Here is a 72,089-nt window from a genome sequence, read left to right as displayed (position 1 = left end):
GACTCCCTAAGAATGTACCTAACAAGGATGGTCATCAATGAAGAGGGATAATAAAAAAACTTTTGCCTGCTGCAGCTTAAGATAGCTGATCTGTCCCTCCGGAGTCACTTAGATACTCTTCAAGGCATAGTACGGTGCGTGGCCGAGGGTGCCCTGTACCACTAGTAGTAATTTCCTTGCCTATTTCATTCGCAAATAGAGCGAGGGAAAAATGACTGTATGCCTCCATATGAGACCTAATTTCGCGTTTCTTATCTTCGTGATCCTTACGCTCAATGTGTGTTGGCGGCAGTAGAATTGTTTGGCAGTCAGCTTCAAATGACGGTTCTCTAAATTTTCTGAGTAGTGTTTCTCCAACAGAATGTCGTCTTGCCTCCAGGGATTCCCATTTGAGTTCGCGAAGTATTTCCGTAACACTTACATGTTGTTCGAACCCACCGGTAACAAATCTAGCAGCCCTCCTCTGAACTGATTCGATGTCTTTCTTCAGTCCGACTTGGTACGGACCTCAAACACTCGAGCAGTACTCAAGAATACGTCGCACCAGCGTCCTATATGTGGTCTTCTTTACAGATGTACCGCTCTTTCCTAAAATTCTCCGATAAACCGAAGTCGACCATTCGGCTTCCCTACCGCAATTCTCACATGCTTGTTCCATTTCATACCGCTTTGCAGCGTTACGCCCAGATAATTAAACGACTTGACTGTGTGAAGCAGGACACTAGTAATATTGTGTGATGTGTTGGCAGAAGAGCCAACACCGTGTTACTAGAGGAGGCCGAAATGCACGCGTTTACGCTCACGCAGACAGGCGTGAGGTCTGGAACAATTAAAGGAGTTGAGTCTAATAAATAAAGAACGTAGTTGCTTGAATACTTAACTTTAATCCATAATTGGAGAACATCGCTCTTGATGATACATAATTAATAACAATCTCAATATAAACTGGTAATGGCGCCTTGCTAGGTCGTAGCAAATGGCGTAGCTGAAGGCTATGCTAACTATCGTCTCGGCAAATGAGAGCGTGATTGTCAGTGTAGCATCGCTAGCAACGTCGGCTGTACAACCGGGGCGAGTGCTAGGTTCAAATGGTTCAAATGGCTCGGAGCACTATGGGACTCAACTGCTGAGGTCATTAGTCCCCTAGAACTTAGAACTAGTTAAACCTAACTAACCTAAGGACATCACAAACATCCATGCTCGAGGCAGGATTCGAACCCGCGACCGTAGCGGTCTTGCGGTTCCAGACTGCAGCGCCTTTAACCGTACGGCCACTTCGGCCGGCGCGAGTGCTAGGACGTCTCTCTAGACCTGCCGTGTGGCGGCGCTCGGTCTGCAATCACTGACAGTGACGACACGCGGATCCGACGTATACTAACGGACCGCGGCCGATTTAAAGGCTACCACCTAGCAAGTGTGGTGTCTGGCGGTGACACCACACTGTATCCGAACATTACAGGTTTTTTCTTCCTACTCATCCACATTAATTAACATTTTTCTATATTTAGAGCTGGATGCCATTCATCACACCGAGTGGAATTCTTGTCTAAGTCGTCTTGTACCGTCCTACAATTACGCAACCTGTCTGCTAAACAATTTGTATATAGAGACGACAGCGGTCCTATCACATTTCCCTGCGGCAGTCCTTGTCTCTTATGGATATTCGCCGTCGAGGAAAACATAGTGGGTTCTATTACTTAAGAAGTTTTTGAGCCACTCACTCACATACCTGCGAACTTATTCTATCTGCTCGTATCTTCATTAATAGCCTGTAGTGGGGCGCCGTGTGAAATGGTTACCGGAAATCTAGAAATATGGACTCTGCCTGTTGCCCTTCATCCATAGTTCGAAGTGTGTCATGTGAGAAAAGGGCAAGATGAGTTTGCTGACCCCCATGCCGATTCGTGGACATAAGCTGCTCAGTCTCAAGGGAGTTTATTATGTTCGAACGGACAATATGTTCAAGGATTTTGCAGCAAACCGAAGTTAGGGATACTGGCCAGTAATTTTGCGGGTCCGTCCTTTTGCCCGTCTTATATACTGGAGTCAACTGCGCTTTTTTCCAGTCTCTCGGGACCTTGTGCTGGGCGAGAGATTCACGATAAATGCAGGCTAGGTGACAGGCAAATCCCGTAGAATACTGTTTGTAAAATCGAATTGGGACTCCATCTGGGCACGTTGATTTATTTGCTTTCAAATCTTTCAGTAGTTTGTCTACACAAGGGATTCTTATTACTGTCGTCCATACCGTTGTCTGTCCGATGGTCAAACGACAGTATATTAGTACGATTCTCCTGTGTGAACGATTTCTTGAAGGTAAAATTTTAAATTTCGGCTTTCGTTTTGCTTTCTTCAACTGCCACACCAGACAACAAGGGACTGAATAAAAGCCTTTAGACCCGCTTAGCGATTTTTCATAAGACCAGTATTTTCTGGGGTTGTCTGCTAGATCCTTCGCTAAGGTGTGGCGGCGGTAGTTGTTGTATGATCCGCCCATAGATCTTTTCACAGACGCACGAATCTCTACTAACCTTCGCTTGTCGTCATTTGTGCGTTCCTTTTTGAACCGATAGTGCAACAACGTCAGCTTCTTCAGCATTTTCTGAATTTCGTTATTAAACCATGATGGGTCGTTCCATCCTTTATGCACTTATTGGCACGTAACTCTCCAGACTCTGATTTACAATCTTCTTAAACTTTGCCCATAATTCCTTTGTATCCATCTCACTGGAACGAACAGATGTCAATTCACTGTCTAAGTGAGATGCTAACAATTTCTTATGCGCTCTGTCTTGCAGAAACTGTCCCCTAGCCTTCTTGACTTTATTAATTTTGTAATCGTAGTCGCTATAATGTCATCATGATCGCTAATCCCCGTTTCTATCCTGACATTTTCGATAAGGTCGGGCCTGTTTGTAGCTACAGGATGTAAGATGTTTCCATTCCGTGTGGGCTGCCGAGCTAGGTGCCCAAGACAATTTTCAGAAAACGTGTTTAAAAGTTTTCCGAGTGACTGTCTGTTTGTAGGCCCCATTATGAATCCATGGACATCCCAGTTTACATCGGCAGTTAAAGTTGCCTCCAACTAGTGTGACGTGATCTGGGTATTTATGCGCTATTGACCGTAGACTTTCTTTTAATGACTCTAGAACTGTCACAGCGAAATCGGGTGGTCGTAAAAATCAAACAGTAAACTCGGTTTTACCTACACCTGTCATACGTGACCAGATAACCTCACTGTCACACTCAACTTAGACCCCAACAGGGACAGTATTTTTGTCAACTGCAATGAACACTTTCCCTCTTATGGCCTCTAATCTGTCTTTCCGATATACGTTCCACGACTCGCTAAATATCTCATAGCTTTCCATTTTAGGTTTCAGCCAGCTCTCGGCAAATAATTTGAGCGCGTGAACTTTCCTGGATCTCAGTAAATTCGGGAACTTCATTACGAATGCATCGACAGCTTACATAAAATTATGACAGTCTGAGAGCCTTTATTCTGAACGCTGTTTGACTTCCTTTGCTGCCTATCGACTGGCGATTGTTCATCAGAGGATGTGAAACTGCCGCCTAGCCTAGAAAAACTCTCATGTGCCAATCCACAAGAACTCTGCATCCGAGTGGCTGCTTCTTTGTGTAGTGCACCCCTGACATATCATGGGGAGTCCACAAATCCTCAAACGATTACGCAGGCCTAGAAATTTGCATCCAAAACCAGCGAAGCTTTCGGTTGAGACCCTCCACTCGGCTCCAACACAAAGGACTCCGATCAGATCTGGGAACAATGCTGCAGACTGCGAGCTCTGGTTGCACCCCGCACGCCACGCGAGGCCAGCAGTCTTCACCACTTCCGCCAGCCGCCTTACGAACCGAGGATGGCCTCAGATCCCGAGCGACAGCCGACCCAGACGACATGAGCCACGACTTGCAGACGAGCGCACCCCGCACGCTCGACAGCCGCAGGTAAGGTCGCCTCCACATCTCGAATGAGGCCCCCGGGCAGACATACCGAGTGTACATCGGCTTTCTCTCCAGCCGTGAGCGCTATCTGCTTAAGGGGCTCCACAACGTGCCTAACACTGCAGCTCCCAACAACTAGTAAACACCTCCCGCCGTGTGCCTGCTTTGACTCTGCAGAAGGAGCGGCCACCTGTCCACTCACAGGATGAGTGGCTGAGGCCAGGCGGCCAGTGTCTACATTGGCTCTCGCCTCGAGCGACGCGAACACGTTACCACTAGCTGCTCACCCTGTTGTGAGGGCGGATCCAGCGCGTCAGGTGCACTAGGAGATACCGCGGAAGCAGTTCGTGGCTCATTGCCCCGTCCATCAGCGCTTACGCGAGATGTGCAGCACCTTGTAACCTCCCCACAAAATAAAATAAATAATATGAATATGATTCTTATTTAGTGTAACCTCAAAACAGAAAATTCATTGACATTTAACCTCCCCACAAAATTCTTTTACATTTAGTGTAACCTCAAAACAGAAAAATTCGTAAACCTCTCAACAGTAAAAATTATAATTGTGTCGTTCACATTCAGTGTAACGTCCCAACAAAAAAAAAAAAAATAAATTAAGTAACCTGGTAATAATACAATGTAACTAACCTCTCAATTAAATTGTCGCTCACTTATAACTTTTCAATAATTGACTGTGAATTTAACCTGATAAATTTTGGACGTCAGCAGTGCTTCGTCATGGGCCTGAAAGATCATTCTGAATAAAAAAGAGAAAAATTCATACCTCAATGAAGTCGCCGGATAACGCATATATATCTGCTCTTAAAATAAATTTTTCTGGCACAGCCCTGTGCAATGCTGGCCGATAGATTTGTCATTTATGAAAGAAAGCAACTGATTTTTCTTTTACAACAATCGAGATGATCACGGATGGGACAAATTAGTAAATTCTTTAAATTGAAATGAATGGTTGTTAAATGTTACTTTTTATGAAAAGATTATTATTATGAGATTTTTAAAACATTTACATGGGACTTGAGATGACATTACTACATATGCGCGAGGCTGCTTTTCACCTTATACAATAATACTCAGGCTCCGGCATCGCTGCACCGCCACCGGCCCAGCCAACACGATACACCAGACCAGACCAGAGCAGACAGCAGACTAGCTCACTAGCAACAACTTACTGCTACAGCTACACAGTTCCTACTGCAGTCAACACTGCTCTCTGGTCAGAGATTCTCTTATACCTTGCACATCGTAGGCAGCGCGTGAGCAATACATTGAAATTACATCTGCTCGGACCTCTTACAACCTCTACATCTACATCTTCATCTACATCTACGTCTACATCTACGTGATTACTCTGCTATTCACAATAAAGTGCCTGGCAGAGGGTTCAATGAACCACCTTCAAGCTGTCTCTCTACCGTTGCCGGCCGGTGTGGCCGTGCGGTTAAAGGCGCTTCAGTCTGGAACCGCGTGACCGCTACGGTCGCAGGTTCGAATCCTGCCTCGGGCATGGATGTGTGTGATGTCCTTAGGTTAGTTAGGTTTAATTAGTTCTAAGTTCTCGGTGACTGATGACCTCAGAAGTTAAGTCGTATAGTGCTCAGAGCCATTCCATCTCTACCGTTCCACTCTAGAACGGCACGCGGGAAAAACAAGCACTTAAATTGTTCCGTGCGAGCCCTGATTTCTCTTATTTTATCGTGATGATCATTTCTCCTTATGTAGGTAAGTGCCAACAGAATGTTTTCGCAATCGGAGGAGAAAACTGGTGATTGAAATTTCATGAGAAGATCCCGTCGCAACGAAAAAGGCCTTTGTTTTATTGATTGACACTCCAATTCACGTATCATGTCTGTGACACTATCTACCCTATTTCGCGATAACTCAAAACGAGCTGCCCTTCTTTGCACGTTTTCGATGTCATCCGTCAGTCCCACCTGATGCGGATCCCACACAGCACAAAAATTCTGCAGAATAGAGCGGACAAGCGTAGTGTAAGCAGTCTCTTTGGTAGACCTGTTGCACCTTCTAAGTGTTCTGCCAATGAATCGCAGTTTTTGGTTTGCTCTACCCACAACATTATGTATGTGATCGTTCCAATTTGGGTTATTTCTAATTGTAATCCCTAAGTATTTAGTAGAATTTACAGCCCTCAGATTTGTGTGACTTATCGCGTAATCGATATTTAGCTGGTTTCTTTTAGCACTCGTGTGAATAACTTCGCACTTTTCTTTATTCGGGGTCAATTACCACTTTTATCACCATACAGATATCTTATCTAAATCATTTTGCAAGTCGTTTTGATTATCTGATGACGTTACAAAACGGTAACTGACAGCATCATCTGCAAACAATCTAAGACGGCTAGTCAGATTGTCTCCTATGTCGTTAATATACACTCCTGGAAATTGAAATAAGAACACCGTGAATTCATTGTACCAGGAAGGGGAAACTTTATTGACACATTCCTGGGGTCAGATACATCACATGATCACACTGACAGAACCACAGGCACATAGACACAGGCAACAGAGCATGCACAATGTCGGCACTAGTACAGTGTATATCCACCTTTCGCAGCAATGCAGGCTGCTATTCTCCCATGGAGACGATCGTAGAGATGCTGGATGTAGTCCTGTGGAACGGCTTGCCATGCCATTTCCACCTGGCGCCTCAGTTGGACCAGCGTTCGTGCTGGACGTGCAGACCGCGTGAGACGACGCTTCATCCAGTCCCAAACATGCTCGATGGGGGACAGATCCGGAGATCTTGCTGGCCAGGGTAGTTGACTTACACCTTGTAGAGCACGTTGGGTGGCACGGGATACATGCGGACGTGCATTGTCCTGTTGGAACAGCAAGTTCCCTTGCCGGTCTAGGAATGGTAGAACGATGGGTTCGATGACGGTTTGGATGTACCGTGCACTATTCAGTGTCCCCTCGACGATCACCAGTGGTGTACGGCCAGTGTAGGAGATCGCTCCCCACACCATGATGCCGGGTGTTGGCCCTGTGTGCCTCGGTCGTATGCAGTCCTGATTGTGGCGCTCACCTGCACGGCGCCAAACACGCATACGACCATCATTGGCACCAAGGCAGAAGCGACTCTCATCGCTGAAGACGACACGTCTCCATTCGTCCCTCCATTTACGCCTGTCGCGACACCACTGGAGGCGGGCTGCACGATGTTGGGGCGTGAGCGGAAGACGGCCTAACGGTGTGCGGGACCGTAGCCCAGCTTCATGGAGACGGTTGCGAATGGTCCTCGCCGATACCCCAAGAGCAACAGTGTCCTTAATTTGCTGGGAAGTGGCGGTGCGGTCCCCTACGGCACTGCGTAGGATCCTACGGTCTTGGCGTGCATCCGTGCGTCGCTGCGGTCCGGTCCCAGGTCGACGGGCACGTGCACCTTCCGCCGACCACTGGCGACAACATCGATGTACTGTGGAGACCTCACGCCCCACGTGTTGAGCAATTCGGCGGTACGTCCACCCGGCCTCCCGCATGCCCACTATACGCCCTCGCTCAAAGTCCGTCAACTGCACATACGGTTCATGTCCACGCTGTCGCGGCATGCTACCAGTGTTAAAGACTGCGATGGAGCTCCGTATGCCACGGCAAACTGGCTGACACTGACGGCAGCGGTGCACAAATGCTGCGCAGCTAGCGCCATTCGACGGCCAACACCGCGGTTCCTGGTGTGTCCGCTGTGCCGTGCGTGTGATCATTGCTTGTACAGCCCTCGCGCAGTGTCCGGAGCAAGTATGGTGGGTCTGACACACCGGTGTCAATGTGTTCTTTTTTCCATTTCCAGGAGTGTAGATCAGGAACAATAGAGGGCCTATAACACTTCCTTGGGGAACGCCGGATATTACTTGTGTTTTACTCGATGACTTTCCGTCTATTACTACGAACTGTGACCTTTCTGACAGGAAGTCACGAATCCAGTCGCACAGCTGAGGCGATACTCCGTAGGCACGCAGTTTGATTAGAAGACGCTTGTGAGGAACGGTGTCGAAAGCCTTGTGGAAATCTAAAAATATGGAATCAAATTGACATCCCCTTTCGATAGCACTTATTAATTTATGAGTATAAAGAGCTAGTTGTGTTTCACAAGAATGATATTTTCTGAATCTGTGCTGACTATATGCCAATAAATCATTTTCTTCGAGGTACCTCATAATGTTATAATACAGTATATGTTCTAAAACCCTACTGCAAATCGACGTTAGTGATATAGGCCTGTAATTCAGCGGATTACTCCTACTTCCCTTTTTGGGTATTGGTGTGACTTGAGCAATCTTCCAGTCTTTAGGTACGTATTTTTCTGTGAGCGACTGGTTGTACATAATTGCATAGTCTGACGTATGATCATTCCCTTCCGTTAGTCTTAAGCATCAGGTACCGAGATACGAGTATTTAATGTGGCTTATATTGTATTGTAACCATTTCAGGATTATGTTTCCCTATTTCGTTGTTCCGGTACGCTTGGTAAAACGTATCTTCATATTTCGATACTAATCAGCAGGTATCGTATTTCGTTACAATTCGGTATTTTTTTTCTCCTAATGATTCGTTTTCCAACACTTGTCAGTAATCTTACATGCCACACAGGATTCTTCAAGTTTACTTCACTAACTGCTGTATAGTTGGTTAAAGAAGTCCGTACCTTCGTTTATCTCTGTTTCTGTGAATTTCTACCTCAAATAACATAGCATCTCTATGATGATTAGGCGTCTACCTCCAATCGAAATGCTTCATATGGAAGTAGGTTATGTTACTCTCGTTCACTTGCATCATTGCTATTCGGAGCCCCTTTTTATGTGTGCAGTGATACTTGCGAGACTGAGTTTGCTACGGAATATAGCTTCGAAAGCAGCAGTTCATGTGCGATTAGAATGCAAGCACATGCTCTTTGCTAGCCGAATATCAAGTGAATATTAATTTAGGGGTTTCATAATATTCCCCATTTAACAAAGACCAATACGTATCATATATCCTCTCTGCCAGTTTGTTAGAATTATCCTATTTTTAAGGCTATTTTTCCTTCGCGCCATTTTTATTTTAATTCTTCCCCACGTGTACTGATTTCCTACACCATAAGCATCTATCACGATAGGGCCTTTCCTCTGAGTCGTCACGTTGATGAACATCCTCTGGCTTTTCCCATAGTCTGACTGTAAGTCGCACTGTGCAGCCGCTGTGTACGAATCTTGTCTCCTCTAAATGTTGTGGCCAATGAACCTGTGTTCACTCCTCCATTCTTTCAGGTTAGCTCTGTTGTATAAACTATATTCTTTGTCTCCAGATTACGACAACAAGTGCCAAATTTTGTGCAATAGACCGTACGTGCTTGTCACATCTACGAGAAGACCACCATGTGCCAAACTCCCGATATACAGGGTGTGCCAAACAGAATCGTCCGATTTGGCACGTCTATATCTCTAAGACTGATAAACATATACAATTAATTTTGTTTTTTATGAACGAGAAACTCAAAAAAAAATTTTTCATACCTTTTCATAGGTGTTCAATATGCTCCTCTTGAGATGCACGGCATATGCCAATGCGGTATGCAGATTGTTCCCACAATGCAGCGAGCATGTCGAGTTACAGCTTTCACAGCTGCTGTCATGCGATGTCTCAGTTCATTCATTGTTGTTGGTAACGGAGGCACATAAACGGAGTCCTTTATAAACCCCCACAAGTAATAACCACGTACAGTAAGGTCCAGTGACCTTGGAGGCCAGTAATGTAAGGCTGAATCATTTGGTCCAGTGCGAGCGATCCATCGTCCAGTAATCCTTTGATTTAAAAATTCCCGCACTTTCAGTTACCAGTGTAGACATGCTTCATCCTGTTGGTAAATGAAACTTCAAATCTGTCTCCAACTGTGGGAAAGCATATCGAGATATGTGCTTCCTGTAACAGTGTTTTCGGCAAAGAAAAATGGACCATACAACTTTTGTAAAGAAACTGGTTCTCTACTTCTGAAAAAAAAACTTTTAAATAATGAAACATGACCTATACAAGGAATCTGACTACCCCTGTTAGTCATGGATGAAAAAAAAATTGGCATAATCTTTGTCAAAACGTGCAGAATCTTATGTGGGGACAATAAGACGTCAATTTTAATCTAAATATGGATGCCAATGTTTACGTAATAAAAAAATAAATTAGGTAATTCAGTACAATTATTATGAAGATGCGATAAATCACTTTAACGGGGGCCAAATGAACAATTAAAGTCAATATAATTCCAGTAAACATGCAAAAGTAAAAAAAAAAAAAAAATTGTAGGGGCCTACATAGACATCGCGCATCTGCTAGAGGCACACGAAATACGTAATTTTGTTTTTGAAGCTGACAGCCAAAGAGAAAATAGGTGCAAAAATACTATTGGTCAGTTTTCAAGCAGTAATGGCGGACAGCATCAGCTGGTAAATACGTAATTTTATGGTAGCTAATGTTACTACACAAAAAAATAAAATATGTACTCCCTCCAAAAGAAGTTACACACAAACATTAAAATAAAATTATGATGAGCAGCAAAATGTCTGAGAAGAATTTTAAAAGAAAATTATTATTTGAACTTTAATTTGGCGGGTTTTCAACACTGTCAACAAGACGAAGTAAAGGAAAGAATATTCATCGGAACTAAACAAAATTGAACCTTGATATTGTGACAGTATTTTTAAAATAGATAATTTAAATGCAATTGTCTTTAATTTTGAAATGAGAGAGAGCGTAATAATTTTCTTTTAATTTCTTAACTGTTGCTGCAGGCAGTGCGATGACGACAGTGGTGGTCCGCGCGGACGATGTGTGAAGTGAATCCTGGTTCGTGGCGTGAAGATAATGATGGTTCCTCCTGTTTCATTAATATTCCAGTTACGGAGGTGGTCCACGTCTCCGTTGTAGTCGAATCAGCTGGCAGCACTGGCGCGATAATAATAGTTCCAGTGTGTGCGTTGTCGTTACGCGCGCGACGTTTTATTAGGTCGGAATTATGCAATGTCTTTAGCATTTACGATATATAGCCGGTTAATGCCAATACTTCGCACAGTTCTTCCACCGTGTTGCCACAGGAAAACAGTCACATGTGTTTATCACTATAACAGTCCGTTAAACATCAGTTCAATTTACGTCGTCGTCTTTAAGACAGTTTGGATGATGTAATAAATGTTTCTTGATCAACCCACAGCACTGTTCTTTCATTTAACATTTTGGTTTGTTCCACTTTCATGCAATTCTAACAGTTAGTGTCTCCATACGACAATGGTGTCTGGTTCACGGCTAATTGTGACAAGTTCACACAGTATGTAAAATCGTCACCGCAAACACTCGATATACTTTGCAGGTTTTACTGTTCACTTAATAACGCACGATCTCCTATTAACACAGCGGACGCACTGTAATTAATTGTTCCTCTGCGTATCACCGTCTTTCACGCAGAACTTTGCAACGTTCCTCCACCCGCGAACCGGCCACGATACCACAACAACTCGCACGCTCTCTGTCGATAGTCCTTCGCTCTCTCTCTCTCTGACACAGTACTTCCCCTAGCCTAACCAAAGATTTACAAAGCATATAAAACCAGAACATCCATATTCGTACAATATAAAATACAAAACAGTAGCAAAATGAATGAAGAAACAATGTGATGTATTAACAAATAAAGAATAGTTGAAATAAATGATACATACGTACTATGACAAGATAATGCACAAATTCGGGGAAAGCACTGCACAAAACACATTAAATTTTGGAGCTGCTGCTGCCTAGTGGGAACCATGTGTACGTTGTTCACGCACTTATCTCAAGTAACATTATAGTTACGATTTTTTAAAAATAAGATGATTTTTTTATACACCCTATATGTCTCACTGAAGTTACAATTAATTGTATCAGAGTTAGCTGAAGTGGATATGGTGTAATAAAATTACATTATAGATGTTTTAGTCGATGATCGTTACTTCAAGTCACTATCAAATCCATGTCTCGCAATTTCTTATTTTTAAATTATATCACAGAAAAATTAATTTCAAGGAATTCTTATTTATTCTTCAGTCTCATGTGCACATATCTTAAATGCACGCAATGTTTCGATCGCTCTGGATCATCTACAGATTAAATAGTTTCGTCAGCAAATATTCATCTGTGTGTCAGAACCTCACATAGAGTACCTCATGTTAATACATTTGCTGAACCTCTCGGGATGAGTATGTTGGCTAAAGTGAAAATAAATTTAATTCAATTGTCTGGTCTGAATTTCGTAGTAATGATAGGGCGATGCTGGTCCCCATATGGAACCTTATTACCTGCTCATTCAGTGTTAGCGTTAACCGTTATGCGACCGGTTCTCAAACTTCCGGGCTTAATAAAGTTATAGTACTGCCCAAAAATGGGAGCAGACCTATTTTCTCATTTAAAGTATATTTTTTTAAAGATAAGAAAAACAAAGGAGCATTTTATGATCCGTCGTTAGCTCTTATCAATTAATCTTTTATTATCCTTATCATAACATGTTACTGAAGGAAAACGTACGACTGACCATCTGAAAGAAACAGATGTGGAGAGGAGTGATCTGGTATCTTCACGGGTGTGTTACAATGGGAATAGAAGAGAAATACTCTTGAAGATAATATTAAGTGATTCATTGATTGCACCATTTAGCCATTTATTGGCAAAAATCTGTTTCAAATTTCCAATGAAACTACTTAGCTTATGAACAGAAGCCAATTATGCCGATGATTGTTTTAAGCAGCCTGTGTGTGTTAAAAATTTAGAACTAGTTCGAAGGTCTTAATAATGATTACTATTGCTAGTACAGTTCCCTGGACTCACAAACCTTACGAAGCTAATATGAGAGTTACATCTACATCTGCCTAAATACTGTTCAATTCACAATTAAGTATCTGGTAGAGAATTCATCGAACCACCTGTAAGCTACTTCTCCACCGTTCATTCCCAAACAGCGGGCGGTGAAAATGAACACTTAAATTTTTGTGTGCGAGCTCTGATTTCTCATGTTTTATTATGATTATCATTTGTCGCTATGTGGATGGGATCCAACAAAATATTTTCACACTCTGAGGAGAATCGTGGTAATTGAAATTTCATGAGACGATCCTGCTGCAACGAAAAATGCCTTTATTTTAATGATTGCCACCCCAATTCGTGCATCAGACCCGTGACACTCTCCCCCTTATTTCGCTACAGAACAAAGAAAAGCTTTCCTTTTTAAAACTTTTTCGACATCCTCCGTCGGTCCTATCTGATGCGGATCCCACATCGCGCAGAAATACTGCAGCAGAGGACAGGCAAGCGTATTGTAGGCAGTCTCTTTAATAGACTAGTTGCATTTTCTAACTATTCTGCCAATAAATCGCAGTCGTTGGTTTGCTTTCCCTACAACATTATCTAAGTGAGCGTCTCAATTTAAGTTATTCGTACTTGTACTTTTAGCACAGTTTACTGTTTTTAGATTCGTGCGATTTATGGTTTTGTAACTGAAATTTAGCAGATTCCTTTTAGTGCTCATGTGGATGATTTCGTGGTTTTCATAATTTAGAGTCAGCTGCCACTTTTTGCACCATACAGATATCTTGTATAAATCATTTTTCACTTCGCTTGATCACCTGATGGGTTTACATCACGGTAAATGACAGCATCATCTACAAACTATCTAAGAATTGCTGAGATTGTCTCCTAAATAGTTTTGTAGATCAGGAACAACAATTACGGATATTTTAGAACCCGTGACTGTTAATTGAATGTAAATACGTAAAACTTCAACCAGTCACTTTTTTGAATAGTTATTTATTATTCGATGATTCGGTTTTCGAACCTTTTCAGGTTCTTCTTCAGATGGTTTTTCTGGAAGTTACATATCTATTTCTAGCGTAATGCTGCGTGCTGGCAGATGGAACATGCTTTAACGTATCGCCATGAATACTGTTTATCTGTCGATGTTGTAGTTGTTGTGGTCTTCAGTCCAGAGATTGGTTTGATGCAGCTCTCCATGCTACTCTATCCAGTGTAAGCTTCTTCACCTCCCAGTAACTACTTTAACCTACATCTTTCTGAATCTGTTTAATGTAGTCATCTCTTGGTCTCCCTCTATGATTTTTACCCTCCATGCTGCCCTCCAATATTAAATTGGTGATACCTTGATGCCTCAGAACATGTCCTACCAATCTCTCCCATCATCTAGTCAAGTTGTGCCACAAAATCCTCCTCTTCCCAATTCTGTTAGTACGTCCTCACTAGTTACGTGATCTACCCATCTAATCTTCAGCTTTATTCTGTTCTCTTCTTGTCTAAACTATCTATCGTCCATTTTTCACTTCCATACATGGCTACGCCTCATACAAGTTCTTTCAGAAAAGACTTCGTGACACTTAAATCTATACTCGATGTTAACAAATTTCTCTACTTCAGAAACGCTTTCCTCTCTACTTCGACCATCATCAGTTATTTTGCTCCACAAATAGCAGAACTCGTCTACTACTTTAAGTGTCTCATTTCCTAATCTAATTCCCTTAGCATCACCTGATTTCATTCAACTACATTTCATTATCCTCGTTTTGCTTTTGTTGATGTTCATCTTATATCCTGCTTTCAGGACACTGTGCATTCCGTTCATCTGCTCTTCAAGGTCCTTTGATGTCTCTGGCAGAATTACAATGTCATAGGCACACCTCAAAGTTTTTATATCTTCTGCATAGATTTTAATTCCTACTCCGAATTTTTCTTTTGTTTTCTTCACTGCTTGCTCAACATACAGATTGAATAACATCGGGAATAGGCTACAACCCTGTCTCACTCCCTTTCAAACCACTGCTTCCCTTTCATGGCCCTCGACTCTTAGAACTGCCTTCTGGTTTGTGTACAAATTGAAATAGCCTATCGCTCCCTGTATTTGACCCCTGTCATCTTCAGAATTTGAAAGAAAGTATTCCAATGAACATTGTCAAAAGCATTCTCTAAGTCTACAAATGCTACAAACGTAGGTTTGCCTTTCCTTAATCTTCTAAGATTAGTCGTAGGGTCAGTATTGCCTCACATTTTCCAACATTTCTACGGAATCCAAACAGTTCTTCCCCGATGTCGGCTCCAACCAGTTTTTTCATTCGTCTGTAAAGAATTTGTGTTAGTATTTTGCAGCCGTGATTTATTGAACTGATAGTTCGGTAATTTTCGCACCTGTCAACACCTTCTTTCTTTGGGATTGGAATTATTATTGAAGTTTGAGGGTATTTAGCCTGTCTCATTCATCTTGCTCACCATGTAGTAGAGGTTTGTCAGGACTGGCTCTCCCAAGGGTACCTGTCGATATGGATGCAAAAAATTTAGTTTGTACTTACTGCAACAGTATGGACGGCTTTTGCCGGCATCCAGATGCTGGCAAGGTTTCACGAATCCGGTCATACAACACATCTCTTATTCTACAGACACATAACATTGCAACATCCAGGATCAGAAAGTCATATCTTACCGAGAAATCTCCACGTAAAGGTATGTAGCCGTGTGCCTTTCAGCATTCCTCCGGATAATGAAGTTGCAGAAAAGGCTACGGGAGGCCAGTCTATAAGTAATCCTGCTACAATATTTTACAGCAACCCGTACCACACTACTGTACCTGTGAAAAATTGACGCGCCAAGCCCGCCTCGGCTCACATACCTAAGTGGTACGTCTCCTGCTCTCTTTGCCGCTGCCGCTCAGCGATGAAAAACTAGTCCGGCAGGAGTATCAGATCTGCGGGAGTCAGCGTGACAGCCCCTGGACTGGCATGTTAATGACTGGAGGCGCGCACTTCGTCTCGCCCGTGTGTGCCATTCCAGGGCCGCCGGAGTAATTGCGAGCGACTAACGGCAGACGTAGACAGATTCTGCTCCCATCTGCAGTCGCCGGTCTCAGGTACAAGCAACGTCCAGCGTAGCAGTCAGTGTTTGATACTTACTCACTTCAGTTAGTATGTCAACTTCCTCAGAATCAATGAGTGCCGACATTTGGGTTTGATTCACATTATTTTTATTACTCGCCTGTAGCTCGTGGTTTAATGGTTAGACTGATCAAGGTGACGCAGTGGTTGGCACACTGAACTCGCATTCTGGAGGACGACGGTTAAAATCCGCTTCCAGCCATCCTGATTTAGGTTTTCCGTGATTTCCCTCAGTCACTTCAGACAAATGCCGAGATGGTACCTTTGCAAGGACACGGTCGACTTCCTTCCCCATCCTTCCCCAATCCGATGGGACCGATGATCTCTCTCTTTGGTCCCCTTCCCCAAAATCAACCAACCAACCAATCTAGCGGTCAGCTCTCTGCCTCTAGATCGCGGGGTCTCGGGTTTGATTCCCGGCCGGGTAAGAGAGTTTCTTGGCTCGCAGACTAGATATATCTGCTGTCTTAATCATTTAATTTAATCCTCTTCACAAAGATACGCAAATCGCTGAAGTGGTGACAAACAAAAATATTTGCACCAGGCGATACACTGTTTGATGCAGTTCTCCACATTAGTCTATTCTGTGAAAGTGTCTTAGTCTCTGAAGAACTACTGCAAGCTACATCGGAATCAGCTAATAGGAAACACTTCAGGTTTTCTCTACGTTTACACGGCTCTTACACTGATGTGACGCTCAGAGATGTAATAAATAATATAAACTTTGCGATAATGACAACGTAGAAATTTGCTTTACCTTTGGAGTATTAATTTTATAAATATTTTGCAAAACGGGCATAAAGTAGATTATGAGACAAATTTTAGGGTAGTTAGATAATTAGATATATTATTTGATAATATCGTTCCGAAATATTTGCACGTCAGGGAACCACCAACGATGTGGTTAATTACAGCAAAAGAACTCTGGTTGCTCTGGATGTGCTCTTTTGAGTTTGCTGGCACCAGAACTCACTAGAGGTAAGAAGTGTAATAAGTAACTAGAAATTAGGTGCAGATTTAATTTAATCTGACGTAAAGGTCAGGTAGATCAGTGGTATATTATACTACAATTTGTATAACACTGTTCTAAAATTATCTCTTTTCTGTAGTAATTAGCACAGTTTTCCACAGTCATTGGCCGGTGCACAACAATTAGATGGCACACAAAAAGTAAGGAAATGGAGATAGAAGGTAGGAAGCCAGATAATGTCACTTAACTATGTAAATAAAAGGGGGTATGATGACATTATGGCTGAAAACGGCGAGGTGGTGATAACATTGCTGTCCAGACACTCGTCTATAGCACAGAAATTGAAACTGATGGCTACTACTGCCCAAGTTTTCTTCTCACAATTCTGCACAAACAAGTGACGCTGAACAGTAGTAGAACCACTAAAATTAAACAAGGCTCCCGGGCCCGATGTAATTCTACGGAGAATTTGGAGCTGAGTTAGTTCCCATTATAGTCGTACTATACCGTACATCCATCAAACAAGTTACTGTACCCAGTGATTGGAAGACAGCACAGCTCACACTAGTTTATAAGAAGGGTAGCGGAACAATCGACAGAATTGAGCCAGAGGATGTGATTGGGGAGTGGAGCGCTGAGTTTTGACCACGGAGAGCATTGAGCTAAAACAATCTTTTTTATTCAATCTTTGATTTCAAATTTCATCAAGCAGTTTCAGGTTTCCAGAACGTGAAGCGAATCTGGAACGCCCTACGTCTTGAGAGTAGGCGCCAGACGTCAGAACTCGGCCGAGATCGATCAACATGGCGTCGGTAACAATGACTGTGCGAATTTCGGAATTGATGAATGTGGACGACAAACGGAAGGCACAAGTGATCTTGTTCTGAAACAGAGACCTGAATAACCTAGTGATTTTTTGCATGTTTTAAGTTCCTTCTCTCTCTACCCACGAGCAGGTCTCGACTGGCTATCCCTAAATTCATCATTAAAATATACCAAATGCAACACAATTAACCTACTGTTTAAATATCTAATCAAAATGCCGTTACTAATCAGATTAAGTTAAAGACTTCAAGAAAGTAAGACTGCCATCAATTAATATTAAATGTCGAGGCAACAACGCATTCCATTCATTATCATGCACTTCGTAATACCTAAAATGCTCTCAATAGGTATATGTAACTTCTGACGGACACCATAACATACTATGATTGAGTAGCACACACACTAAACGATCACCACCTTTCTTATTAGATACGTCAGACATTGCCGCGTACCCGGTTAATACTAATGGTTGCTGTCAATAAGCGAAAACGCAAGTGGCTGCTCACCGTGCTACAGACGAGCTACTCATGTCCGGGAATGTTCATCTGATGTTCATTATCTCAAAGACAGTAGCGTCACTTACAAGTACGGTAGCAGACGTTTGTCGTAGGATTTGAGAACTATTGGGCAACGAGCCTCTTACCCTAAGATGGCGCAAGCTGTAGCTTCTCATGTCCTCAGCATATAACAGAGAAGTAGCGCCTTCATGATCACTCAGGCCTAGGGAATACTAAGAATAAAGCAGGAAGATACGGCAACAGCGTTTTTAGCAATCAGCGCGGTAGTGCTGGTTTATCACTGGTACAGCCGGTCCCTTCTCTGCGTGTATGCTTTTGCGATAAACAGCTCAAGTTGCCCACCGAGCAAGCGGGTAAACTATGACAACGAAAATACTCGTATGTTGTTCCTTACAGCCAAGACAAGGGAATCACTTGTAATTTAGCTGTATACACGACGTGCTTTCAATAAACACAGCCAGCCGGCCGGAGTGGCCGTGCGGTTCTAGGCGCTACAGTCTGGAACCGAGCGACCGCTACGGTCGCAGGTTCGAATCCTGCCTCGGGCATGGATGTGTGTGATGTCCTTAGGTTAGTTAGGTTTAATTAGTTCTAAGTTCTAGGCGACTGATGACCTCAAAAGTTAAGTCGCATAGTGCTCAGAGCCAACCAACCATGAATAAACACAGCCAGCAAGATTAAAAAAAAAAAAAAAAAAAAAAAAAAAAACACGACAAAAGCTCAAAACAGACACTGATCATGACAAGGCAACAACCTAAATTAGCCACGCGCACATGCGTGCAATACACATACAGCTAACCAGATTAGGCAAATTTTATAACATACAGCCAGTCCAAAATATACTGTTCGCTCGGACACAGATTTCATGAGCCACCCATCCTCGGCCAATGCAAACGGACACACCGCACCGAGCTGCAATTTAAACAAAGTGGTACAGCCGGTCTCAGTTATGCCGACCCCCTCCAGTGACGGTTGCTTAAGACTGTAAACAGTACCACTCCCAAACTGACTAATCGTTTCATCCAAACTGACTTACAAAACTCATCCTCCATCAAGAAACTCACGGACAGAATCACGCAATCACTGATACAGGTAATCTATGCAAGATTTATGTGGGATCGCACAAACTCAAAGATCTCAATACACAGTTAATAGCACAAAACATCAGAGAGACAAACTATCAGTAACTGGTCCTCCACTTTGTTTGATTGCGAGGTAAAAAAAGTGTAAACGCGCCGAACCACCAACCACGCGTCGTTTCGGAAACCACGCAAGTGAGCCAAAACCGATTTGCATTGCAGGAACCTCGTGAGCGGGACTGAACCAGTTTTCCAAGACGTCACACACGATTGATCGCGAACACGTACGCTCCCTGAACTCACCGCAAAACTACTAAGAGATCAACTGGTGGATGCTTGCAACAGGAAGAAAACACTAAGCTATAGCTGCTAGCACATGTCTGGCACTAGCCGTTACTTGTATAATTCGTGAGTTATCAAGCCATCTGACAGCAAAGAGAAAGAACTCAAAAACACACCCGCTTCCAGGAGCTTACTGCATAAAATCTAACTCCACTCTCTTATGCGCGGCGACCAGATGGGTACGTGTCACATCAGCATCTAGTTACGCCACTTCTTGCCTCAGCGATTCATGAAGGAAAACACATGTCACTACAACTGCTGCAAGAGGCCCATACTGCTGGTTAGTTCCGTTCTATTGCAGGTCACTAGAGGAAAGACCACCTCTCCGGTCACCGAAAGTCTCAGGCCGCGAAGACAGCTATCAGGCAGAGCTACCTCAAAAGGGAATGTTGCGCTCAGTAGGCTGGATTTTAAAATCTTCACACCTGGCTCAGTTGTCGAAGCTCATTGACGTCTATCTGCTGTAGAATCCCAGAACATTCTCTGAGCTAACACATAGCGAGATAGCTTCAACATGATCACTTTCACTGTGTGTACTAACTAGGATTCTGGAGACATCTAGCGATACTCAACTTCATTTTTTTCCCCGTCTCAAGGCGTTGAAAGGGTCCTGTAGCCACCTTTAATTACTCCGGTAGCCCATTTTCACTAGCATTTCTCTTTCTTTTCCTTGTTTATCTTTTCTCATAACTCTCATAGTGGTGTGATTGAATGAATGTGGTTGTGTGTCACCTTGCTAGACGGTGGCGTAGTCTGCTGCAGAAATTCTGCGATAGTCATACAGATTCAGCAGCAGTTGTACAGAATAGTCAACTCTGGTAGTGGTCAAGTAGGCAAAGAGGTTTGCACTACTTGTGAGAAATCCACCTGCGTTAGGTTGGTGGCGGAAATGGCATCTTTGGGTTTTCCGGGCCACGCAGAGCGTGGAAGAGGCTGGAGAAGTAAAAGGGAGGCAGTCTGCCGCCGGTACAGGAAGCGTCCACAGCTGTGCTCCAGTCGAAGAAGGGTGAGTTAGACTGATCGCGTGGCGCGTTGTTACTTGGCGAGAGGAGAGCTGTTAGCTTTTGGTCTCGCTTTTCAACTCTAAAAGACTGCTTTGCCTTGTCGCAGCAGACTTGAAGTCTGAGAATGACTATGGATCCGAACAGGGGTATGAGATCGAGGTCTGCCATCCGACCCTATGTCGAGGCGCGCTGAGAACTGCATCTAGAGTTTTCTACATGCTTGTTGTGAGCATTTCACAGCACTAGCACTAGGAATCTTTTGATAAATTTTCTGTGACTTCACTGTGTAACTGCTGCAGCAGCAGTTGTTGTAGGATTTAAAATACATCATGGCAGTTTGCTTCAGGATTCAATTAAGAATCATTGTCATTTGTATTAATTACTGTCAGGTTGCATATCCATTTCTAAGTCACAATTAAGGTCAAATCGCCACCCGTACTTCAACTTTGTCAACTGTCTATGAACGTGAGGGAATTAGATTAGGAAATGAGACACTTAAAATAGTAAATGAGTTTTGCTATTTGGGAACTAAATAACACATGATGGTCGAAGTAGAGAGGATATAAAATGTAGACTTGCAATGGCAAGGAAAACGTTTCTGGAGAAGTGAAATTTGTTAACATCGATATAGATTCAAATGTCAGGAAGTCTTTTCTGAAAGTACTTGTATGCAGCGTAGACATGTATGGAAGTGAAACATAGACGATAAATAGTCTAGACAAGAAGAGAGTAAAAGCTTTCGAAATGTGGCGGTAGAGAAGAATGCTGAAGATCAGATGGGTATATCACGTAACTAATGAGGAGGTACTGAAGAGAACTGGGAGGAAGAGGAATTTGTGGCACAACTTGACTAGAAGAAGGGATCGGTTGGTAGGACACGTTCTGAGGCATCAAGGGATCAGCAATTTAGTATTGGAGGGCAGCGCGGAGGGTAAAAATCGTAGACGGAGAACAAGGCATGAATACACTAAAGAGATTCAGAAGGATGTAGGATGCAGTACTTACTCGCAGATGAAGAAGCTTCCACAGGTAGAATAGCATGGAGAGCTGCATCAAGACCACTGCAACAACAACATTGCGTTATGTTCACCAATGTTCCATGTAACTCATGGTTCTTTCCTTAATTTTTTATTTTTTAAATAAAACTATTGCGATATTGAGTTCAAGTAGAAAAGATTCCTTGATCACCTTTAATAATTTTACTTACTTATGTGGGAAATAATAGAAATAGTCTTGGACTAAGAAAGTCGCCTTCAGTTTCACTACAGAGGACCACATTTCATGGTCATTTGCGTTTAAATCTATTGCGTATAATTTTGACAGTACTTTCACTGTAGTGATGATTCTGAGTGTTAAAGATACTGAGAGGCGGAAGTTCGGAGGAGCTGCCCACGTGTATACGCACTAGAGAGATGTGTTGCAGCGTTTATCTTCTTAAAAATCCTTTCCCCTATAACAAACCAAGATTTATGGCACTTATCGTGTCAACCAAAGTTTGCATGCCTACTTCATTTTGAGTAATGTTTATTCCGATTCTCGGCAAGGAAGTAAGAGGTTCATTTTACTCACATAATTACGCAATACACTCGTGCATTTACAAAATTTTAAACCGATCCAATTTGTCCGTAACGTAATAACATTTTGTACGCTATTTGTCAAAAGGTCGTGCTATGAGTATTAGTTATGCAGCACATTTCACTCTACAATAACCTAATTTCAAAATATAGTAGGTACCTAGGCAAAATGTTATTTGGTTTTAATTTTTTTTTTTATCATTCACAAATAATGCCACGTAGACACGATTATTTTCCAAATTTGATTCATATAATGATGAACAAAACTTTACTATTCATTAGATTAAGTGCTGTGGCGCACTTTCCGCGAAGCGCAGGTGGCCGACTGTCTGCCAGCGACACAGTTCAAGCGGCCACGACTCCACTTGAACCGCCGAACCGCGGCAGGTCCAGGAAGTCAGCGAGCAGACCGTCAGAGGGCGATTCCAGCATCCAAAGCGCCGCGCGCAGCTTGTGTCGGCGTGCGCCGATCAAGAACATGTTCTGCTTCCGGGGCGAGTCAGAGGATTCAAGTTCGCACCGCGGCAGCACAGTGCAGTTACATCGCCACTCCAGGACCGATAAACGTCGCTAGGGCCACCGCTCTGCAACCGCGATGCCGTGCCCCTGGGGACCAGAATCTGTCAGTTCGGCGCGTCTGGACTATGTCATCGTTTCAGCGACTGTGGCTAGGAGTATTAACTTTTTCAGTACCCGTGCTCGGCACCGAATTAGCTCTACCAGTTATATCGTCCAGCAAGGGACTCGATTATTTGTTTCCAGTTACTGACGTTTCGAAAGACTGTGTTGTTTATTACAGTGTTTAAATTTTCTGAAGAAGTATTTAATTACTCTGGTGTTAACTGATTAATTTTGGAAGACACTTAAAGAAACAATTTCTTGTGTTGTTAATATTTTTTGTGTTAGCAGAAGAGCCAACACCGTGTTACGAGTGGAGGCCGAAATGCACGCGTTTTAGCTCACGCAGGCTGGCGTGAGGAGGGAAGAACTATACTGATGTGAGGTCTGGAACATGACAAGGAATGAGAATTCAGAAAGCGGACATAATTAGTTTGATACTTAACTTCAATCCATTAATGAAGAACGTCGCTCTTGACGGTACACGATTTACAATATTATCTGTTCAGAACACATTCTTGACGTTATTATAGTAACTGAATATGGCGGTTTGCTAGGTCGTAGCAAATGACGTAGCTGAAGGCTATGCTAAACTGTCGTCTCTGCAAATGAGAGCGTATGTAGACAGTGAACCATCGCTAGCAAAGTCGGCTGTACAACTGGGGCAAGTGCTATATCTAGACCTGCCGTGTGGCGGCCCTCGGTCTACAATCACTGATAGTGGCGACACGCGGGTCCGACGTATACTAACGGACCGCGGCCGATTTAAAGGCTACTACCTAGCAAGTGTGGTGTCTGGCGGTGACACCACAATATTCAGCTAAGTGCTCGTAACCTTCCGCATCCAACGTAATTGTGTTAGCAAATATTTTTTTCAATTTAGGATCTATGTATCAAATATGTTCGACATAATACTAACAGACATCTTGATATTTCAGAAACACACTGAACGTACTCAGAAACGTAAAAAACTTTCTGATGTGGTATTTTTTTAAGATAATTGAATTTAGTTTCATTTGTATACAACTACATCAGTAGCTTTTGCTTCTCTTATATTTCTGAGATTTTTCCAGTCTTCTACGTAAATTGAAAAAGGTGGAGGGGCAGAAAGCAAAGGGAAGGGATTACTGATCAGTTGCATCGGGACGTTACACGGAATCAGAGACGACGAGTGAACAATGTCGACCGGACCTCGATTCTGTCCCACTTTCTGCTGCTTACTAGAAAGGTGCTTTAACCACTGCACTATCGGGGACACGGTGTTCGTGGTAACTGCGCTGACCGCCTCGGCACGGCTCGCAGCCGACCCCCACACTCCCACCGAGCGCCATTTATCCGCCGGCAGCCCCCGTCCATTTCCTCCGCGCTCGCTACTCTGAGAGTCCCGCAGTACGTCGGACGTATTTGTGCATCCGCGCTGAAGCACGTGGATCCACGACCAATGTAGGCGAATCAGTTCTACGAATGCGTGGTGTCTGTTCTTTAGGACATGTCCCAGAGAAAAGGCACCACGCGTTCATACAATTTCACTTAAGTTTGTAACTACTCCAAAAACTGGAAATTGCACAACTTTCTAATTTGATGTACTGAAACTTCTAGGACGTTGTGTAACCAATACAGTTGTACAAAATGAACACTAAAGCACTCACTTCACTTCTTGTTAGCTTCCAGTGTGTGTGTGAGCCAGGCTGCGATCTGTTAGAACTTGTACTGCACATGTAGGATGACTTTCGTGTTGGAAAACTGCAACGAAAATGTGTCTCCTACAAGATAAAACTGAATGTTGCGAGTTCGTGACAAAAATCTTCATATAGTGAAAACTTCTAAAGAGGAATAGATGTTGTAACGTTTGTGTGCAAAGTAAGGTGTGATGTTTATGTCGTGCAAAGAACAGTTACATCAAGTGGTGTGCTGACTGCGTACCTGATTACGTGTATCTCCACGCTAACCCGACACTGCTTAAAACAGTGTCTACTAACAAGGAAGCCATAGCAGTAAACCCAAACTAAGTGGTCCCTGTGCGAAAATACGTATACAGTGCGAAATAATTTTCTTACCACGTACTGCTGTCGCCGTCGATAACGCGTTGTTCTGCTCTCAGCACTACTAAACTAACTAGAGTTGCAAAAGTGAAAATGCAAGATATTTGACTGACGCATTTAGAATTTGTTTAAAATAAAAACTACTTGGAATTGGGAGGCGGAACATGACTGATGAGCATGGCTGTAATATATTACTTGACAATCTTACTATATATTGTGAAACTCACTTGCAGCTGTTACGTCATATCATAAAAATTTATATTTACACAAATATGATCTTTACAAACAAAACACAATAAAAAACTTGGGGTTACATACAAAGCTGGTCACACAATACTAAACTTACTAACTACTTGACAGCAGCACAATGAAATTCTCACGATTACCAATTTGGTACAGTAACGAAATCTAACGTACCTGAATATTTTGAGTAGCGATTACTGTTTGTAGTCTGCTTGCGTGTTGTTTCAGCCTCGCTCGCATCACAGCCGGCAGCCGATGTCGCTGTCTCGACCGACGTTCTGCTCTGTTCCTGCTCTCCGACGCTTTGCGTCGCTCCGTCTGCAGGTGTCTCGTAGTCGCGAAGCGTCGACCTCCACGTTGGAGTCGTGGTTGCGTCGAGCTCTGCACGTCGTGTCGTTTGGCGTTGTCGGGCCCCAAGTTGGGCGCCAAATGATGTGGCGTCTGCGTCTCCTTAGAGTTGACACGACTCAGTGGTGATGGTTGTCCCAGTCGGTATGTCGTGGAACGCCCAACGTGTAACTGATAGAAAAACACAAACTCCTCGCTTGGTTTGGTCATATTTCAGATACCGTCTTTCGTCATTAATGTCAATATTTCGGTAGAGCAGCGCGTCAGAACGTGTAAGCCGGTCTTGCTTCTTCACTGATAAACGCGGCAATTGCAACCACTCGATGACGCGATGACTCCCTTGACCTGAGATGATGACCACCAGTTTTCTTTTGTTGTGAGTCCGCCACAGACTTTCAGCTTGGGAGAACTGCCTAACTGTGGTTCTTCTTTTTATTATGCCCGGTTAGATAATGGATGATGAATATTAATAATATAAAGTCTTGAATCTTCAATTCATCACCCAAGTCGCGGCCACACAATGGAATTGCGAGGATGTTAAGTTAATAAATTGTTATTCCGTCCTCAAGACCTCGCTACGTCGCGTGTTGAATAACTACAAGACGTAATTCCAGAGGTATATGTACTTAAGCAATGTTCAGAATGCGTCGTAATCGTGGGACAAATCGATGACTGTCCACTGCTAAATAACCATGAATTCACTTTTCACTTCATGATATTCTAATAGTCAATTAATTGTCACTAGCACACATGATAGCCGGTGTGGCCGCGCGGTTCTAGGCGCTTCAGTCTGGAACCGCGCGACCGCTACGGTCGCAGGTTCGAATCCTGCCTCGGGCATGGATGTGTGTAATGTCCTTAGGTTAGTTAGGTTTAAGTAGTTCTAAGTTCTAGGGGACTGATGACCTCAGATGTTAACCCTTTGTTTCCTGACATAAGAAAAAATTTACTTTTTAACATTTTCTTTGCAGAATTTATGCTATTGTGGCCTCAAATGACGGTAGAATTTTTTGTAAAATTTTATTTTATTTTTCACAACTTTTTTCTCTCCTGGTACTTAGAAGTACCGTCAGACTCCATGTACAGAATCACAACATGCGCAGAAAAATGCTCCAATTTTTATAACTTGTACCTTATTCCACATAAATATTAAATATTTTTACATTAGAAAATTAATTAACCGAAATATGATATTTCTGAATTTTTTTTAAAAATTTCGCATAAATTTATTCTAGAGGAACTTCACAATACATAGTAACTTAACTATACATTTTTGACAGTATATACATATCACATATTTAGTGATACCTCATGAAATTGTAGGAAACAGTTCTTTTTCTCATTGCAGTACAAATACACTTTACATGTACTACATTGTGAATGTGGTCTCGACTGAATTTTATTTTCCGCACACATTTCGCATCGTCCTCTTTTACAACTGAACACTACAAAATGGTTTCCTCGGTTGCCAAGACGTACATCCTTCGAAACAGAAAAGTTATCCTTCCTTCTCTTTGGGAGAGTTATTTCATCTTTACCAGAGTTTCTCTTTTTGAGATTTGGCACTTGCTGTTCTTTCATTAGCCCTAGTGCCACAGCACACCAGAATTCCAACAGTGGCAGTGCCCCATGTAGATAACTGAAAATGACGTAAGCATTGACAAAAGCAATTTCTATTGCTCCCCAGAAGAGACGGTACCACCATTTCTTTGATCGCTTGTCAAGAACATAAGTTGAATGTAATCTGTCTGCATGATCCCCACCACCCATGTTTTTATTGTAATCACATACAATAACTGGACATGGTATAGTCATACTAGTTCCATCTTCCTGTTTTCTTGTCACTAAGCTCTGTTCAATGCCATGGAAGTTTGACGCAAAATATACTACTTTATTTTCCTTCCATTGAAATACTGTTAGGTCTAAAGATGACTCTCTGCGATTTGATTTAGACATTTTTCTTTAGGTAAATTCCCTGGCAAACCTTTCCTGTTTGTTCTAATTGTTCCACAGGCAAATGTATTTACCGATTTCTGTGTGAGAAAAAGTGGACAGAACAACTAGTGAGAGGTAACGCATTGTTGCTACAATAAAGTGTTCGCACAACCTGACGGCACTAATAAGTCCGCTTTATATTTTCCACTTTATCTCATTCACTTGTAACGTAATGTTTCAAACTATTATAAAAAACAAAGAAGGTAAGTACGTACAATGGAAAACTCAACGGAAGTTTCAATAAATTGCGCACAAATTCAGGCAACACCATGGAAACAAGCACATACAATCTTCTGTTTTCACAGCAGCGCGCGAAAAACAATTTCAAGCTCTGACCGCCAGAGAGGTCTATGTATTGCACAATAACATCTATGAAACAGTAGAGCAGAGTTACTGTTACGTAGCGACAGGCTCTCAGATCACGAAACTGCACCACGAGAAAATAATTACAGTCAAAACTTACTGGTACTTTTAAGTACCGTCAGGCAACAAAGGGTTAAGTCCCATAGTGCTCAGAGCCATTTTTGAACCACTCATGATAACGTCTGTTCAGTTGTGTAGGTGACACGAAGAATTAAGGTTTGAATCCAATTTTACTGTTCCTTGTAATTAATTGTCCCTACCCTGAACACGCACACCGATTTCTTACTCAGGGAATTGCTTCCGTTTGCATCAGTAATCCTGTCGTTGACGACAACTTCTGACAACTATGCGCAATTGTACGTTCTTCGTGTTTGCGTTTGTCTATTACCTACTCGAGACTAATAAGTGTATTTCTGTCGGCGATCTTTCTTTTTCATTGTCCTTGAATGTTCGTGCTCATTCAGTATCACGAAGGATAAGTCCCATCACAAATCTCACACGATTTAATTTCGTCGCGAATCTCCGTATCCCGTTATCTTGCTAACGGTAAAGATGACTTTCCTTTAGTATGATCTCTGAATAATACTTCAGTCTATATCGCAAAGCTTTCAAACTCCCGATTAGTTTAAAACAATCTAGTAGCGCTTACACGCATGCTACTGTCGCAATAGTACTAGGGTGTGACTAGATAGCAACTGAAGCTAACATTTCCATTTCCGAGTTACATTGTAGTCACATCGAACTTCCTTTTCGATGCGGCTACAACTCTCTTCTATGGTAAATGTTATCTTTGGCCAGTTTACCATCTGTGCTTTAACCTTCGTTACTAATAATTTTGCAATTCTTTCTTTGATGGTTTTGTTGCTACCTTTCATATTCTTTCATTCAGTCTCTATTTCATGATAAATATTATTATTCACATGACATTCCTGTTGATCAAATTATCAAAAGTGTAAATTTTGTCGCCAGTAGCTGCCGTCACTATCAGGATGAGCTAATTTTTCTACTTCTTTTATAACAAGGGGTTATTTATTAGGGTTTTTGTAATTGGGGTGTTACGGTACCTATTTCACAATTTCATAGTTATATCTCAAGTAGGTGCTTCAGCCATTTATAATGAAACGTCCAAATGGACCTCAATACGATAGACTGTTATCTGTAGTTCTCCTCTACACGCTGACGCCCAATAAATGTAAGTACTAATATCTCTCGGAACATTTGTGCACTTACTAACTTTGGTGACGACTCATAACACATTACCCTCCTCTTTAGGCTTCGGAGATTGGTATCGGCATTGATTTCTTGTCTTTAAATAAATGCCATTTTGCGAGTATTTTCTACGTTGATTCTCGACTACTTTAAGTGTCGATTTTTTAGCAGGACCCGACTTAGTTAAAAAAGATGAGGCTGGCAGAAACGTCAAAGACTGAGTGAAATCTACCGTCTAGCGTTTACTGAATTTCGTGTGCTGCCAGTTTCCTATTAACTAGCAATTTCATGGATTTCAAGCAGCCTGAAGTATCTTTCTACCAACACAACTTTGCTTAAATACATTCGCACATTTCTTAACCGTTAGTGTCGTCACGGTTTCATGTTTTGTATAGTGCTAGATTTTCTCAGGATTTAACGTAGTCCTTGGTTCTTTCTTCTCCTCCAGCCTTTAGTATCCCGCACTGATCCAAATAACTCGTTCTTGATTTTTAGCAATTAACATTCTCTGGTCGTCGTACTTTCCAGTTTCAAATGTTCTAACTGTACACAGGGACGCTGGAATTACTGATACCGTTCTCGTCGACAGTTTAGTTTTTCTGGCGGTAGTACCGAGCCTTTCTCTTCGTAAGTGTAATATTGAGAGCAGGTTGTTAGTTTCATCATTTGTCACCTGTCCACCATGTCGTCGTAAGAACGAGAAACAAAATACATCACAGAGCAAAAATGTGCACAAAAAGAAAAGCATTGCGGCGGACTCTGCGGTAAAATGATAGCCTAGAGTCTGAAGCACATTTTGTAATTTGCATACGGGTGGGTCTAGGGGACGGGCACCTTGTGCGCTGTGCGCTCCTAACGTAACCTGCTCAGGGGAATGTAAAACGACGCGAAACAAATAGCGAGATCGCCATCTGACGGAATGACAAAATGGCTGTAACCGGAAAAATAAGGGTTGACGGCTTAAGTAAATCCGCCTGGAGGCGCGTCCTGGAGATGTGGCGGTAATTAGCGAGCGCGCCGGCCGGCCGGCAGCCGGGAAAAACTTGTCCTGCGGCACTTTCCGTCCCTGCACTCCGTCTTCCCACTCTTTACGGTGGTTTTGTTGCACCGCTGCACCTCGACAACTGTAAAAATACGTCACACTCGGGTAATCAAACCCGTCAGTCCTGAGGCGACTGCCTGAAGTGCTAAGATCGAAACAGCGACAAGGGAACTGTTCAGCATCCGACATATTGGGAGGGGGAGAGGGGAGGGCAGCGGAAATACACATTCTTCGTGCAAACGGGAGGGATTAAGGAAATGAAACACAGTTTCTGGCAGAATAAAACTCAAAAATGTTACCACCACTTTGTGATAGGCACGAAATACCTGCTGTGTACCTACCTGAGAGACTGTATGAGATTTCCAATCGCAAAGAAGGCAAGTGGTAACAAATGTTCCTTGTGAAATACAGGCAATGTATCAAATAATGCAGTTGAAGTCGTAAGGCCGGCCGGAGTGGCCGTGCGGTTCTAGGCGCTACAGTCTGGAGCCGAGCGACCGCTACGGTCGCAGGTTCGAATCCTGTCTCGGGCATGGAGGTGTGTGATGTCTTTAGGTTAGTTAGGTTTAAGTAGTTCTAAGTTCTAGGCGACTGATGACCTCAGAAGTTAAGTCGCATAGTGGTCAGAGCCATTTGAACCATTTGAAGTCGTAAGTTCACGAATGTTCATGAATTTCAGAAAATAAATTGATGCTAAATCACAGTAAGACCCAGTTTTGACAGTCTCTGACACACAATTCAGCTAAAACCAACTTTTTGATTACACAGAATGGTCATATGACTTGTGAATCTGAACGATCCATTTCCTATGTCCACAGATACACGGTAAGCTTTCACAGCCCATGTTCAAACCTGAATGTTTCTATATCTACAATTAGAAAAGTTTCTGCAGTAAGTGATAGTGCAAGATGGTTATTAGCCTATTTTGTTTACTTTCGCTCCCTTATGTCATATATCATCATATTTAGAGGTAAATCTTTCCGTTTACAAATGGTATTTTTTGCCTAGAAACGAGCAGATCGAACAACATTCAGTGTGAGACCCGAATTTCTCCCGGCGTATACAAATAGCTGTGAATGCAGCCTGGTGACGTTGTCGACAACCGCCTATATTTTGACAGGAGGTCACCTCACCATTTGCAAGGCAAAACTCTAGCAAGGAAGCGCTGTGCAAGGGAATTTAATATCTCGGAATTCAGAGAAATTCCGGAAACACAACAGACAAACACACTGTAAATAGTAGCACCATCACAAACCAAAGATGACCGACGTCAGACGTTATCTATAATGAAATCAATAATCACGGCCTGAGGTAGCATTAACTCTGTCCCTCTGTTTTCTGACAAGGTAGAGAACAGAATTCTGTGCAGTATTTAAACAAAACCACCATCTCTATTTATAAGGTTACTTTCTAATTAAATTTCAACAGCTTTCTTAACAACACTATACCAATAGCTGGAAGCCCATAGCAGACTCTTCGTGTTGTTATCATCCATAGGTAATAATCCATAGGTTTCTTTGAAAACCGAGGAATTAAATTCGCTTGCATATCGCTCACTTTCTGCCGGTTTTCCTTCTGAATGGAAGGGTGTGCTCCTGTTTCAAGATCAGCGGTTCTCTACGACGTCACCCGGCCGAGTTCTCATAAGTTATTTGAGGATGTAGCGCGTGTTCACGAACCTCTCAGGAGTCTCAGGACTCTGACATTGGTCTTTCACTGCGTATTTCCTTCAGTATGGTTTGCTGTCAACAATATGAGCTTATTCCCAAGAATTAGCAGCTTTCAGACAGTTAATACTAGGCGGATATGCAATGTGCATGTGTGTCGCACCTCCGTCACTCTTGTGCAGAAAAGCGCGCAGAATTCTGCTGCATCCATTTTTAATGAGCTACCACAAGAATTAAAAAATCTTAGCTGTAGTCCTCGCACTTTCAAGTCCAAACTGAAGAACGACGTATTTTATTTTTGGTACAGGTTTCTGCTACACTTTTTATTTATTTACTCGTAGTGATTACAAAGTTACACATCGAGTTCGTTTCGACGTTTTTGCCATTGTCAAGCGTTCTTGTGCAGTTGGTATAATAGGTTCAATATTGTTCTTTACGTCTATGCTACTTTCTTTGTCTAAGCATGCCATCATACCAGCTAAGACGTAAGCGTAATGTGCCATACGTAGACAGACAAACTAACATAGACGTAAGAAACAACATTGTACCTATTATACCACATATAAGCTAGTTAATGGCAAAAATGCCGAAACGAGCTTGTAGTGTAACTCTAGAATCACTTCGAATAAATACGTCAATATTGCAGGAAGAACTCATACCAAAAATAAAATATGTCGTTTTTGACCTCGTGCAATCTGCAAAACCATGAGAAAAGGGATTGCTCAATGTAACTAATCCGAAGAATTTACTCGTGGCACACTCCTGTTCTTCCGGGGGATTCCTGGCAAAAAAAAAGCAAAAATCTGTGTTATATTGTTCATTACACTTATATGCACTAAACAGCTTCTCATCTGCAAAACATTCATGTAAATTTTATTCTATTTATTGTTATCATTTCTGATATAATTCCGTGTACTCACCCGTTCGATGACCATAGAGATAGGCCCCGAATTTGGTCCTCCGGATGTAGATGTATAAATAAATGAATTATAGAACCATCAGTTTAGTAAAATAATGGTAGAGCACTTGCCCGCGAAAGGCCAAAGTCCTGAGTTCGAGTCTCGGTCGGGCTCACAGTTTTAATCTGCCAGGAAGTTTCATATCAGCGCACACTCCGCTGCAGAGTGAAAATTCTCATTCTGGAAACATCCCCCAGGCTGTGGCTAAGCCATGTCTCCGCAGTATCCTTTCTTTCAGGAGTGCTAGTTCTGCAAGGATCGCAGGAGAGCTTCTGTAAAGTTTGGAAGGTAGGAGACGAGATACTGGCAGAAGTAAAGCTGTGAGGACCGGGCGTGAGTCGTGCTTCGGTAGCTCCTATGGTAGAGCACTTGCCCGCGAAAGGCAAAGGTCCCGAGTTCGAGTCTCGGTCGGGCACACAGTTTTAATCTGCCAGGAAGTTTCATCAGTTTATTAAGTCAGAATGCACCCTGCGAATTATCTTAGAAGACAGACCGAAGAAAGGCAAACCGACATTCACAGTTTTTGTAAATTTAGAAAAACCTGTGCAGTGTTAGCTGGAACACGATCCTTGAAATTTTGAATATAGCAGGGATAATACACAGCGGGCGATCGGTTATTTGCTCGAACATCTTGTACAGAAACTGCAATATACTTACAGTCGAAGATCATGAAAAGATGGTGGTGGTTTTGAAGGAAGAGAGACTGGGTTGTAGCCTATCCCCTATGTTATCTAATATACACACATAAAAATATTGCTCATGAAAACCACACATTGCTTGTTGTACCACTATACAGCGAGATTTTCAGAGATGGTGGTCCAGATTGCTGTATACACCAGTACCTCTAATACCCAGTGGCACGTCGTCTTGCATTGATGCATGCCTGTATTCGTCGTGGCATACTGTCCACAACTTCATCAAGGCACTGTTGATCCAGATTGTTCCATTCCTCTTCGGCGGTTCAGCGTAGATACCTCAGAGTCGTCCATGAAGACGTATGCCTCGGCAGTATGCTGCCGATATGGATGCACTATCAGTCTGAGGATGGGATTGACGTATCGTACAGCCGTTACGACGCATTCCATGACTACCAGCAGCGTACGTCTGCCCCACACAATGCAACACCAAAACAGCAGGGAACCTCCTCCTTGCTGCACTCGCTGGACACTGTGTCTAAGGTGTTCATCCTGACCGGGTTGCCTCCAAACACGACTCCGACAACTGTGTGGTTGATGGCATATGCGACACTCATCGGTGAAGAGAACGTGATACCAATCCTGTGCGGTGCATTATGCACGTTGTTGGGCCCATCTGTGCCGCGCTGCATGGTGTCGTGGTTGCAAAGATGATTCTCGCCATGGACGTCGGGAGTGAAGTTGCGCATCATGCAGTCCATTGCGCACAGTTTGAGTCGTAACACGACGTCCTGTTGCTGCACGAAAAGCATTATTCAACATGGATGGCGTTGCTGTCAGGGTTCCTCCGAGCCATAATCCGTAGGTAGCCGTCACCCACTGCAGTAGCAGCCCTTGGGAGGCCTGAGCGAGGCGTGTCATCGACAGTTCCTGTCTCTCCGTATCTCCTCCATGTCCGAACAACATCGCTTTGGTTCACTCCGAGCCCCCTGGACACTTCCCTTGCTGAGATCCCTTCCCGGCACAAAGCAACAATGGGTACGCGATGGAACTGCTGTGTTTACCGTCCAGGCATGGCTGAACTGCAGACAACACGAGCCGTGTACCTCCTTCCCGGTGGAATGACTGGAACTGATCGGCTGTCGGACCTCCTCTGTCTAATAGGCTCTGCTCATGCATGGTCGTTTACATCTTTGGGTGGGTTGAAGGACATCTCTGAACAGTCAAAGGGACTGTGTCTGTGACGCAATGTCCACAGTCAACGTCTGTCTTCAGGAGTTCTGGGAACCGGGTTGATGCAAAACTGTTTCGATGTGTGTATATATTACGCAAGAAGTAAAGGACAGCTAGGAGTCTTTCCTGGGCAAGATAGGGTTTGGAAACTACGAGGACAAGCAGTAGAAACTCTGGATATGGGCGGGCGGACGTTATCTTACTGAAATGTAAGCCCAGGTTGGTTTGGCACAAACGGCAACAAAATGGGACAAAGAATATCGTCGACAGACCGCTATGCTGTAAGAGTGCCGCAAATGACAACCATAGGGGTCCTGTTATGAAATGGAATGGTACCCCAGAACATTACTTCGGGTTGTCAGGCCATGTAGCGACCGACAAACATGTTGATATCCCACTGCGTCCGCGGCGTGTCCAGACACGTTCCCGCCGGTCATCGGGGCTCACTGCGAATCCGGACTCATCACTGAAGGCAATTCTACTCCAGTCAATGAGATTCCAGGCCAAATGTGCCCGAAACGATTGCAGACGGGCTTCTTGGAATACAGACGTCAAAGGTAGTCGGTGGTAGGGGCGCCTTGAGCTCATCCCTCCTTCTGTGATCGACCTATTAATCGTCCTTTTGGTCACTGAAGCGCCATTTGCACATGGGATCGATGATAATGATGAATCCTGGGCTCTGAGTGCCTCTGTGACGATTGCTGAGTGCTCGCGTTCTTCCATGGTTCACCCATTCCTGCCAAACATTGTCGAATAATGCCATCCCTCCTGGTCACATGTGAGCGATTTGCCAATTACTCCAAGTGGCTTCTTTGAACTCAGTTATACGTCCTCTCTGCGAGGCACACTTGCTGTCCAGCTAGGTACACGGAATGAAATTCTGAGAGACCTTATGCCCTGGTATCGACATGTCCAGTGTATACTATCTTGACACGTGGCCGGTGTAATTGCGCTGCAACGTCAGACATTCATCCATCGGCCACCTGTGGTCCTTCCTGTCTTGCTGTACTACTTCTCATCCCTCTGTCTTCTAAATCTTTTCGCCAACTTTTCAATCTCATTTAAAACTCTTCCTTGTTTTCCCTTTTCTGTAGATAATCGATACCTGTATGAATATCTAGTGAACAATTGACCAATTTGCGTAGCCCCTTCGTGGTGCATGCTTTTTTTGTCTTTTTTTATAAGTAGCTCACTTGCCTTAGACGCTTGGGGTTTCCACTCGATAATTCCCCAGTAAGGAGTTGACAGGTGGGTGTCCACGGTTATAATTCGCCAAGTCTGTAACCTGACACCGGAAGTCGTTATCAGTGGCTTTGAAATAAGACTGTTATCTGACCCGGAACCGGCAGTGGTTGACATCATGTTTATCAGCTGTAGCGTTATCATATCACAGGAAGCGGTGCGTCACCAACTGTCCACCTGTGCTCATACCAGTCTTGCTATACTACTTTTCATCCCTTTGTCTTCTAAGCCTTTTCTCCAACTTTAAAATCTCATTTACAACTCATCCTTGTTTGTGCTAGAAAATGCAGTGTCACATGTCAACATCGTAAACCAATGAGCTTGGTTACTAATACCTGCTGATAATACATCATTGACCACAGTGAAAATATATGGGCTGAAGGCATATCTTTGATACAACCCAGCTTTAGCTGGTATGCAGCTGCATTGCTACTTCCTTGCATATTAGCCCCATTATACATGTCCTGAATAAGATGTCATTCACATTACATGGTGAATAAATGTTGTCAAAGTGACAGTATGCAGTGAGTAGTAATACTAATCATAAGTCCCAGTCATTGTTGTGGGGAGTGGAAGAAACAAGGTTCCCCCCCCCCCCTCACACACACACACACACACACACACACACACACACAAAGGCTGTATCGAAGTAACAATCCCTTCCTGACCCCTTCAGTGCAGACAACTTAAACTGTGCATGACGCTTCTGCGAAAGTTGAAGTTTTGCGCGGGGGTTAAAACAGCTTAAATGTTGTTCGTAATCTAAACTAATGCCGGCCATTGTCGCCGACAAGCGGTTCTAAGCGCTTCAGTCTGGAACCACGCGACCGCTACGGTCACAGGTTCGAATCCTGCCTCGTGCATGGATGTGTGTGATGTCCTTAGGTTTGTTAGGTTTAAGTAATTCTAAGTTCTAGGGGACTGATGACCTCTGATGTTACGTCCCATAGTGCTCAGAGCCATTTGAACCATTCAAAACTGATATTGGACTATGCATCGATATCAATACATATTATAAAAATCGTAATAAATTTTGCAGACAGTATCCACGTTCGCAGCTAAATACACCTACAAAATTATATCATGATAACGGAAGTAGTTCGGGAGATATGACATCAAAGACACAGATGCGTGAAAAATTGTTGCATCATGCATAACATTTCAATTTATTATTTCCTTGCTGCTAGCTCTGTTCGCACCATATATTGCAGGCTGTGTCCAGATACGCCGCTGACATTTTCACATTTACGTGGAAATGATATTTTTCGATATTGCCCTAGAAACGCAACTCATTTATTGTTTTCCTGTCTAATAAAAAATTGGCAGAGTGAGCACCCAGGCAGTGTTGGGTTTGTCTGCTAAAGTTTAATAAAGTTCCTAAATATGCTAACCGCAGCAACTGTGTGCACTCATCACAAACAAAGGAAACAATACGAAACAGAGTGAAGTGCAACGCAGTAACACAGCAGACAACAACTGCCACACACACTACTGTCAACTAGACGTAAGAACAACTGTTCTGCAGCCCCAGTCTGGTCTTCAGTTCGCTTTGTCAGGTAATAACGACCCACTCATTATGGCAGTACATACTTGCACCCCACAACAGTGAAGTTAACGGATGCAAAAGGGAACCAGTCTTTCAGTAGTGATGGCACAATAAACGTCTTTAGGAGATAAGTTCTTCATAGTGTACAGGAACCAGCCACAAATTGGTTTTAGGTTACTTTATTCAAGAAGAATCTTTACCGTTTTTTTTTTTAATAATTCATCATCAGGCGGTTTTTTAATGCTTTTATCAATACAGACTATGCACTGGTTTCCTGTGAGTTGCTCTGGAATAAACAGTAATTTTTAAATTGCAAACGTGTAACCAAAATGGTTGCGCTACGTATTTGTATTGGAATACAACTTACGTGGAATGACCATCTGGCTCATTTGTATTAGCAGTTTTCTTGCAATGAAATACATTCTCAAGGATGTTTGTGTTTTCACACTCATAAAGGTTGCACTGCATTGCAAACCACTTTCGTTCGGTTACAAAACGAATTTTCAATATGCACTATACGTTTTGATTTATATCATACGAAAACAAATATATAGTTTGCAAATTGCATGAGTATCAAAGGTGCTACAGTGCTATGATACAAAAACATGTCATTGTTGGGGTGGGGAGGAGCAGGGAAACGTAAATTACTCTTATATTAGATTGAAATAGTGTTTCACATTACGTCTATGGCATTAAATGCAGTCATGAATGATAAATGCGTGGAATTATGTGAATTATACCACTATAAAATTTTTTTATGTAACGACAGAGATGAAAGTGTGGGCAAGAAGTGCGTATATTCTTACGTGCTGTTTGAACACCGATGTGATAATACGTTAGAATTTATTAGTACTTAACGCCATAAATAATGCTGACTATTGTAGGTACTTATATGATCTGTTACCTAATTTGCAGATAGGTGTACAAATATTATTTACGTTGTAGCACGGAAAGTATTTTCTGGAAGTTTTCAGGAAAGTAGTGTTAGTCAATTCAGTCTGCTCATTAAAGATATTATCAGGAGATGTGTTTTTGTGTGTATACAGGGTGGTCCATTGATAGTGACTGGGCCAAATATCTCACGAAATAAGCATCAAACGAAAAACTACAAAGAACGAAACTCGTCTAGCTTGAAGGGGGAAACCAGATGGAGCTATGTGGAGCTATGGTTGGCCCGCTAGATGGCGAAGCCATAGGTCAAACGGATATCAACGGTGTTTTTTTTAAATAGGAACCCCCATTTCTATTACATATTCGTGTAGTATGTAAAGAAATATGAATGTTTTAGTTGGACCACTTTTTTCGCTTTGTGGTAGATGGCGCTGTAATAGTCACAAACGTATACATACGTGGTGTCACGTAACATTAGCCGGCCGCGGTGGCCGTGGGGTTCTAGGCGCTGTAGTCCGGAACCGCGGGACTGCTACAGTCACAGGTTCGAATCCTGCCTCGGGCATGGATGTGTGTGATGTCCTTAGGTTAGTTAGGTTTAAGTAGTTCTAAGTTCTAGGGGACTGATGACCTAAGATGTTAAGTCCCATAGTGCTCAGAGCCATTTGAACGTAACATTCCTCCAATGCGGACGGTATTTGCTTCGTGATACATTACCCGTGTTAAAATGGACCGTTTACCAATTGCGGGAAAGGTCGATATCGTGTTGATTTATGGCTATTGTGATCAAAATGCCCAACTGGCGTGTGCTGTGTATGCTGCTCGGTGTCCTGGACGACATCATCCAAGTGTCCGGACCGTTCGCCGGATAGTTACGTTATTTAAGGAAACAGGAAGTGTTCAGCCACATGTGAAACGTCAACCACGACCTGCAACAAATCATGATGCCCAAGTAGGTGTTTTAGCTGCTGTCGCTGCTAATCCGCACATCAGTAGCAGACAAATTGCGCTAGTATCGGGAATCTCAAAAACGTCGGTGTTGAGAATGCTACATCAACATCGACTGCACCCGTACCATATTTCTATGCACCAGGAGTTGCATGTTGTGTAAAGTTCTGCCACTGGGCACAAGGGAAATTGCGGGACGATGACAGATTTTTTGCATGCGTTCTATTTAGCGACGAAGCGTCATTCACCAACAGTGGTAACGTAAACCGGCATAATATGCACTATTGGGGAACGGAAAATCCACGATGGCTGCGACAAGGGGGACATCAGTGACCTTGGCGGGTTAATGTGTGGTGCGGCATTATGGGAGGAAGGATAATTGGCCCCCATTTCATCGATGGCAATCTAAATGGGGCAATGCATGCTGATTTCCTACGTAATGTTCTACCGATGTTACTACAAGATGTTTCACTGCTTGACAGAATGGCTATGCACTTCCAACATAATGGATGTCCGGCACATAGCTCGCGTGCGGTTGAAGCGGTATTGAATAGCAAATTTCATGACAGGTGGATTGGTCGTCGAAGCACCATACCATGGCCCTCAGGTACACCGGATCTGACGTCCCTGGATTTCTTTCCGTGGAGAAAGTTGAAAGACATTTGCTATCATGATCCACCGACAACGCCTGAAAACATGCGTCAGCGCACTGTCAATGCATGTGCAAACATTACGGAAGGCGAACTACTCGCTGTTGAGAGGAATGTCGTTACACGTATTGCCAAATGCATTGAGTCTGACGGACATCATTTTCAGCATTTATCGCATTAATGTGGTATTTACAGGTGATCACGCTGTAACAGCATGCGTTCTCAGAAACGATAAGTTCACAAAGGTACATGTAACACATTGGAACACCCGTAATAAAATGTTCAAACGTACCTGCGTTCTGTCTTACCTACCTGTTACCAACTGTTCGTCTAATATTGTGAGCCATACGTTTGTGACTATTACAGCGCCATCTATCACAAAGTGAAATAAGTGGTCCAACTAAAACATTCATATTTCCTTACGTACTAGCCGAATATGTAATAAAAATGGGGGTTCCTATTTAAAATAACGCCTTTGATATCCGTTTGACCTATGGCAGCGCCGTCTAGCGGGCCAACCCCCTTCAAGCTAGACGAGTTTCGTTCTTTGTAGTTTTTTCGTTTGAGGCTTATTTCGTGAGATATTTGGCCCGGTCACGATCAGTGGACCGCCCTGTATATTTATATTTCCTCTAATATACGAGGTGTGGCTAGAAAAAAACCGGACTAGTACTGGTGGAACAATAAAACGAATGCAATAAGGCTGAAAGTCGCGTGGCCTGTCACGTGACTCTCGCTCCGCCTACTGCTCGAGTTTCATCTGCCTCCTGCACTCAGTCTGCCCGTGGCGTCTGTTTTAAGTAGTTGACGTTTTGTCTGTGCGTCGGAAAATGTTGAGTGTACAGAAATAACAGCGTGTTAACATCAAATTTTGTTTCAAACTAGGAAAATCTGCAAGTGAAACGTTTGTAATGTTACAACAAGTGTACGGCGATGATTGTTTATCGCGAACACAAGTGTTTGATTGGTTTAAACGATTTAAAGATGGCCGCGAAGACACCAGTGATGACACTCGCACTGGCAGACCATTGTCAGCAAAAACTGATGCAAACATTGAATCCTGCCTCGGGCATGGATGTTTGTGATGTCCTTAGGTTAGTTAGGTTTAACTAGTTCTAAGTTCTAGGGGACTAATGACCTCAGCAGTTGAGTCCCATAGTGCTCAGAGCCATTTTTGAACCAAACATTGAAAAAAACCGGTAAACTTGTTCGACAAGATCGCCGTTTAACAATCAGAGCAGTGTCTGAGTTAACAGGAGTTGACAAGGAAAGTGTTAGGCAGATTCTTCATGAAAGTTTCAACATGAACAAAGTGTGTTCAAAAATGGTTCCAAAGTGTCTCACAATTGAACTGAAGGAACGCCGAAGAATGATTTGTTCTGACATCCTGGAAAACATTGAAAGTGATCCCACCTTCTTATAAAATGTTATTACTTGCGATGAATCGTGGTTTTTTACTTACGATCCCGAAACTAAACGCCAATCGATGCATTGGAAAACTCCAGGTTCTCCACGACAAAAAAAGCACGAATGTCAAAATCGAAATTCAAGGCAATGATGATTGTTTTTTTTTTTTTTTGACATCAAAGGGATTGTGCACATTGATTGGGTACCAGAGGGACAAACAGTGAATCAGCATTACTACATTAGCATCCTGGCTACCCTACGTGAGCGAGTACGGAGAAAACGGAACGATTTGTGGAGAAAAAAGTCATGGATCCTTCACCAAGACAATGCCCCAGCTCACAGTGCGTTGTCAGTGAAGACGTTTTTGGCAAAACACAACATTCCCATCTTAGATCATCCACCCTACTCACCTGATTTGGCCCCCTGTGACTTTTCTTTTCCCTAAAGTCAAGTCAGCTTTGAAAGGAACTAGATTTGAGACTGTTGAAGCAGTAAAAGAAAAAGCGACGGAAGTAATCTATGGACTTACCGAAAATGATCTGCAGCATTGCTATGAACAGTGGAAAATTCGTATGGAGCGATGTAGAGACCGAGGAGGAGAGTACATTGAAGGAGATAACATGAAATTGTAAATAATTGTAAATAAATGTTTTTTCCAGCATCAGTCCGGTTTTTTTCTAGCCGCACCTCGTATTCCTCTAATGTGTACTTCTTCTGCTAAATGCAATATTTTCATATTGGCTTCAGTGTTTGTCATTGAATGGAATTATTCTACAATTCATTCCAGCGCAACCATTTTGGTTACACGTTTGTCACTTATCCAAGGGCAATCGCAGGAAACCTATGTAAGCTGTGACCTGTATTGATGAAAGCATGAAAAAAGAACCGTCTGTTAATGAATTGTGAAAAACTTCCAAACCGGTAACGGTCCTTTTTGAATAAAGTAACCTACAACCAATTTGTGTCTGATTGCTTCGACAATTTGCTTTATAAAACAGCTACGGTGTCCAACGAAGTCTATATACGACAAAATTGCACGTATTTAGGAGACCCGGTACATCACCTTTGCAGGGACGGTAACGTGATACTTCGCATTAAGTGCCCGCTTATACTCTCCTCTAGATGGGAGCTGGCGCACTAGTGACTTCCTCATTGCCGCAGGAGCAGATAATGAAGGCCATCGCCAAGTCCACAACGGCGCCTCCGAGTCGGGACGTACCGCCTGCCCGCGAGAAGGCGAGGTCGAGGCAGGAGCAGTTTGCAGGGGCTGATTAGCAGCGGAGGGGCAGCCGCAGTGCATCGCGCCGAAACCGCACGTAGGCTCTGCGGCCGAGTCTGGAGCCGGCTGAGTGCGGGTCTGCGACCGCGCCGGTAAATCGCGGGGGTTGCCTGCCTGCATTAAACACCAGCCGCAAGGAGCCACAATTCTCCCAGGCCGCTCCTTGAGGGGGGGGGGGGGGGGGCGCCAAGGCGGCCCAAGTGTCCACTGAGGAGGAGGAGGGGCCGACCCGCGCGACTGGGGGAACAGCCACACCCATCTTCACTGCCTCGTCCTACCAAGTTCATCACCTGCACCAGGATGCTGATATCCCCATTGATTCCTGCTCTCGTATAAGACAATGTTCATCTGCAGCTGAATTAGCTGGCTGATTGAGGTAGGTAAAGCACTTTTGTTCTTTGCATCTTTGTTCAACCGTCCTTATAACCTGCCGCAACCTCAGACCTGCCACACTCGCTTGGTGTGTGGTATACCCCGGGTTATCTTTCACGCACAATTATTGGGATTTTAATTTCGCTGGAGGACCCGACATGCAGCGTGTTTCACAATTCATGTTACGCACTTCTATAGGTTGCAGATGGGACTTAGTAGATGAAGTTTCACATAGCAACCCACGTCAGGAAACGTCATCCAAGGAGGCTACAAAGATGTAGGCGCCGGAATATATATATATATATATATATATATATATATATATATATATATATATATATATATATATTCTCAAACACTCAATAATTCACACATGGAAAGTACAGGCCAAAAGTAGCTAAAGAGCTCCAATAAACATGAGTCCACAAATCAACCATTGTCGAGATACAACACATTTTCTGCTGCGGTTCATCAGTGTCTAGGAACACGTGGTATCTCTAAACGTTCGAGCAGGTGTACGAAATGTTGTCGATGCGTCTGAATGCAACACTGAACTCGACTCTGAAATGAGTTGCTTATCCTCTCAGGCAGTCCTGGGGAGTTCCGTAAATGCTGGAAGACTGCTTCAATCCGCAAGCGTAATTGCTCAAGAGACTTGACGTCTGTAGCGTAGACCAGACTTTTGACATAATCCAACACACAGAAACCCATGGGATTTGAATTCGGAGACCTTGCAGGTCATAGCACAGGCCCTCCTACACCTATCCGAAGTTGACAGTACCTCCGAGTTAGAAGCCGGCGTCCGCAGCTCGTGGTCGTGCGGTAGCGTTCTCGCTTCCCGCGCCCGGGATCCCGGGTTCGATTCCCGGCGGGGTCAGGGATTTTCTCTGCCTCGTGATGACTGGGTGTTGTGTGATGTCCTTAGGTTAATTAGGTTTAAGTAGTTCTAAGTTCTAGGGGACTGATGACCGTACATGTTAAGTCCCATAGTGCTCAGAGCCCTTTGAACCATTTTTTAGAAGCCGGCACACTCGGAAATAAAAATGTGATGGAGCACAGAGGTGCATGAATCATATGTCCAGGCTTTGGTTCAGTGGTAAATCATCACTTACATCTGGAAGTACAGTTCGCAGAAACCGCATGTACTGCTGTCCGCTTAGTCTGTGTGGTAAGAAGTGTGGTCCAATTATGCGGACTCCGAGCAGTCCATCGCAGACATTCAGGGCATAACGCTGCTGATGTCGTGGTACATGTGTTGCATTAGGATTGACATCGACGCCAATGAGACTCTTATGGTACTTAAAAATATAGTCAAGAGTAAATCCGGCCTCATCCGTAACAGGATTCCGAGTACACTGTTGTCGCACCCATTGGGGGAAATCCTCTCTGGGACGGAAATCTGCAATGTTGAGGGCTTGCGCTCGCCGGATATGATAGGGATAGAGCACTTGGCGATGTAAAATTCGCCACACACTGCTATGACTCAGGATACACTCTTGGATAGTAATCCTCCTTGTTGAAGTACTCAGTTGTTGGTGGACAATGCGTAAAACACTTTCCTCAACTTTGGGTTTTATGGATCTGGGTCGAACTTCTTGTACATGCTGTGTGAATCTCCCAGTTCCTCTAAGGCGCTGATGTAACCGGCTAAATGTACGCCTGTCGGGCTGCTGCGGAGAGGAAGAACTTCTTCATGCAATCGTGTAGACTCAAGGGCACTGTCATTCGCTTTCCCACACATGAAGTGCATGTCAGCGTACTCTTCATTGGTGTAGCCTCTGTCCACGGTACCTTCACGTTCATAACCAATCGTGAGGCTGATTTGGCATAGTGAACAGATGGGGAAAGGGAAGTATTTATGCATTCGTAAACAAACAGTCGATCCCAAATCTTGAGATACCAACGTAAATATCGTGGTATCCCGGGGCGCTTACAGTTGGTTCCCAGCTCGAATTAATGTGTTACCTCGGCAACGGTTGATTTGCGGACTCATGCATATTCGAGCTTTTTAGCTACTTTCGGTCTGTACTTTCCATGTGTAAATTCTTGACCATGACTTCTGAAACTCCCTGCATATACAGGGTGATTCTGTGGTGACTTTCTAGGATGATGAAGAAGGGTAACTGTATCAATTTGAGGTATGGGTCCTGTACGTGAAACGAAAGAGTCGAAAGCTACAAGCAAAATCTGTTCTGATAGCTCTGACAGTGGAACACATGTATCAGTACTGTAGTTGCTAATATTGTACGTTAGGAAACTTCCAGAGGTGGTAGTATGGACCAAAACAAGGAAAAATGTCCAGTAAACATAGGTCTAAAATACATACCTGAGGAACTATGAGCAATTGTTCATCTTCGTTTTGTGTGAAGCACGTCTCCTCTGTTTGCTCCTAACGTATGGTCTTTAGAGCCCACGTTTACTGGACTTTTTTCCTTGTTTTGGTCCATAATACCATGTCTGAAAGTTTCCTAACGTTCAGTGTTAGCAGCAACAGTAACGGTTCATATATTCCACTGACAGAGGGCCCGCATCTCGTGGTCGTGCGGTAGCGTTCTCGCTTCCCACGCCCGGGTTCCCGGGTTCGATTCCCGGCGGGGTCAGGGATTTTCTCTGCCTCGTGATGGCTGGGTGTTGTGTGCTGTCCTTAGGTTAGTTAGGTTTAAGTAGTTCTAAGTTCTTGGGGACTTATGACCACAGCAGTTGAGTCCCATAGTGCTCAGAGCCATTTGAGCCACTGACAGAGGTATCAGAATGGTTTTCGCTTATAACTTTCGACTCGTTCGTTTCCAGTATAGGGATCTTTTACCTAAAATTGGCACATTTATCCTTGTCCATCATCCTACAAACTTTGTGACCTCTTTATGGAATCGCCCTGTATGCACATACTCTTACGGGTGCCGGTGGCTGTAACTTTGACGCTCTGTAGCGACGTTTCCGGTCGTGGGCTCCGACGTGAAGCGTGATCTACTAAGTCCCCTCTACAGCCTCTAGAAGTGTGTAACATGAATCGTGAAGTACCCGGTATACTTGAAACTAAGCTTTCAGGAGGCGGCAACACTATTTGGAGGGATCACAATAACTGAGTGGTTTCGCCTGTGATCTGGAAGCCCTATTTCTACGAACGGTTATTTACCTGGACTCAGTCGTTGCCGGTCTCGGAGTGGTGCTGGGAGTCGTGTTCGCAACCCGACCACATAAAACGTTCTACCGCTACAGGAAGAACAAGAAATATTCGGTGAACCGAATCTGACAGTTCTAAACTTGAACCCAAATATAAGAAACTCTCTGGGGAACTCTAACATCACCATACGTTAGAATGAGCAAACTAGGCTTGAGGTCTGGATTTTTCTGATTACAAGTTTGCAGCCAATACCTACCAACATTAATGGAATGACCAGTTCTGTGATTTAAAAATAAATGGTGGTAAGACAAACACAATGTGCATAAAAAAGTGGAGAAGTAGGGCTGAAAATAAATGGCTATAAGACAAAATGTGAATAAAAAATGAAAATGTCTCTCCTCAAATAAAGAACAACAGAAGGCAACGCAAGATCCTGATTGATTTCCAAATTTCGGCAGCCTTATCTGTAAAATGGGGAAGTCGATGCAGTCGTCAGTAGCAGACCTTGGAAAACTTCTGTTGTCTTATAAAGAATGCGATCCGTATAGCAGTTAGACTCTATAACTGTGTCCACAAAGCATCGACAGAACTCCAGTACCGATAGCCATGTAGGCAAATGAGACCTTGGAAATCTCAGTAAAATTATCACAGAAGCTCAGTGTTTTTCACAAATGATGCTTGAGACTAATTTTGAAGGTCAGTTATCGCCACCAAATTTCAAATAATGAAGTGCTGAGAAGAAGTGGTCGAACCAGCGTGCACAAAATCGTTGCTGAAAGAAGACTGAAGATTGCAAGGCATGTTCTTCGCAAGAAAGATGGAAGAATGCCCAAATCAGCACTGTTGCGGAAACCAACAAATGGGTACAGAAGTAGAGGAAGACCTCAAACACCTGGAAACGAAGTTTTGCAAAGGACCTTCAGTGTGTGGACTTATAGGTGAAACAAGTTCTGTATCTTTGTAAGAGGTACAGAGGCGAGCGAATGTGCCAGAGTTTACTCCAGTCCACTACTACCAGCGGTACGTCACCATAACGCACCTGTGCTCAACACACGAAGGACTGCACCATAATCTAAGGTAACATTAAAAATTAATATAATTTTTCCGAACGTCGTCAGTCTATGCTGAAGTATATTAATGTTAACAGTGCAAAGTCTCAGAACGAGCAAATGCATATGGTAGGCAAAATATTGGATGTTAAGAAAAAATAAGTGGCGCTGAATAACGAAACAACAAAGTTAAAAATTGTTCAGAATCTGAAAATGTATGTCAAAGTAAAAGTTACAAGTCTGAACTTGGCCAGAGTAATATTATGGCTAAAATTGGCGTTTCACTAAAAACTGAACCCGCTAAACATTAGACCGAGAAAGCTGAAAATTCGTATGTAGCCTCAGTCTCATCTATAAATATTAAATGTGTGACACCATACAGCTACCTCCGTTAGGTTTCAAGTTATTGACTGAAAACCAAATTTTGAACAGAAACATCCATATTCATGGTAAATTATGTATAGTTTGTATTTGTAACAGTAAGTTCTAATTACAGCACGCGATTACATTCATGGAATAATACAGCTATACCAAGTTTCATGACGGTATTGTAAATAACAATGGTTACAAGGATTCATAAAGAGTCCGTACAGAGGTCACATTCTACTGTCGGTTCCGTTCTAAAAATTCTAGCCAGCAAAGTTTAAATGCAGTCGAACTAAAACATATCAGTAACTAAAGCAAACTTTATTTATATAAAAATTTATATACAAATTATATAAAAATTGTTCAGTGACAGAGCTATTAATTAATACGTGTCCGACAAAGTGGCCATTTAGACACTGGTACCTGTTCCTAGGGCAGTTAATAGCAGATGTTCCGTTTGGCAGAGTGCGCGCCCCTACAGAGGCAGTAGAAAGGAGACACTTCGCGCCGAGATATCAATCTGTCCGCGTCAGTGAAATGCTTGCTTGCTCTGTGTCTCGGATGAAGTCAGAACAGGGCAGCTACCAAAAGCGTTTTCAGTACATCTACATCTACATGATTACTCCGCAATTCACATTTAAGTGCTTGGCAGAGGGTTCATCGAACCACAATCATACTATCTCTCTACCATTCCACTCCCGAACAGCGCGCGAGAAAAACGAACACCTAAACCTTTCTGTTCGAGCTCTGATTTCTCTTATTTTATTTTGATGATCATTCCTACCTATGTAGGTTGGGCTCAACAAAATATTTTCGCATTCGGAAGAGAAAGTTGGTGACTGAAATTTCGTAAATAGATCTCGCAGCGACGAAAAACGTCTTTGCTTTAATGACTTCCATCTCAACTCGCGTATCATATCTGCCACACTCTCTCCCCTATTACGTGATAATACAAAACGAGCTGCCCTTTTTTGCACCCTTTCGATGTCCTCTGTCAATTCCACCTGGTAAGGATCCCACACCGCGCAGCTTGGCTCGCCTTCCCCGCAATATTATCTATGTGGTCTTTCCAACTCAAGTTGTTCGTAATTTTAACACCCAGGTACTTAGTTGAATTGACAGCCTTGAGAATTGTACTATTTATCGAGTAATCTAATTCCAACGGAACGGTAGGAAGTGAGCTCTCAAGGACTGAACATCGTCCTGAATCGCTTAGATTTTGCGGAAGTAGCTGCATGTCTGCCGCCCGTAATGGCGACAAAACCGCGTGGCAAGAGGCGGGGTTATTTTCACTTTTAAGGCGAGCAATTTACTTTTCATGATTAGAAGTTAGAGTGATAGACCATTTGAACTGGAATTTCCCGTAGAGGTCGTCTGTGTACTGTTGCTAGTGCTGTTTCCGATACTGCTGCTATTATTATTATTATTATTATTATTACAATTAGGCGTGTTATTACATTTTGGGCATGTGAACTTTTACAGAATATATTAACCAGTTAAAACTCAAAACTTTTATTTATAGTCATAGTTCCAGGTCCCGTTGAGTAAATAGCGAGTAGGAACGTTTCCTTTCAGTGTGCACAAAGAGTAATGTGGACTTGCAGACCGGAAATTATGGTCAGTATGTTCTCCATCGCTTTCTGTCTGACCGCAAAAATACATTTCAGCCTCTCGCAAACCGCGGAGGTAGGTGTAAAGCAGGCACAGACAAATTAAGTGTCTTTTCCCGACTAAGTAACGAAAAACATAGGTCATTTGACTATTACCCTCCGCCCAAAACGTCAACTGGGAGGAAACTGAAAATCGGGCACCTTTTCGGATTGTGACCTGGAATGATACCTAGCACTGGAGGAACTAAGTCTAATTACGCTATTTATTTACCTTTTGTCAACCAGTAGAGAACTATAACAGTTCGAGTTTCATCTCGGATTACCCTGCATCTATACCTACATCTACATTCCGTAAGACAAATTACGTTTTGTGCTCGAGTGTGCTTCTGTTACGAACCGCGCGAGGGAAGAACGATTGTCGATAATCCTTCGTATGGGCTGTAAGTTTTCTGATTTTCTCATCGTGGTCATTTCGCGAGACTCATGTGGAAGCAGTAATACTTTCCACGACTCTTCTTGAAACTGCCCTCTCAAAACTTCAACAATAAATCTCTCCGAGATGCACAACGCCTCTCTCGTAGCTTCTGCTACTGATGTTCGTTGAGCACCTCGGTGACGCTGTCGCGGTTACTAAACGCTCCCGTGACGAAACGCGCCGCTCCTTGCTGGATCGTTTCCTCTCTCTTTTATTAACAGTACATGGTGAGGGTCGCAGAGTGACGACCATTTCTCAGTAGCCGGCCGCTGTGGCCGAGCGGTTCTAGGCGCTTCAGTCTGGAACCGCGCTGCTGCTACGGTCGCAGGTTCGAATCCTGCCTCGGGCATGAATGTGTGTTATGTCCTTAGGTTAGACAGGTTTAAGTAGTTCTCAATCTAGGGGGCTGATGACCTCAGATGTTAAGTCCCATAGTGGATAGCGCCATTTCTGAAGTTCTCGATAATCGATCGAACAATTGTTTTACAAGCCAATTCTTTCGTGGACGATTTTCTTTTGCCTAAGATCCTTTTAATGAGTATTATTTTCAGGTCTGCCTCGCATGTGGTCATTCCACTTTGTGTCTCTCCTTATGGTTACTACTAGATATTTCAGGGTAATTAGGGTTTTCAGTAATTTGCTGCCTACACCGTAATCAAACAGTAGCAAATTTCCTTTCACGAGCAGTACGCTACGTTTTCTCACGTTCACGACGTTCAGGAGCAACTTCCAATCCCTACGCCAGTCATCGATCTTCTGCAGGTATTCTTGCAATTCGCTACTGTCTTTTGGCGTTGCAGACTTGCTGTAGAAAACACAGTCACCTGCGAATAGCTCAACGGAGTCTCCAATTATATCCAGCAACTCATTAAAATAAATTGTAAACTGTAACGGCCTTACACACTCGCCTGAAGTGGGCCTGAAATAGCTTACACATCTGTCGATTTTGTGCCTTTAAAAGCGACGTGTTGAGCTCTATTTCGAAGGAAGTTCTATATCCAACCACAAATCTGGTTTGATAATCGGTATGCTCCTGTTTGTCCATTAAATGACAGTACGGAACTGCATCAAATGCAAAATTTTGAAAAACACAGCCCTCAGTCGCGAACACAATTAATTTGTGACCTAGGTTTCAGTGTCACAAGGGACACCTTCTTCGGACAAATTAAAACTAAATGTTACAGCACAACGTACCAAAAAATATGAAAGCTGCGGTCACACCTGACAGCGTCAGATAGTCAAAATTAAAATAAAATGCAACAGAGGTGCAAGCCACTAGGGGCTGCCATGTGTCCTCTGCTAAAGTCAAGTGACTTGTGCGCTACGGCAACTTCAAGACAATATCGCCATCTGGTGGCTAATTGGTAAAACAAGCTATTTTGTAATCATCTCTCGTAGCTGCTGAGAGGGAAATAAAAAAAATGGCTCTGAGCACTATGGGACTCAACTGCTGAGGTCATCAGTCCCCTAGAACTTAGAACTAGTTAAACCTAACTAACCTAAGGGCATCACAAACATCCATGCCCGAGGCAGGATTCGAACCTGCGACCGTAGCGGTCTTGCGGTTCCAGACTGCAGCGCCTTTAACCGCACGGCCACTTCGGCCGGCAGAGGGAAATAAACAAACACCTGAACGGTGTACATGAAGTAATTACAATAGCGGGATACTGCATGATATAAATAAAACTAATGAATGACTGGCTGTAGTACAAAAATTCCAGAATAAATGCATAAAGAAGTCATATACGAAATAATCCATTAAATGACATTACTGCTTGCTACAATAGATACGTTATAAAAACCAAAAATGTTTTTTTTTTTAATTTACGTATATGAGCCGTAAAAGGTAGAAAGAAAAGGTATCCCTGAATCTGCGAGAAATAGTTGGCACATCAAAGTGTTAGATCTCGTCAAGCAGGGGCTTTATACCACTGAAATAACTTCTTCCGCGCAACTGCACCTGTTCGTTGAGAAAAAGTCCGTCATTCGAAAGTAAATGCTTGAAAATTTCTGACTCCTCCAAGTTTACGCCCTTTTTTTTTCAATATGCAAAATTTCCAACTTCTCAACCCCTTTAGGAGAGTGCCCTGTGATTAACAGGTGATCTGTAAAAGAAGAATTAGGGGCACACGAACCGTTTTTCCTCAGAAATTGTTCTTTACAGCGAATTGAAAAGGCACGTCCTGTTCGACCAATATAATAGGCACCGCAAGTGTCACATGAAATCTTGTAGACACCAGAATTATGCAGAGGGCTAGTAGTTGACTTTAAGTTATGGATGCCATTTTTTCTCAAGTAGTTATTTGTAGAAAAGGCAATATTACATTTGTATTTAATCCGAAGCAACCTTTGAATCTGGTATGACACTGGAACCTAAAAATGGAATTGAGAAGAATTTTTTCTACTGAGGGCTGTGTTTTTCAAAATTTTGTATTATACAACAGTCGCTGATTGACAGCCATGTTAAAAAACTTTATGCATCAAATGCCTTCAGGAGTCGAAGAATGCCCCAGCAACCTGGATCTCTTTGTCTACGGCCCTCTGTATCTCACGGGCGAACATGGCGAGGTGAGTTTAGCAGCATTTCTGTTTGCAAAAATCATTTTCATTTTCATTCACGAGATTTGCGTTTCCCAAAGTAGTGTTGATCAGTGAGCATAAAACACGTTCCATAGTTCTGCAACATTTACATGGATCATTCAAGTCAGCGATATAGATCTATAGTTATGTCGACCCTTCTTTGGAACGATAATGATCGTTTTCTGTCCAGTCACTAGGCACCCTAAGTTCCTGCAACGAACTTTGATAAACTCTGCAAGAAAGGGAGCAAATTCTTTCTGAAGCATCTATTGGTGAATGGTGTGCGAAGTGAACATGTACGCTGGTGTCCAAAATTAAAGCGACAAACGAAAATTTTGCAGCACCGCTTTTATTTTGCAACAAAGCAAGTAAACAGGTGATAGAAGACTAGAAACACTGTAAAGAATACAAAACGTGAACAACCGCAACATGCATAATAATAGATGAAAATGTTCTTCGTTTTTTCCAACTTAACAGATTTGCACACACATTGCGACAACTGGTTAATGTTTTCACTATGGGGTGTGACCACTTCTGGCAGCAGTAGAGGCCTGCCAACGACGGAGCATGCTCGTGAATAACGTCATCGGTGTCACGTTGAGGCAACAACGCCCACCTCTCATGCGGAGCTGTTCGCAAGTCTTGTAGTGTGGTTGGTGAGTGTTGACGTGATGCAACCCATGTCCCTAGTGCAACCCAGGCATGTTCCATGGGATTCAAATAGGGAGAGCGAGCATGTCACACCATGTGTGCAATATCTTCCGTTTCCAAGAAAACATGAACCACCCGAGCTCCTATGAGGTTGAGCATTATCGTGCATCAATACGAAGTCTGGGCACACGGCACGTCGCAACAACCATACATGAGGTACCAAGACCTCGTCACGATACCTGACAGCAGTCGATTGTGTTCAGGAGACGTACGGATTAATTGCACGTATAATTGACCTTTTGACCCGGACTGCCTTCACGCAATAAGAATCTTCGATGAAATTGCCTAAGGGACCTATTTGAATATAAAAATGGAAATGAAAGTAAATTACTGGAATTTCGTAAGAGAAAGATTGAGTGATCGAAAGTTGAACACATTAATGGACTCCCAAATACAATCGAGACACCGCAATACAGAGCGAACCTGTAACAAAACTCATATACAATTTGAACATCATTTCTGGTTAGTGAAAGAAAAGAATAAGAAGAAAATTACTGCATCGTAAAATATTAATACGAGGGCCGTTCAGAAAGTAACCTCCGGTTGATTTAAAAAAATACACCAAGTTAAATAAAAATATTTTAATATATACATCTTACAACTACATCTTTGCACTATTTTTCTACATAGTCTCCATAGTGATTGAGGCACTTATCGTATCTCTTCAAAAGGTTTGAAATTCCTTCTGCATAAAAATCACCCGCTTGTGCCTGGAGCCAGCCTGTGACCGCATCTTTGAGCTCTTCGTCGTCATCAAACCGCTGTGACCCGAGCCATTTCTTCTTCAAATGCATGAAGAGGTGATAATCACTTGGCGCCAGGTCTGGGCTGTAAGGTGGATGGTTGATAACGTCCCACTTGAAGGACTCAAGAAGGGCCGTTGTTCTGCGAGCAGAGTGAGGACGGGCGTTATCGTGCAAAAAAACGATACCGGAAGTCAGCATACCACGGCGTTTGTTCTGTATAACCCGTCGTAACTTTTTTATTGTTTCACAGTACACGTCTTGATTAATGGTCGTACCACGTTCCATGAATTCAACCAACAACACCCCTTTGGCATCCCAAAACACCGTTGCCATCAGTTTTCTGGCAGAAAAATCTTGCGAGGCTTTTCTTGGTTTGGTAGGCGAATTGCGAATTTGAATGTGCCCACATCTTTGATTGTTCTTTTGTCTCAGGGTTCACGTACTTAATCCAGATTTCGTCACCGGTCACGATTCCGTTTAACAATGGTTCTCCTTCGTCCTCATAACGTGACAGAAAGTCTAATGCAGAGGCTATTCTTTGAGTTTTGTGGTGGTCGGTAAGAATTTTGGGCACCCATCGTGCACAGAACTTACGGTAACCCAATCTTGCTGTCAATATCTCGTACAAGAGAGTCTTAGAAATCTGTGGAAAACCAGTAGACAACTCCGACATTGAGAAACGTCGATTTTCACGAACTTTTGCATCAACTGTCTGAACGAGTTCGTCAGTCACCAATGATGGTCTACCACTCCTCTCTTCGTCATTAACGTTTTCTCGTCCACTTTTAAATAAACGTACCCATTCACGGACAACTCCTTCACTCATAACTCTTGGTCCGTACACGGCACAAAGCTCACGATGAATAGCTGCTGCAGAATATCCTTTGGCTGTAAAAAACCTTATGACAGCACGCACTTCACATTTGGCGGGGTTTTCTATTGCAGCACACATTTCAAACTGCCACAAAAACTAAACTAGCGCAGGTACGACGTTCACTCGACCACGGCTTGATGCCGACTGACCTGTTGAGTGCGTGAACGCACAGATGGCGTCGCTACTCCCCCCACAACCCGCACTGTGACCAATCGGAGGTTACTTTCTGAACCGCCCTCGTATATTTTGAACAAATTGGCTTCAATCTTCTACACATTGACAAATACACAATAAATGCATGACTTACATCTGATATTTCTTTTGTAAATGGCGCTGCTTTGTCAGTTCGTTGCTTCTTAAAATTAAATGTCCTTGCGTGTGCTTAAGTACATTGTATCCACACCCGAGTTACCGAAATGTTTGTTCGTCGTTTCACATAATTTTTACACAAAATAAAAATACAACTTGTAGCAATGTATTGTAGTACGTCTTAACATGTCGGCGACCAAAAGTACAAGGGATAATGAAATCTCTAGAATATTTCTTAACAAAAGATAGATTGTTCTTTCTTCTATTTCGCAGCTTCTTGCTGTCAAGCGGTGCGGCAATGATTTTAAATATCTGCGCCCAGCGGGTTATAGTGTTTATTTAGAGGATTTAAACGCTGGACGCGCGTTTCGTATAGGCGCACATTAAAAAAAACCATTTCATCTCTTCACTCCCGCGCTGTGATGCTTGCCATCTTTACGAACCACATCTCGTTGGCTGTCCTTTCCTTTAATGACAAATATCTCACATGCAAAGTAGCTGAAAACCAGTAATATTTCAATCTTATGTTCTCTTCTGTGTAAAAGCGTCAAAGGCACACCTACAGCAGGTCTCTGACAGTAAAGGTCACTCTGTCGAAGCCTTATTTACACCGTTTGCCTCGATACAACACGTCCAGTGGATGCTGTGAGATCCAATTCCAGTTGCTGTGTAGTACAAAAGCAGTACCGTCGTGCCCTTACAGCAAAATAACGGGGTTCACTTTCTGATGTTACACATGGTCGGCCATGCTCTGCTCTTCCGGATACAGTTTCGGTCTCTATGGACTGTCACCACATCCGAGAAACGACAGAACGAATCAGTTTAAGCCATCGGGCCACATGAGTTTGCGACTGTCCTGCTTCCATTCTTCCTGTGGCCCTTCACCGCAGAGAGTATATTAGGCGTCTTCTCTGTGCCATACTGCAACGTCTGTGACTGTGTACACAGCGACTTTGGATGTGAGACTAACCGACAAACACTAAACCGTTTGATAGGTGCCCTAATGTCATCGTTGCCATGGTTTTCCGTCGACCGAAATGCCATCTTCCGTGTAGAACACGATCGTACGGACATCTGTTGACAGTTTGTATCGTGAATTAGACACAGGAGGGTAAATAGCGATTTCTTGCTTTAATTTTGGACACCGGTTGTAACATTCCAGGTTTATGGTTACCACCCCTGCATTATGTATTACTAGATCAATACTGTAATTAAATTCAATTACTTTTCGATAATAAGAAAAAAGCTTTTAGAAGAATAATAGCCACACCAATCAATAGTAGTTACAATACCCTTTGTACCATAACAATCAAAATCAGATTCAGGAAAAATAAAAAGAATAATATATTTCGTTCTCATCATCTGTAAGTGGAGGGAATTAAATCTCGAGACTAACTAACAAAATATAGATAATTGATCGTTTAGCATTGTTAGAATGCTTATTTCTGCAGTTTCAATTTTAACGTGATTTTTATGCGTTTAGAAAATGTCTTAAACTTGTTCTAGCAAAGTAGGGAATATTATAGTGTATTTGATAATGTTGTTAAACTATTTCATAGTATAAATTATGTTTGCCATGTTAGTACATTGTAGGAAGAGTATAAATACTCGGCTTCGAGTATTGTTAGGGCAGATGCGTGTTGGACCCACTAGGGGACGGATCTGTGCGTACAGTTAACTTCTTGGTGCATGATTCAGATTTGGATTTATAATAGAGCAACTCGTAGGTTGAACATAGTCTAAAACAGCATATTGAAACAGTGCAGTGAAGTGACGGATTATTTCGGAGTGTTGAACAGTTTGATTTAATATCACAAAAGACAGAATGATATGTGACTTTATATTCGTACTTTGTTGAGTATTAGTGTTGAACAATGCCATGGACCTCACACACACATTTATATCCAATTACTGCATCTGGACTAATTAATATCGCCAGTGTAGCATGTGCTACCATTGATTAGCGGTAGTAGTAACAACGAGGCTTAGTACACCGAAGATTGATCATGAGCTCATAGGGTACAGGTTTTGAAGTGAATAAATCTCGTACTTACTTTACTTCAGTTGTGGCCTACATCACTGTAGTGAAATCCATTATGGTATCCTGTATTTATTGAACAAGCATATTTTAGCTCATGTATGCAGTCGTCGACGGACCCCGAAGGCAAAATATTCACAGGTATTTAAACCATTTTTTAACTACTCGCTAACCGGTGGGACGTTACACAGTGTATTTATAATCCGGAAGATGTGTGCAAATAACAGACTGATATACATCCGTTGTAGTCAACGTGGTGCAGGCAGGGCAAGTGACAGAGGTTTTTGCATGCAGGAAACCGACCAGAGACTCCAGGAAACTCCAGCTGCCGCCTCCACGACTGCCAAACAGCGGCTCCTCTTGGCGACGCCAGGTTATCAGGTCAGCTGTCCACCTGTCAAGGCGCGAATCGAAGAGCACACTTCCCCATGACAGGAAGCCAGAGCTACGCATTAGTCACGGGGCCCTCACCCACTTGTTCTGCTTTCTATCTTACAAGCTTTTCCACCCACCACTTTTGCGTTAGCTGGTTTATTCATACGTTAAGTCAAGGAAGCGCGTACGATCTTCCTCTATTTATTCGAGACCCCCTACTATGCGAAAAACTATTCGCTTTTCCATGCATTCTTCTCACTTACAGAAGAAAAAGTCCTCAGGCTTCCAGGCGGGTCACGTGATTTAAAGATGCCACGAACTTTCGACCAAGTATTCTTTTGCCATTGACAAGGGCTAATCACTTGATGCAGTTGTAAGCCCAAGAAAACTTTATGCAATGTTACTGCCGCGAGACCCTGCGTCCTTAAAGTTCTTGTTCATTACTTATTTTAGATGTTCCCCCATTGGTATCCGGCGCTGAGAACACCACACACTTGTTACCAGCACTGTTTTTCAGGAGCTGTGATACCCATATATCTAGCAAGTATTCTCCAAAGTAACATGTTAACAATCTTATATTCCATGTCCATTGATTTTCTTTTTCACTAGTAATTACATTATGCAGAGCTTCTTTTACTAATGGCACTCAGTTCATCAATTCGTAACAAATATAAAAACGTTCGTGACAAATACATTTGGGGGCGCTGTAAGGCCCTTTGGAATGGCCAGGCATGAATCTGAATATTACCTGCATTGAGTATTCCAATATCATTCAGTTTTATTAAAAAAATATATAACACACGCACCAGATAAATAGATAGTAACTCACGGTTTGGGTTCACATTCACTAACAGCTCATGGTACGACCATTGTTCGTAGATTTTTACACACATCATGTATGTAGTTCGTCAGTTAATTTTCAGTAAATGAAAATTTGCAAGACATTTCATCATATGTGCCTTCTGACAGCAGTTTAAGTTTTGAAACTTATAAACTAGTATATGCTGCTGCTCGTTATTATGTATATTATTGCAGCTTAATTTACCTCTACTTTTTTAAGGCTGCTTGAAAGTACACAGTCTTGCAGCTGCTTCTATAAAATTACTTTTGTTTGGAGTGAAGATTAAGTTTGTGGTCCTCCCATTACGGAGAAATACACTGGGAAAACAACTCGAAAAGCCAGGAAAGGGCCTATCTCTCCTCCAAAATTCCTCAGATAGTGCTTTTGTCTAGCGTTTGTAAAACATTTGATTCAATGAGAGCTACAAATGCTCACATTTTAGAGCTATGTATAAGTATACAAATAGAACTTGAATGCATAGTTATTTTTGCTACAAGCATGAAGATTTACAGACTTCCTCCAGAGAGTTTGTCTTCCCCATTATACAATGTAAATGTACGCGAAGTTTAGCTGCTGTGTAGTTGTAGTCTCTGTGTAGAGGTTGAGAAACGGCCAGCATTAACATTGGGTCGAACCACGAAGCCCCAGGCGACGGACTGTTGCTTAGCTGCTGCTGCCAACTTGTCGCTGCCTCGTTTCCGCCAACTTTGCTTCCGACTGCGCAGCTCCGTCACGCGTGGTCGTGAAAATGTTTAAAGTACGGCTCTAAACATTGATTACCTTACACGTCACGTGCTGCGGGATGAAACACGTGAACATTATGCATTATTATTGTTTATTCAGGACCGATTCTGGTCCGCAGCTCGTGGTCGTGCGGTAGCGTTCTCGCTTCCCACGCCCGGGTTCCCGGGTTCGATTCCCGGCGGGGTTAGGGATTTTCCCTGCCTCGTGATGACTGGGTGTTGTGTGATGTCCTTAGGTTAGTTAGGTTTAAGTAGCTCTAAGTTCTGGGGGACTGATGACCATAGATGTTAAGTACCATATTGCTCAGAGCCATTTGAACCAATTCTGAAGATTATTTGCCTTGGCGATTTATTCTCACACATCTTTCACGTTTATTGAACATGCCTCGGTTCAGTATTTTACATACGCAAACGCACCGTTGTCGTATGACTTTTCTATCGTCTGTAAATGCGTGGACGCTCGCAGCTATACTGCGTTCTGCAAACACTGAGTGCTGCGATCGTCCATTGCCTGCGCCGCGTCGCCGGCGGTTAGCGAGGTATGCGCATTGTTGTCTGCGAATGAATCTCAGCAATCTCAAACACATTCACCTCAACTCCGTACGTAAACACTGCCTACACCGTTTTCACTGTCACTTTCGCAGAGGTTTTGTACAAGCAAACGTCTTTAAAACACAGCTTGCTTTATCATGTGACAACAGGCCAACACTGACGTTTAGGCGTAGTCGAAGTTTTTACACATTACGTTCAATACTGCGCTGTTTTCTACGAAGACTGCACTGTAGTTCCTTCTCTAGATTGTCGCACACATGAAAAAATGGTAGATATCGAAATAGACGACAGATGGATAGAGAAACAATTAAAATCGCACAAAAGAGGAAAGACCGCTGGACCTGATGGGATACCAGTTCGATTTTACACAGAGTACGCGAAGGAACTTGCCCCCCTTCTTGCAGCGGTGTACCGTAGGTCTCTAGAAGAGCGTAGCGTTCCAAAGGATTGGAAAAGGGCACAGGTCATCCCCGTTTTCAAGAAGGGACGTCGAGCAGATATGCAGAACTATAGACCCATATCTCTAACGTCGATCAGTTGTAGAATTTTGGAACACGTATTATGTTCGAGTATAATGACTTTTCTGGAGACTAGAAATCTACTCTGTAGGAATCAGCATGGGTTTCGAAAAGGACTATCGTGTGAAACCCAGCTCGCGCTATACGTCCACGAGACTCAGAGGGCCATAAACACGGGTTCACAGGTAGATGCCGTGTTTCTTGACTTCCGCAAGGCGTTCGATACAGTTCCCCACAGTCGTTTAGTGAACAAATTAAGAGCGTATGGAATACCAGACCAATTGTGTGATTGGATTGAAGAGTTCCTAGGTAACAGAACGCAGCATGTCATTCTCAATGGAGAGAAGTCTTCCGAAGTAAGAGTGATTTCAGGTGTGCCACAGGGGAGTGTCGTAGGACCGTTGCTATTCACAATATACATAGATGACCTTGTGGATGACATCGGAAGTTCACTGAGGCTTTTTGCGGATGATGCTGTGGTCTATCGAGAGGTTGTAACAATGGAAAATTGTACTGAAATCCAGGAGGATCTGAAGCGAATTGACGCATGGTGCAGGGAATGGCAATTGAATCTCAGTGTAGACAAGTGTAATATGCTGCGAATACATAGAAAGAAAGATCCCTTATCATTTAGCTACAATACAGCAGGTCAGCAACTGGAACCAGTTAATTCCATTAATTAGCTGGGAGTACGCATTAGGAGTGATTTAAAATGGAATGATCATATAAAGTTAATCGTCGGTAAAGCAGATGCCAGACTGAGATTCATTGGAAGAATCCTAAGGAAATGCAATCCGAAAACGAAGGAAGTAGGTTACAGTACACTTGTTCGCCCACTGCTTGAATACTGCTCAGCAGTGTGGGATCCGTACTAGATAGGGTTGATAGAAGAGATAGAGAAGATCCAACGGAGAGCAGCGCACTTCGTTACAGGATCATTCAGTAATCGCGGAAGCGTTATATTCAAATGAAAAATATTAATTACTTTTTAAGGCACTTCACATTACCTTTCAATTAAAAATTTACTTTGACTTGTTGTAGGTCTTGTCTACCAGGCTACCCCGTAGACTTTCCTTTGGCAATTTATTGTACTTTATACTACTGAAGGCAGGTCTTCATTTATCTGCTATTGTTAAAAAAAAGGTTCAAATGGCTCTGAGCACCATAGGACTTAACATCTGAGTTCATCAGTCCCCTAGAACGTAGAACTACTTAAACCTAATTAACCTAAGGACATCACACACATCCATGCCCGAGGCAGGATTCGAATCTGCGACCGTATCGGTCGCGCGGTTGCAGACTGAAGCGCCTAGAACCGCTCGGCCACTCCGGCCGGCTGCAATTGTTCAGTTCAGGCTGATGGCCACTTACAAACGAAACACATTTCACATGTAAATGATTGATAACACACATACTGCTCTAAACTAACATCTGCTATTTACAACTTTCGACTACTGTACAAATTTCTTTAAGTCTTTGGAGGAGTACAAAACCTTACTTTATTTGTCTTGGTGTCAGCTAACAGGTAGCTACATCCATGTGCTATTCTTATTATCCTATACGGCCCTGCACATAACAATTGCCATTTCTTGTTTCTTTTGTGCTTAATAGATGACTTCGAGTGACTCCTTAACAACACTAAATCATTTACTTCAAATGCTAGTGCATTCCTCACACCACTGTTATATGTTAATTTCCTTGTTTATGCACACTTCGATAAGTTAGCCAAGACTTCTGCGTATCTCTCTGCTTTGGACTTTCCTGACCTTGGTAAGCGAGGTAATGGAACAATCCATTCGTTTCTTTCCTCCCTGCCTATTAATACCTCTGTTGGTGAGTACCCAGTCACGGCATGCGGTAGATAGTTATGAATGTTCTCAAAGACTGACGCATAATCCACCCACTTAATGTGCTGACTGGATATGTAGATTCTTATAAATCTATTGAAGTCCTTAAAAACTCTCACCACTGGACTTGTTTTCTTTTGGAAGTGTGATACTAATACCTGCTTAATTCCCTGTTCCCTTTGCAACTGTTTTCACCTGAAACCGATAAAACAAACAGCATTGTCAGACACTTTAACTTGAGGTTCGCCACTTTTGGTACGTAGTCCCTTACCATATTTCGATTTACTGGCGATGCTGTGGACGTTTCTGGAGTGTACAATTTCACACATTTTGTGAAAGTATCGTACACAGCAAAGAGATACTTAACACCACCTCTTGCCGTGAGTAAACATAGCGCAATGTCAACTGACACTAACTGTAAAGGATTAGTAGGTACTACAGTATGTAATACGTTCTTACTTGACCTGATCATGGGCTTGGTTTTCTGGCATATTTCACAGGTTCTTATTACTCTTTGTATTTGTCTTTGATGTTATTCGAATCTCAGTACCTTTTTATGATTATCACACCCTTATTAATTCCTGCAATGCCCCCAAGTCATGTGTGTACACCAGATGAAATCCTCCATACACGACTGTGGAATACATACGCACCACACATCCATGTTTACGTCCCTCCTATAGAATAGGACTGAATTTTCTGTTTTATGTCGCTCACTTAGGGCACACACTGGATCTCGGGACAAGGCTATTATTACATCATTCCAAGTCGGATCTGAGATTTGCAATTCGCCCATGTCTTTACACATCCATAAATACTTTTGCCTATGTGTTTGATCCCTAATTAGCAACACATTTTATTCGAATGCCTGTTAAGTCAGCTCCATTAAGTTCATCCATAGCGTGTGATAGGGTTCATAAAGCATCTGCTTCTACGTAGTTATATCATTCGATATAAATTATTTTTAGCTGCTACTCTTCTAAGGTCAAAGTCCTCCGGGGCAACCTGTCAGTTTGCACATAAGCAAAAAGCTCAGAGCTTGATTGTAACAATATACTGGCTTACAGTAAATGTGAAAACGGAACTTTTTTGACGGCAGCTACACTACTCAATAGGATCGCGCACAAACTGTGAACGCTCGACTTGCAAAACCTATCACTCGTATTTTTTTGAAACCGTTTACTTCTCCTACTTGGAACAGGCAACGTCCTAACCCGTACAAAGAAGCGTCTGTTGCAATGGGCAGAACTCATTCGTCATATTCGGGTGGTAAAGCAGGTTTGCTTCTAACAAGGCTTGTTTGATTGTTGCAAACGCTCGCTGGCATTCTGTTGACCACACCAACGGTGCGTTTTCCGTAGTAATCCCAACAGTGGTTCACTGTTCAAAATCTGATTGCGCACAAAATGCCGGAAAAATGACACAAGACCGATGAAAGCCATTAATTGCTTCTTCGATCTCGGTTGAGGAAATTCCTCAACAGCTTGCATTTTCTTAGGATCAGGAACGGTGCCTAATGACGAAGTAACATGTCCTAGAAATTTTATTTGGTACCTGCCAAACTTCGACTTCTCGAGGTCTGTAGTCACCTCTGCTTTTACGAATATTTACAGTACTTCTCTAAAATCTCTACTTGCTCTTCCCGTGTTGCGATCTCACTAAGGAAGTCATCCACGAAAAACGCAATTCTTTCCACGAGTTCAGGACCAAGCACTGTATCGTGTGCTGTCATAAATGTGCTAAGGGAATCTGCAAGTAAAGTGATTTTAAATCTATTGACGGTAGATATCTAATACCAAAGAATTCTTGTATCTGTTCTTCCAGATTCTCCTGTCTTGTACGAACCATAACAGTTATCTTATTTATGTCAATAACGCCTTAAACCAGACGAGTTTTCCCACCAGCTTTAGCTGCAGCAACTAAAGGACTAGAATATGCTTACAAGGAAGGTTGTATTATTCCCCAGTCTACCATATTCCTAATTTCCTTGGTGGCTGAAGCCTTCTTGGGCCCTGGTCTGAAGTGGCATGACAAAATGTGATGTGAGGTATCACCTCTATATTGTACTTGTACAAGTTGATGAAACCTGGTTTATAAGAAATGACGTCTATGTATTTACTTACAAGTTGACCTAATTCAATTTTCTGGCCGCTAGTAAGGTGCTCTGATTCTCGCGTTTTCTAGATGATCAGCTTTTCCACATGGAGTAAAGTTATACTGCCTCACGTCTCAATAGTAGAAGACCTCATTATACGTCGTATTGCAGATCTGCAACACATGTGACCCCTACAGTATTTGCAATACATTTCCTTTGTCCTCAACATAACCGGTGACATTTTATTTCCCTCATTGATGAAGCTTATTTCGCCTCTGGAGAAGTTCAAATGGTTCAAATGGCTCTGAGCACTATGGGACTCAACTTCTGGGGTCATCAGTCCCCTAGAACTTAGAACTACTTAAACCTAACTAACCTAAGGACATCACACACATCCTCGCCCGAGGCAGGAATCGAACCTGCGACCGTAGCGGTCGCGCGGTTCCAGACTGTAGCCGGCGGGCTCTGGAGAAGTCAATATTAGCTTTCCTCTCCCGGAGAAACTCGCAACACAGAGTGCAGGCAACCGAGAGACTTCAGACTATGAGAAAGGTGCTTTTAATAGCTTCCTCTTCTGCCATTATTACAACTTGAACTTGGTATGCGACTTGCCACCAATAGCATCTGTCACCCTACATTCACCGGTAATGTCGACAGTTTTCAGGCTTGAAAAATTTTCTTAAGATATTCTACATTCATTACGTTCGTACAAGCACCAGTGTATATGATCATATCGACAAGTATGCCACATGTGGTCTCTTATACTACGGACTGCTCAAGTTCTCTATCCGTCTTCGGATATGAACGCTATTCATTCAGCAAATCTTGCTGTGTGCCGAAGCCATCGTTGTACCTCAACTGCCGGCCTTGGTGGCCGAGAGGTTCTAGGCGCTTCAGTCTGGAACCGCGCGACCGCTACGGTTGCAGGTTCGAATCCTATCTCGGGCATGGATGTGTGTAATGTCCTTAGGTTAGTTAGGTTTAAGTAGTTCTAAGTTCTAGGGGACTGATGACCACAGATGTTAAGTCCCATAGTGCTCAGAGCCATTTGAACCATTTTTTGTACCTCAACTGCCGGCCGTGGTGGCCGAGAGGTTCTAGGCGCTTCAGTCTGGAACCGCGCTACCGCTACGGTCGCAGGTTCGAATCCTGCCTCGGGCATGGATGTGTGTGATGTCCTTAGGTTAGTTAGGTTTAAGTAGTTCTAAGTTCTAGGGGACTGATGACCTCAGATGTGGGTGATGTTGCTCTCTGTGCGGCGCACGGACAATAATGGGGAGCGTTTTGGGGCCGAATCTAACTTAATGGAACAGACAGACCGGGCAGGTTTCCGTCCGTTACGTCCACTATACGCATGCTTTGATTAGAATTCTGCTATTGTGGCACATGTAGGTTTAGCCCTTGCGCAATTAGATAGCTATTATTACTAATGTTTGAATTAACAGACAGTGGTCCTTGACTTGTAATCCAGGTTTCAGAATATCCTCCTTACCTAATATTTCTCAAAGAACGGACATAAATTGCTCAAGATCATTTTCGGATATATTGATCAACTCTTCTTTGATACTGTGAGGTAACCTAGCCGTCAATAAGCGAATGACGTCTCTATTAGAGATCGATTCACCCCAGTTTGTTTATCTAGCTTTCGAAATATTTTTCTTAAAGAACGCTGTTTTGAGTTATATAATTCTGGGCTGTAGATTTGCTTATGCAAACGCTCTTGAACACCGGTTCTCCAGAATTTCCCTAAATGCCTCTTTAGAATTGTTTTTGTGTATCACACGTCTCTGCCATCTGTGTGGCCAATAATGCTGGTTCATCTTGTATTGTGAGACGAAATAAATTAGATTTTCTGTCTCTCACTCCAAGTGCTACGTAATATATTTTTAAACCGCGAATGAACACAACCGAGTGGATAGATTTCTTTTTATTAGTATAAGATTGAAATTGTCTAAATTCAGTCAAGCTTTTTTCAGCAATATGTCAGAAACCGAAGACTCTTCCCCCGCAACAGATGAATGTTGTCTCTTGATTGGACTATGACTATTCGAAGTACTTGCTTATTGCTGCTCGAATACGCGCGGAAAATTGCGCTCATTACTATACATATTTTCACATGTCACACCGTCCTTTACAAAATGCCTATTACTGTCGATTGAACTGCGATTCGTGCCAAAATTTTCTGCAGTGCTTTGCTGCCAGAACGTGTTGCTATGTTTGGTTTTGAGCGCTGTGTCGTCTGACTCACAAGGGGAAGGCCTCAGATGCGGCCAACCGATTCGGCTCAAGTTTGGCAGGTCGATTACGTACAACCTGAAACGAAGGACTCTAACACAGTCTGGCTCAACACCATCCAGTTTTTGAGAAAATCGCCCCTAAAGGTTATGACGAGCAAGCGACCCTAAATTTGAGGGATCGACAAATGCACAGTTTTCCAGAAATAAAGGAAAGAAACTTTTACAGCTGCCACTTCTGTAGTGACATGGTAAATGCTTTTCGGGGAGAGCGCCGATAGACCAACGGTCAAGGTAACTATCTGGAAAGCGGAGAACCCGTGTTCGAATCTCAAGGAAACTGTACTGTTTTCATTTTTTTAAATTGTAGCTTTCGTCTCAGAATTCGTAGAGATAGGAGGATTAATTAGGTACGCAACTCATCACGGAATAATAATAGTAATAAGGTAGGCAAACTAATTTCCCTAAACTTTAACGTCTTGTCGCCAACAGCGATAGGTAACTGGCTGCGAAGCGTAGAACCCGTGTTCGAATCTCGAGGAAACCTAACGGATGCTATTCTTCTCGTTCATATTTTTCCATATCTCAATCGATATGGGAAGGAGGGTTAATAAGGTAAGTAAATCGGCGATGAATGATAAAAAGGTAAAAAATAAATTTCTCAAACCTATTGGGATAGTAAACAATTAAAATGTTACTCCTGGTCACTTTACAATGACTCTTCCAATCACTGTTAAGTGTCCTCACTTTTCTTCGAGCAACTAGGTGGATGGTACTTGTCATATAAACATCCGAAACAAATATACTCGCGACCCCATGAACATCTAATGAATGCAATATTTTGACAGCTACACTGTTCGTTCCGAACAGTCAGTGGAAAACAAACTTGGTTTACATTTAAAATTACGTCTTTTTTGGGAATTAATTTTGATGCGTACCACGCATACGATATCATTGCCTGGAAAACCTGTGCTGAAAGTTGGTTATGAATTACGTTGTGAACAGTTATTGCATTCGTGTGGTTGTAAAATTCCCGCTGGGCCTGGGTTTCGAGAAGAACACTACAATTCCGAAGCCTGGAAATAAAATTTTTAACCTGGCGATAGAAATAAGCATCACACGGCTGGCACACAGGTGTGCAGTTTGCGAGTATTACTTTTACCGTGCACGTCGGTTGGACCCCGTCATCTAGAAACATAGTGTCACATATTAGAGTATTAGATTTTCCACACCAGAAATCCAATATTAGACAAAACTTGCTATCAGCAACGTATGGTTTTATAACATTCTCAAGAAATGTTGCGTAAATCGCATTTGTCAATTTCCCGGAGTTGGAGCACGTCGGTTAAGCGATTGACCTCTTCTACAACTGAGGACCAAATGTAATATTCGTTTCTTGTAAACACAGGAATACCTTAGGTAACACTTTTACTAAGGCTGTGATGGCATATTGCGCCTTGTTCGAATATGTTAGTTTTTTTTACAACCAACTGCGAGAAGGGTTAGTTTTTTCTCCCTTATGAAATAACGTGCGTCGAATGTTCAGCCGATACTCGCATCCTGTTTGATCGGTGTTGATCACGTAGTCACAGTTAAAACCGGTCACAAGTGACGCCGTTTGCGTGCTGAAAAGAGCCGCCACTTTTGTATATCTTCTAAATTTTCTACATCCTTGTGGGAGACGTATTTAGTGACGTGCCGTTGACGAATTTTATATTCCGATTTGAAATTCCTTGCCCAAGATAATGATGCAGCAAAGGTAAAAATCCATGTTGGTCGTATACTGAAGCGCTGCACCTGCAGCCCACTCCTCGAGTATTCTCGTTGTTAACATTCTCGTTACAACGACGGGATTCCACAAATCGGTCGTATGTCCACTTATTTATCGCCTGGTGTTTGTCGTATCTTGTACTTCCTCTAACGATATCATTTTCCCACAGTTTTAGGTCCTTCTTCCTTTCCGGGCCTGTTGTTGCTCAATTTTTTTGCAGTGTTTCCAGGGTGCAGTTTGGATGATTCCTGGTTAGCGCTGCCGCTTTTACTTTTACTACAAACGGTATAGCGCCGTAGTTCATTCGTCTAGTAACCGGTTCGTAATGCTCATCGGAAACAGATGAAGCACAGACTGCTTGCGACATGGAGTTTCCGAAGTGCTTTGATCATTTTGCGATTCACTAGGCGTGATATCTTCCACTGAACACCTTCTGCTTCGCCTTCATGTTATAGTTATTCAGTATCAACAAAAGTAATTTCGTTCGACAGCTCCAAAAATTGCTCGACGATATCCGCTCCTGTCAATCTGGAACGCCAAGAAACAGAACTGCCTGCCTCCGGTAGTGCATTGATAATACACCCGTCTTGCAACACTCTTACAAACCAAACAACCCAACTACATATTTCAACGCTGGTTTAAGGGTGTACATCCTCCATTATTCAGATTATACAACTGAAAGATATGACAGCGGGACGGAGTGGCCGAGCGGTTCTAGGGGCTATAGTCTGGAACCGTGAGACCGCTACGGTCGCAGGTTCGAATCCTGCCTCGGGGATGGATATGTGTGACGTCCTTAGGTTAGTTAGGTTTAAGTAGTTCTAAGTTCTAGGGGACTGATGACCTCAGAAGTTAAGTCCCATAGTGTTCAGAACCATTTGAACCACTTTTTTTTAATTTACGGAAGATCACTGTATTATTTCACAGAACAAATTTTATTCGGCTGATTAACGATGAAAACTCATTACATATGTCCTCGAGGTTCGCGGCAGGAAAATGACGGAAAATAACCCTTTCCGAGTGACTTCTGTAAGTTTCGTGCTGGACACCCTCACTGTTCGAGGTTCACAACTGCGATATGGCGAACAGGCAATCGGGACAACATAACTCTCCGCGCGCGCATTCTGTGCCGTGTCTCGCGGTAAACCAGCTTCGCGCGGTTGGCTGTCTGTGGTCCCTCGTGAGGAACTCGCAGCACTCTTACTCGGAGTTGTTTCCATGTGACAAGGCTTAAAAGAGTAATTCTTTACTAATCCACGTCGTTTGGGAAATTAGTTTACCTACCTTACTACTATTATTATTCAGTGTTGAGTTGCATACCTTATTAACCCTCCTATCCCTACGAATTCTGATGGGAAAAACTACAGTTTAAAAAAATGGAAGCCGCGCAGTTCCCTCGAGATTCGAACACGGGTTCTCCGCTTCCCAGGCAGTTACCTTGACCGTTTCGCTATCGTCATTCTCGCCGAAAACCGTTTACCATGTATGTACATAAGCGGCAGGTGTAAAAGTTTCTTTCCTCGATTTCTGGAAAAGTAAGCGTTTGCTGACCCCATCTGCAAGTAACGGGTAAGGCGAACTCTAGATTGCGTTTTATTGGTAGGATCCTGAAGCGATGCAGTCCTTCAACAAAGGAAATTTCTTACAATACTTTAGTTCGTCCAGTCTTAGAGTATTGTTTGTCTGTGTGGGACGCTTACCAGTTGGGACTGATTCAAGAGACTGAGAAGGTCCAAGAAGAGCGGCGAGATTCATGACTGGTACATTTAGCCATCGCGAGAGTGCTACAAATCTCATAGAAAGTTTGAAGTGGGACACATTTGAAGATAGACGACGCGCTAAACGGAAAGGGCTGCTCACTAAATTCCAAAATCCGATCTTCGCCGAAGATGTAGAGCATATGTTATTATCACCAACTTTCAAATCACGCAGTGGTCACCATTCAGAGATAAGTGAAATTAGAGCTCGTACTGAGGCGTTCAGACTGTCGTTTTTCCCATTCGGGATCAGCGAGTGAAAAAGAGTGGGGGGGGGGGGGGGGTTATGAAACTGTTATGAAACTTCCTGGCAGATTAAAACTGTGTGCCGGACCGAGACTCGAAGTCGGGACCTTTGCCTTTCGCGAGCAAGTGCTCTACCAACTGAGCTACCCAAGCACGACTCACGCCCCGTCCTCACAGCTTTACTTCTGCCAGTACCTCGTCTCCTACCTTCCAAACTTTACACAAGGTTCGCAGGAGAGCTTCTGTACCTTCACAGAAGGTTCGCAGGAGAGCTTCTGTAAAGTTTGGAAGGTAGGAGACGAGGTACTGGCAGAAGTAAAGCTGTGAGGACGGGGCGTGAGTCGTGCTTGGGTAGCTCAGTTGCTAGAGCACTTGCCCGCGAAAGGCAAAGGTCCCGAGTTCGAGTCTCGGTCCGGCACACAGTTTTAATCTATCTACTCCAGTATCTTTCTCTGGTTCAGACGAAGCTTGGCTAGTTTTCTGTTCTATCTTTTTCCTAGACCCAGCCATGATTCGCCATACAAAATACTGCACGTAATTGGTACAAAACGCACTAGACCTCCATACAAGAAACAACAAAACACAAGTAAATGATTCAGCGCTGCAATACCACAAGCAGTACTACTAACACTACAAACTATCTTCTGTAGATCTTCTGTAGATTCACTTTAGTAACTAGTCGACAACAGAAAAATTGTACACTGCCGCCCTTACCTGTTGACGATTAATCTTTTATTCCTTGTATAGTATTATAGTTATTATCCGGCTAGTTTTTTCCTGTTAGGGATACAAGTATCTTCTCGTGATCAATCTCGCACGTATTTCGTAAAAGAAGAGCATACATTCAGTAAATATCTGGAAGACGCAGAGCGATCAACGACAGAGTCAGAGAAAAAACACCAAAGAGAAAACGTCAAGGAGAGAGACGCTATCGGAATGGCGGTTCTGTATATATACGTATATTAAATTTTAAGAGTTACTGATATAAATATATTGTTTCGTAACACATTATATCAAGTCTCTATTGTCACTGGTTTTCTCCAAAGTAACAATTCGAAGAATTAAGAACCGTATATTCCATGTCCATTGATTTTCTTTTTACTAGTTGTTACATTACACAGAGCATCTTTTATTAAAGTCACTCAGTTCATTAATTCGTAACACTTTAGGACACGATGTAAAGAAGGTACGTTTTACCATATTTTATCTGTACATTTCCCTGGTTGTATGTTAGTATATTGTGATACGTGTTGCTATATTATCTTGAAAGACACACTGCTCACTAGGTGTATATATGTGTATATAGTAGATCTGAGGATGGTCATTACGGACTGAAACCGGTCATCGTCTAAAGATTTGATACTGTGATCAAAAAAAGAAAAAATAATTCGAAAAATAAAAATGTTCGTGGCAAATACACATGGGGGCGCTACACAAAGGAGTACAAATTGCAGACAGCCGAACGTTACAGATGCTTGTTCTTTCAGATGATCTCAGTGGAAGACGACACAGAAGCAAATTGCTATGCATAAACTGAACTCGATGTGCTCTCACTTCACTCTGTCAAAAATTAGCATTCGCAGGCAAGTACCACTCTAAATCAGAAATAACCATACGCAACACGCCAGTGATAGAAGTTTATCATTTTAGATATTTACGCTATGGTGTCAGTTATAGCTATGAAAAATGATAAATAAATAAAGATAAACAGATTCGCTGGTATGTGCCGATCACTTAATCGCATTCTCAAAGGAAAAATGAGAACAAAAAAATGGTTCAAATGGCTCTAAGCACTATGGGACTTAACATCTGAGGTCATTAGTCCCCTAGACTTAGAACTACTTAAACCTAACTAACCTAAGGACATCGCACACATCCATGCCCGAGGCAGGATTCGAACCTGCGACCCTAGCAGCAGCGCGGTTCAAGACTGGAGCGCCTAGAACCGCTCGGCCACAGCGGCCGGCAAAATGAGAACAGAAACGTAAATTATATTTTATAAATTTATGGTGGTTCCAACACTTCTTTATAGAAACGAAACGCGAGTGCTGACCAAAAGGAACGAAAGCCATATAGAGGCAGCAGAGGCAATTTTTTTTTCAATAAATCCAAAGTTGTAATTACTGGATTGGTTAAGAAATAATGTCCTCAGAGAAAATCTTAAATTATTTAGTTTTTGTTGTTGTGGTCTTCAGTCCTGGGACTGGTTTGATGCAGCTCTCCATGCTACTCTATCCTGTGCAAACTTCTTCATCTCCCAGTACCTACTGCAACCTATATCCTTCTGAATCCCTCTACGATTTTT

The sequence above is a fragment of the Schistocerca piceifrons genome, chromosome 7, assembly GCF_021461385.2.
Source record: "Schistocerca piceifrons isolate TAMUIC-IGC-003096 chromosome 7, iqSchPice1.1, whole genome shotgun sequence".
NCBI classification, from domain to species: Eukaryota; Metazoa; Arthropoda; class Insecta; order Orthoptera; family Acrididae; genus Schistocerca; species Schistocerca piceifrons.
Note: the sequence above shows the minus strand (reverse complement) of the source record.